Source organism: Thamnophis sirtalis, unplaced genomic scaffold (assembly GCF_051295495.1).
Source record: "Thamnophis sirtalis isolate CommonGarterSnake01/CBP01778 unplaced genomic scaffold, rThaSir2_p1.2 scaffold_1, whole genome shotgun sequence".
Classification (NCBI taxonomy): Eukaryota; Metazoa; Chordata; class Lepidosauria; order Squamata; family Natricidae; genus Thamnophis; species Thamnophis sirtalis.
In genome coordinates this window covers 183188316-183259973 of record NW_028261381.1, presented here as the reverse complement: position 1 = coordinate 183259973, position 71658 = coordinate 183188316, and the positions used below count along the sequence as shown (strand labels likewise).

Here is a 71658-nt window from a genome sequence, read left to right as displayed (position 1 = left end):
TCTCCACACACAAGTTGCAATTGGCCTATGCCAAATGTAATATGAATGCTAATATGAATGGGTTATGGTGGCCTATGACAAGCAAGTTGTACACTAGAAAGTGTGAGCAGTAACACCAATGCTTTGATGGGATAAATGGTTTAGAATAGAATAGATTGGAATAACAGAGTTGGAAGGGACCTTGTAGGTCATCTAGTCCAACCTCCTGCCCAACCAGGAGAACCTACCCCATTTCTGACAAATGGCTGTCCAGTCTCTTCCTAACAGCTTCCAGTTCTGGGACACCCACAATTTCCAAAGGCAATTTGTTCCACCATTTAATTGTACTCACTGCTTAATTGTTCCATCCAACTTCCTTCTTCATAATAATTGTCAAAAATATTAAGCGTTCGGAGACTGCAGTTAGTCCAGAATGCGGCCACGCAAGTGATATTGGGTGCACCGTACACCCACGTTACACCTGTCCTCCGCGAGCTGCACTGGCTACCAATTGGTCTCTGGATGCAATTCAAGGTGCTGGTTATTACCTTTAAAGCCCTACATGGCTTAGGGCCAGCGTACCTGTGAGACTGCCTACTGCCACATACCTCCCAATGGCCGGTAAGATCCCACAGATTGGGCCTCCTTCGGATGCCATCAGCTAGACAGTGTCGGCTGGCGGGCCCCTGGAGGAGAGCCTTCTCTGTGGCTGCTCCGACCCTTTGGAATCAGCTACCCCCAGTCTCATGGCCTTCAGGAAAGCTGTTAAAACCTGGCTGTTCCGGCAGGCCTGGGGCTGTTGACCTTATTGTTAAGATCCAGCCCTGATTAGAACGAATGCATGGTTTGTGAATTTTAAACTATCCTTTTTATTTCTTTTTCCTTTTTTCTTTCTTCTTTCGTAAGCCCCCCAGAGTCCTTCGGGATTGGGCAGCATATAAATTTAATAAATAAATAAATAAATAAATAAATAAATAAATAAATAAATAATAATAATAATAATAATAATAATAATAATAATAATAATAATAATAATAATAATAATAATAATAATAATAATAATGGCACAAACCAGCAGTGGTAATTCCAGTGGTAATTGGCACACTGGGTGCTATTCCAAAAGCACTGGAATTACATTTAAAACAGTTAAAAATTGACAAAATCACCATCAGTCAAATGCAAAAAGCCGCACTGCTTGGATCTGCACGCATATTACGAAAATACGTTACGACGTCCTAGGCCCCTGGCCCGACTAGTGGCCCGACTAGTAACCAATGCCAAATCCGGCGAAACAACTGGCCGCTGTGATACAATTGTACAATAATAATAATAATAATAATAATAGTAGTAGGAGGAAATATCCACCAATATTCATTTCACATGACCTTATTCATTAATAGTGTTTCACTAGTAAAATAATAAAGAATAAAACAATGTAGCTCACTTAATTAATTAATCTAATAATCAATTGAAACGAAAAGTCAGTAAGGAATTCAGCACAGCCTCGGGAACCAATGGAAAGGAACAAGCTTAAAAACCATAGATAATGAAACAAGCCCAACTGTACGGTCATTTCTCTCCAATCTTCCCAAGGAAGCAGGACTCTTGAAACGGAAGTTGTTCCAAAAGCAGCTTTTATTGAAAGGCTTGTGATAGCAAGTGGTCTAGGCAGGAACTAAATCTCCACACTTAAAAACCAGCAATTTAAAGCAGTGCAAAAGAAACCCTCCCACAGCACCGCAATGCAGGAAACAGAAATTTCACATAGAGATCTTTCCAATCCTCCTCCCTCCCACCAGAATGCCAGTGTCCCAAAAGAAATATATGGGACCTGACACCCACATATTCTTATACATGCTTTTGATTAAAAATAATAAAGTGGGAAGCTGTCATTTTGGAAACTAATATCCAAGTATATAATATCAATGTTTATTATCAAGCTGATCTTTGGGACAAACTATAATTATTGAAAAAAGTGGGTGATTATTGCAGATTAACAGACATTCTGTGATTTACTCACGTCACTCAGTTTCCAATTATTTATTTCACCTCTCAGGTCCTTATTTTTTAATGTTCAAATGTTTTATTTTCATTTTTTCATTTTCATTTCATACAGTCACATATATACTGTGCATGATTGGGGCCATATAACATTGGGCAATAAACACAGCCATCCTTGTCAAAATTACTCCCCAAAATACAAAACCAATATACCACTTCAACCCTCCATACACCCTTTCTTTCTCCCCCCTCCAACTTTCCTTTCTCCCCTCCAACATTCCCCTCTCCTACTTCCCCTCCCCCTCTATCACTTCTTTCTCCCAATACACTCCCTCCCTTCCATCTCACCCTCCTTCCAATCCTCTCTCCCACCTTCTCTACCCCTCCCTCTTCTTTCCCTCTGCTCCTCCCTTCGGTGTATTTCTACTATCTATCGATATATTCAGCTTCTTATTTTTACACTAAAATTAAAAAAGGCAACAGTATACAAGTGCAATCATGTTACTTTAAAATCTGGCACATACTATATTTCCCCCCTCCCCCCTCCCCCCTATGACCCCACCTCCCTTCCCCCCTCCCAACTTCCCAGAGCCCGTACACGGTATAGCTTTTTATCAAACACAGTCTAAGATGTATTAAAACCAAGAAAATTAAAAAAAAAATAAAGAAAAAAAAGGGAAAAGAAAAAAGTAAAATATATAATTACATCTCGAGGAAGTTGTCTCTGTTTTGCCGCCCAAGAGTTAATGCGATAAATTTTTTTGATCTGCCAGTCAAAGTTGATCCCCGGTCTTCCCACCAGACGATTAAAGGCCTCTGAGAAAATCTGCTTCAAGTTCTCCTGTTCGTTTTCACGCAGCCCCCTGACTCTTAATGCAAGCTCCATCTGTTTGTAGTGTATCATAACAATTTGTTTTTCTGCGTTTTCAACTTTTTGTTGCACCACTTCAATTTTGGATGTCAAGTTAGTGTTGGCTTCATCAAGAACCTCTAGCTTATCTTCCATTCCAGCAACATATTCTGTCAATACAGTTACAAGTCCCACCATATCGTCCTTTGTTTTGGCAATCCTAGTATCAAGCTTATCATATAAGTCTGCATTAAGTTTCTTTATCTCCTCTCTAAATTCTCTAAGAGTCTCAAAAAAAATTCTTTCGTTAGCAAATCTCCAGTAGGGGGCGTAGAGGGTGAAAGCTGCAACTTTGTGCCAAGTGCGTGGGGTGTATTCCTAAAAGGACGTCTCCCCGACTTTGATTTTGATGCCATTATTTCTTTTCTTCAAACAATTATTCAACAATCATTCAAACTCTGCTGGCCCATTGTGTAGCTTGCGAGAGAAGAAAGTATTAAGCCCCCCCTTTATTTGTTCTTAGAAGTTTTTCAAAAGGTTTCAGAAAAGAGCATTGTTACAATGCTCTTTTCAGGTCCTTATTTTTTAATAAATAAGATCAAATTGAAAAATGTCCCAAATCAAAATAAAGTCTCCAATCCCTGCATAAGGCCATTTAAATGGGTTTTTTATGTTGTGATTTTAAATGTTTAAATCAGCTGGAGTTACCTGTGTGGAAATTAGGTGGCAATATAAATATGTTTCATGAATAAATAATATGATCAAAGATTCTTGTGACTCATTATATTCTTTCTACAATTCAAATTGGGCATCAGTAAGATGATGAAGCATTGTGGGGAAAAGATGTAAGCCAAGAGACCAGCCCCAGAGGCCAAGATGGAGAAGATCTCCACGGAAACCATGGACTTCCCTTTGGTGCTCAGGTAGGTGGGGAGGAATGAGATCCAAACACTGCAAAAGACCAACATGCTGAAAGTTATGAATTTGGCCTCATTAAAACTGTTGGGCAATTTCCTAGCCAAAAAACCTACAGTGATGCCCCTCCCCCTTGCAGACGCCGGATGGCAAAAGTTCCTCTGCTTGGTGTGAAATTTGGATGCTACCTGGAATGCTGCCAGTAGTACCATAAGGACTACTTGTTGAGTTTGTCAGCCAGGTACAAATCCATCTGGTGGTGATGTTCTCCATTCAACATTTTTCCAGCTTACCAAAAAATATGTAGTGGTCTACTTTGTCAAATGCCTTCATGAAATCTAAGTATAGTACATCCACAGGATTTCACTGGTCTACTTATTTAGGAGGGTGTCAATTTGTTTTCCAATGCACCAGAGGGCATGATAAGAAACAGTGGATGGAAACTAATAAAGGAGGGAAGCAAAGTGGAACTAAGGTAAAACGTCGTAACAGTGGGCACAATTTACCAGTGGAACAGCTTGCCTCCAGAAATTGTGTGTGCTTCGTTGCTGGAGGGTTTTCAGAAAGGACTGGACAGTCACTTGACTGAAATGATATAGGGCCTCCTGTATGAGCTCCATGGTCCCTTCCAGCTTTATTCCGATTGAAATTGAAAGTTTCCAATTCTGATATAAATCAGTTATTCTTTTGCCTCATTATATTTTCCCTACAATTCAGATTGGGCTTAAGTAGGATAATGTAGCATTTGGGGAAAAAGATGCAAGCCAAGAGACCAGCCCCAGAGGCCAAGATGGAGAAGATCTCCACGGCCACCATGGACTTCCCTTTGGTACTCAGGTAGGTGGGGAGGAAGCTGATCCACACACTGCAAAAGACCAGCATGCTGAAAGTAATGAACTTGGCTTCGTTAAAGCTGTCCGGCAATTTCCTAGCCAGGAAGGCCACTGTGAAACTCATGAGGGCCAGAAACCCTAGATAGGAAAGAACAGTGTAAAACATTGAAGCTGAGCCTTCATTACATTCCAAGATGGCTTCTCCTCCCAAGGAGTAGAAATCCATGTCAGGAAATGGGGGAGAAGTTGCCAGCCAGGTGGCACAAAGAACTGCTTGGATCAGGGGACAGGCTATGACAATGGACTTGGTCAATGGTTTTCCTAAGAGTTTCCTTGTCTTGTTCCCTGGCTTGGTAGCCATGAAGGCCAGAACCACCACGACAGTTTTTGCCAAGACAGAGGAAACTGCAAGAGAAAAGAAAATGCCAAACGCAGTTTGTCGGATGAGACAGGTGATCTTCCCTGGTCTCCCAATGAAGAGGAAGGAGCAGAGGAAGCAGAGCAGGAGGGAGACCAGGAGGATGTAGGTGAGATCTCGGTTGTTGGCCTTGACGATTGGTGTGTCATGATGTTGACGAAAAATTGCCAGAACTGCCAATGTCATCATAGCCAGAGAAAGTGTGAGTGAAGCTAAAGCGTATCCCAGAGGCTGTAGATAGTCAAGGAAGTGGATCTTCTTGGCAATGCACTGCACCTTCTCCTTGTTGGGATATTGGTCTTCTGGGCAGGGATCACAGGAAGCTGCATCTGAAATCAAGAGTTGGGGTGAATTTCATGGTGAATAAACAAGAGCAAACCTTCTATCCATATTGGCAATGCTGAGAATAAATTAGCCAGAAAAACCGATCTGTTCTCTGGCTCAACATCTCTGCTTTATATTTTGCATCTCTTTATTCAAACTTTTTTGGCAGAGAAGGGCAGGCAGACATAGCTAGATCGATCTTCTCTTTCTCCAATGGGTCTACGAATTTTCCAGGAGATTGAGAGTGCTGTCAGAAGAAGCACAGCCCTATAATAATGAACATTAAAACTTGCAATTCACACTCCCCTCCTTCAATGAAAAGATTGGCAGCTGGATTTTCTGGCGGCTTGTGAGAGAAGGAGCAAAAAGTCTAGTGGGAAATCATTGAACTGAAATTAACTTGGATTAAGTTGCTGAGAAGCAGAAAAGGTGGCCGGAATTGGGGGGGGGGGAAGCACATTTTAGACCCATGAAATCAGAGGTTCTGCTGGAAATCATGAATATTTTGAAAAGTGTCAATCCAACAGAATGACAACAGATATGATATTTGCTCCTACTTAATGGCTTCAATGATCCTAGAAGAAGATATAAATTTGACATGAGGTCTACCTGTCTGATAAGAAATGGTCCCTTCTGGACAGGGATCACAGTGGTAGCAGCAAACCTGCTCTCCCTCTGGAACTCTTCTCCTCTCTCCTGCCTGGCACCTCCTCTTGCCACACCTGGCAAAGGGCCTCCACTAAAAGGGAAAAGAGAAATGATTGAGATGGCCTCAGCAATGGATATGCTTCATTTGTTTATTTCCACCTTACAAGTCCATCTTCAGAAATGATTCCCCAGGGTTTTCCAGGAAGATCCTTTGGGGAAATCAAAGCAGTGTCACTCCCTACCCACCAATGGAGGTTGAGTTTGGAATGGGGACTGTGGCATGCAAAGGAAGGCTAGTGAAACTGGATTCCACCTTTTCTAAAAGAAAGAATCGTTATGATTCAACTACCCCTGAACGGTCCACGGAAATTACTGCTGTCTTCCCTAATTGCATTCTAGGTTTTTAGCACAATTTTCCCCCAAACCCAACTCTTTGAATCCTTAAATGTTTTGCATACATTCCCTCAAGTGGATACCATGTTTTCTGATTCAATAGACCCATTTTCCATTTAGAAAGATGTTCTGCATGTCTTTCAGTCCAACCCCATCCTCAAGCAGGAGACCCTCTCCTATTTCAGACAAATGCCTGACTTGTCTCTTTTTAAAAAGAGTGATAAAGGGCCCACAAGACCAGCTATTCCACTGGCTTAATTCTGATTCTTTTTTATATATATTTATCATTTTGTCATTCTTACACTGTCCGGAATTGCCTTATAGGTGACATTGGTGACCTATAATATAAACAATATGTGTATCTACCACAAATGAGACCTCACATATGTGGCCCAGATGATTGCCTTGGAGTTGATGGTGCATTCCTCGCCTGGGGGAGCCCTAGGATCTTTTTGCCCAACTTTCAATGGGACAAAAGATCCATTGCGCAGGAAAACCCAGTTGAGAAGATCATAACCACCAGATCCCAGCCCATTTTCTGAGAAGGAGATTTCATCCCCAGCACTGTTGTTGAACTGGACTTTTCTCAAGTAGGGAAGAATCTGAAAGAAATGAGACCTTCAGACATTGGAATTCTTGGCTGGATGCCACAAATGGACAAGCAGAGCCATTAAACAAGTAGCAAATGAAACAAGAGCGGGGAGGACACACAGAATGCTAAACCATAGAAATATGAACCAAGGTTAAAAGGATTTGGGTTGATAATGACTGACTTTTTACAGGTTGGGTTCAGGCTACATACTGAGGGAAACTGAGGTGGTTCTGCAAATGTGCACACTTGGACATCAATGAACTTGTTGAAGCATCCAGATTTTCATCTTGCTCAGAGCTGATGCTTCCTGCATGGATTCGACCCCTTCTCAAACTCAAGTAACCACTGAAGGACATTCAGGACCTGATAGGAAGATCTTTCCTCTAGAGATCTTATGTGCTTTTCTTTCCTTTTCTCCTTCCCTCCTCTACCCTTTTTCAACAAAATATTACACTTCATCGATCTTATTTTTTAACAAGTGTTCTTTTAAACTCCGTGGATTGAATTACCTGCCATGATTGGACATTTGAGATCCTATTTCCAATCCTCAACTTAGCTGGTCGCCCTCCTGATCCATACTTTGCATGTAAGGCATGTGCCACAGCATAAGCAGCATTGTAGATGTTGTAACTTTCACCTGTCATTCTTGTTTCAAACAGATAAAGTGGCAGATTCTGTAAATTCTCCTTTCCTGTACATTGTTTTTTTGGTACATTCCCATTCTCATATATCTGGTGGAACCCGCAGTGAAAGACCCATTCCCACAATAGTGGGAGAAAGGGGTCCCCTTCAGGGTTCAACGGGTTTAAAGACAAGAGGAAATGACTGAATTCTGGGACATCAGGTGCGCGGTCCCTAAAATGCAGAGCCCCATGCAAACGCTTTATATTTTTCGGTATCTTCTGTGATCCTATCGCGTTAACTTTCCAATGAGAAGTTAACATCCAAACTTTCAACAATGGTTTCTTTCTCAATTGTTCATACAAATACAATGCCATCAGTACATTTGCAATGCTATGGGAGTCTCCAAATAGAATAATCACTTCAGCGCTAGACAAAGTTTTGATAAGATGAAGTGTTTTCGATGTAGTGAAAGCATTAATATTAAATTTTTGCTTGTCAGTGAAGGCCAGGCAGATCTCCTTCTCCTTCAGCATTGGCAGCAGAGATGAGAGGAAACGGTCTCCATTGTCATCTTCAGGGGCCAGAAGGCCAACCCAGTTCCATTGGAAATATAGAAGGAGCTGGACTAAATCCTCATATTGAGGCAATTCCTTGGGATTAATCCGGAAGAAGGAAGGATAAACTCTTCTGTCTCCCTGAGTGAAGCCAACACCAAGCTGGAGAAAGTGAGAATCTTCTTTCAAATACAAAATAAATTTTTATTGTGACTTTAGGGGTCACCAGAGTGTGGTTGATTGTCCTAGAACCAGCTGACTCACTTTAGGAGACAAGCTGAAGCTTCTTCCTATAATTTCATATTTTGCCTGGTTGTAAGAGGTGAGATGCCAAGGGAAGAAACTATCAACCTGATACAGAGAATAAACTGCACTTTACGGATTGCTAAACTTTCAGGAAAATTAAATTAAGGAGGAATTCCTCTTGGCAAATACAGCATTTCAGAATTATCTGATTATCTCTTTGGAGCTATATGAATCAAAACATAAAATATAAAAATTAATTCAACTGTATCCTGAATTGTCTAAAAAGTCGAGTCCTGATATAACCCTGCAAAACACCCCTGGTTCCATCTTTGGCTTCCGTTGTGCTTCTGTTATTTGCCTACTGCATGAGTCTATCCAAAGGAGTCCCCTTACCTGTGGGACCTTGAAGAGGCTGAAGGTGGAGGCCATCTGCCCGGAGGATCTGGAGTTGAGACCCCCAATGACAGAGAGCAGAGGGTCCTGCCTGCCACATTTATAACCTGGAACCATTCGGTCTCCTGTGGAGAGCAGGGAGAGGCTGACTGTGGAAATCTTCACCTCACTCTGATAATTGTCGTAGATGTGGAAGCCAAGGGTGATGTTGGGCAGGACAACCATATCCTTGTTGATCTCTCGGACTGCAAACACCAAAGCCATGAAGTGCTGGTAATTCTTGGTTAGGGGCCTAGAGGTAGAAAAAAATTAGGGAACATTCCAGAAAAGTTGGGGAGTATGTGAGATATATTTTGCCTTGCCCCATTTCTTTGTTTGTTGTATTTTGCATGGAACAGCAAACACCAAATACAAATGAAGTTATTATTTTAAGTTCTCCCTTCCTTAAATTTGAACGCCTTTGTCAGAAAGGAGAAGAGCCTGTCCCTCCATATCACGGGCCATTCAATTCCCCTCTATTCTTCTGCCCTTCTACACTTTGCCCAAGTGAATGTAATCCTCCCCAATTGCTCCTCTAGCACCAGAATTAATTCCTGCCTCTCTTGGAGCATCTACTTCAGCTCTGCTAACTGTTGCTGACCACAAGACTCCAATTGTGGTCACAGCCTCAGTTTTTTTTTTTAAAGAATAGAATAGAATTCTTTATTGGCCAAGTGTGATTGGACACACAAGGAATTTGTGTTTGGTGCAGATGCTCACAGTGAACATAGAAAGACAAGATACATTTGTCAGGAATCGTAAGGTAGAACACTTAATGATAGTCACAGGGTACAAGTAAGCAATCAGGAGACAATCAATATCAATATAAATCATAATGATACAAGGAAAAAATTACAGTCCTGCAGTCATAAGTGGGAGGAGATGGGTGATAGGAATGATGAGAAGACTAATAGGAATAGTAATGCAGCCTTAGTGAATGGTTTGACAGTGGGGAGGGAATTATTCATTTAGCAGAGGGATGGTGTTCGGGAAAAAAACTGTCCTTGTGTCTAGTTGTCTTGGTGTGCAGCGATCTATAGTTGTTTTCTTGCAGATGTTTCCTTTCCAAACTAGTTCACATTATCAGGGTGTTACCTAGTTTGGGCAATGAAACATTTGGAAGGAAACAAGCTCTGGAAACACCAAGGATGCCTCAGTTTCTAAGCTGTTGTTCCTCTTTACATTTTATGTTGTTTATCATCTTCCTGATGAAGGGTTGTGGAGAGACAGAGAAGCTTCCCTCTTCATCGAGAAAAGCAAAAAGTAGGAGATTGTAAGTACCACTAGAACAAATATTTCTAGAAGGAGCCCCTGAACCAAAAACAGACCAAAGAATTCTTTACATTGTTCCCACCAGGAGAAACTTACGAAAACGTGAAAGGAAGCTGATATGGGTCCTTCTGAAAGTCTGGGATTTTGGATGAAACCAAAGTTTCCAAGTGTAAATTTCCGCCTATAATGAAGTCACCAGACTTATAATAATACCATTTTTCCTGATTCTGGTAAGGATTTGTCAACACACATTTGCTTCGCATCCTCTTAGCAGAAGTTGGAGCCAGGAGCCAGAAGAGCAGCAGCTGCAGCAGGAAGTGAGACAGCCCAGCCATCCTTGGCACCTTCCCTCCTAGATGAGAAATCAAGGTTTGTGCAGCTGTGGAACTGCAGGGAGCACTTGAAATCACACCCGAATTTCTTCACCAGAGGTAGAGAGAGACCAAGCCACCTGGATGGTCCCAGGGCAAATTTATAGCATCCATGCTTCCCCTTACCTGTCCTTGTGCTGTGACCAAAGAGGAAACGAAGACCAGCTGAGTCTCACCAAAGCCAGGAGTTACCTATTCAGGAGGAGCATATTTTTCAAAGCTTATTTTACCTCGGAATATTTTTCTGGGTTGAAATCCATGGGGGATACCTTTAGAATTACTGTTATTCTGATAATTGCAAGGAAGGCCAATATCTCACCCACTTAGCAGTAGCTTCTCTTCATACACCAGAGGTCTGTTGTTGATCCGAGGAGCAGATGGAGTTGAGGGTCAAAGTTCAGGTGGAATTTGGCCCCCGTGAAACTGAGCACCTGAACCCAAGATGGAGTCTAACCCGTAGTTTGTTTGGATAGCATAAATGACATAGAGTGGCACATGACAATCACTTGTTCCCTACTAAGTGTGAACAATCGTACCAACATTTTATTAATTCACTGCTTTATTTAAACTCCAAGGCAGGGGATGAAATAGGAAACTAACTTCTGCCATTGATCGTAAAAAACAGGATGAAGGATCTCACAAGATGCTAGGCTAATTGAAACTCTGCAGGAGAGCTGACAAACAGCTACTTGGAGCTAGAAAAGCTTGTTTGGTGTGTTTATCTTGTGAAGTGTGTCTTCAGAGTTATCCGTTGGTGTGAAAGGATACCATCTCCCACGGTAAAGCTCTGGGCTGGTTGGGATAATAGGAATGGGTGCATGGTGCTATGTTCTTCTCTCCTTTCTCTGAAGCTGATTCCAGCCAGTGCTGGTTATGGGGAAGAGAAGGAGCTCCAACCATTGGTATGTCAGGATGATTAAGGGGGATGGCCAGGACTACAGATGTCCCCTACAGAGAGAAAAACTGAAGTGTATCGCAGAGTGTCTTGATAGACAAGCAAGGGGACCTTCTTGTAATGCTCTGGTCCTGGTCCTTGCTGGGGTATTGTTCTTCTTCATAGAAGTCACAGTGAGCTGCAACTGAAATCAAGACCCTTTTTGAAGTGTTTCAGGGCTATCTACACTTAGCAAGATCCTTCTATGAGATCTCTCAGTGTCATGTGAATGTTCTGTTTCTGCAACAGCCAATTCACAAAAAGTGATAGAGTGACCCTCATATGTGGAGCTTATGGTATCCCAATGAATGTGAATAATTCAAAGAAGTGAAGTGGGCAAGATTTCATCTAATTCAATGGGGAGTTACGATCTCAGTTACGTGTTCTGACCCAAGCCATGCAGACAAGGGAGTTTTTAGTTAATGCCAGTTTATTACCCACTTACACAAGGTCCAAGAATTCACCAATGTGGCTGGCAAAGCTCCACCTAATTTTCCCTGTCTGTAGTCCCATTCCATCACTCCAACTGGGTTCAGGCCGACCCACCATGCATAAGGGACATTGCTCCCAAATTCCCAACCCACAAAAGAGAATCCAAGTTTCCAAAAACCGAAGCACCATCCAAAATTCCAGATACAGGAAGGCAGGTCTGAAGTCCACAAGTGAAGTCTGAGGTCCAGAGTCCAAGTCAACAGTCCAAGGTTCAAGAAACAGAGCTCTGGGGTTGGCTCCTTATGCAAATCCCACTCACAGCCAGACATCGACAATGTCATGTGGAGGGAAGACATTGGAGTGCAAGGGGGTATCGGGGAGGGTGAAGGAACGAAAGATTGCTGGCTTGAAGCTTGAGACAGATCCATCCCCCACTCCCCCCACAAGGTCATCAGCTGCAGAAATCCAAGGTGAAGAGACTGTTACCAAAACAGCAGAAATAGCCAGAGCCACCACACTTATATACGGCTCCACAGTGCTTTACAACCCTCTTTAAGCTGTTTGCAGAGTCAGCCCCCAACAATCTGGGTTCCCATTTTACTCTAACCACTGTGCCACCTCGACTCAGAATATAACTGATTGGCTAGACAAATGGGGAAGGGTTGAGCTTTCCTATGCTGTTTGCATGCGAAATTCTTTCCCACTTCTTTACCCACATGGAATTTTCAGCAAAATTATACTCTAGGCTGTTTTAAACGGCTGGTTCTTCCACAGTGGACACGCCCTGGATTGCCCCACCAACAGCCAGAGGCTCACCCTATTACCTCTTAGCATTGAGTATGCCCTTTCCCAGGGAAGCTTCTTCTGACTTAGGAAACAAACAGACAATAAATAGCAATAGCAGTTAGACTTATATACTGCTTGATAGGGTTTTCAGCCCTCTCTAAGCAGTTTACAGAGTCAGCATATTGCTCCCAACAACAATCCGGGTCCTCATTTTACCCACCTTGGAAGGATGGAAGGTTGAGTGAACCCTGAGCCAGTGAGATTTGAACAGCTGAACTGCAGAACTGCAGTCAGTTGAAGTAACCTGCAGTGCTACATTTAACCGCTGCGCCACCTCGGCTGTAAACCCAAGTAACTATTACACTCTTTTATTCCCTCTTCCCCCCTTGTTTTTCAGGTGCAGATCTCCATTTTCTAGGGGGGCAGCATGTCAGGTCCCTATTTGAACACTGCCATTCTAGAAGGTTGGGGGGGAAGCACCGAGGGCCATATAGTTTGGATGCTCGGGAGCTAAAAGGGAGGTGGCATCTCACACCATCGGTAGCAACTCCCTCTGCATCAGTCTGAGCCAGGTACCCAAGGTCGCAGTACCACCGAGGGTGAACTCCTCTCACCATCCAGCTTCAGAGATTCTCCTAACACCTTTGCAGCATGTTATTGGGCACTGATGGATGTGGAGTATAAAGTCTGGAGGGTTACAAGGGAAACTTTAGCCTAACACTTCATGCCTCAATTTCAGACTCTGCCTGAATTCTCTGCAATCACTATCTCTCAGTAAAAGCTCCTTTTGAAATGTGGACTGTTTTCAGAGTTTTATGTTCTTGAGAAGGTAGCTGAGGCAGATCCTTACAAAAGTCCTGGAGGCTAAAACATATGAAGAACGGTTGCAAGATTTGGGTTGGGCTAGTCTATAGAAATGAAGTTTAGAGGAAAGAAGTCTAACCCAGAGGGAAAAAAGGACTGGGGGGGGGGGTACATGACAGCAGAATTCCAGTATTTGAGAGTTTTCTACATAATAAAATAGAAATAGAGCAGGAATGGACCTTGGAGGTCTTCTAGTCCAGCCCACTTCTCAAGCAGGAGAACCTATACTATGTCAAACAAGTGGCTGCCCAGTCACCTTTTGGAAACCTCCAGTGATGGGGTCCCATGAATAAGAAAACATTACTTTCTTCCTTCTCTCTTTTCTTCTGGCCCTTTCCTATATCGCCCAAATCAATGGACTTTTATTGTAACCATTTATAGCACATGATAAGGCCAAGGCATTATTTAATCTTCCTACTCTGCTATCATGTTCAAGAAATATCACCAGATAAAAATCATGCCTCAGAAATAAATTTCTTTCTTATGCCTCCTTTAGTTAGAGATTTTTGTTCCTTATCATATTTTCCCTACAGTTCAGATGTGGCCTCAAGAGGATAATGAAGCATTTTGGGAAAAAGATGCAAGCCAAGAGACCAGCCCCAGAGACCAAGATGGAGAAGATCTCCACGGCCACCATGGACTTCCCTTTGGTGCTCAGGTAGGTGGGGAGGAAGGAGATCCAAACACTGCAAAAGACCAGCATGCTGAAAGTAATGAACTTGGCTTCGTTAAAGCTGTCAGGCAAGTTCCTAGCCAGAAAGGCCACAGTGAAACTAACTAGGGCCAGAAACCCCAGATAGGCGAAGACTGTGTAGAACATCTGATTTACTTTGGGATGCTATTTGGAATGCTGACATTCACTTGAATTGCCATTAAAATACTTTACCAGCTACTCCGACCTTCGGGGTGGTTTCCAGGGTTCTGAGTGGTGTAAAGGGTGGTGTAAAGACTCAGGGAAGATGGAGGAAGAGAAGAAGCCCACGGGGGAAGCAGCAGACGACAGATCCCATATCTATGTCGAGACCATCTACATGCCTTCCTAAGCCATGGTGAAAGCTGTGGAGTATGCGGAGAGGGAATGCCAACTTGAGCCAGGCACAAAGAACTGGCTCCTAGGGCCCCTTCATAGCTGGACCTAACCCTGCAAGATGAAGCCATGGGATTCACCTCCCCTAAGGAGTTTCTGTTGGAGCCATAGATGGTGTGGGGTCAGCCAAGACCCACGAGTAGAGGGGCCAAAGCAGATTCTAACTGGGTGCTCTGAAGATTGTGGATCCCAGCCACCATCACACAGTCACTCACTGTCCGGCCTTCCAGAGCAATTCATATAGCTTAAGATGAGTGGAATCAACCCTTGCCTTAGCTCCAAACCATCTCGGTGGATGATGGCCTAGTCAATGTTTGTGTTCCCGGGTCGAGACTTCACAACACATTGGAATTGTTGTGAATCCACAGTTCATACAAACTTTGGAGTCAAGATGAAGTTGGGTGTTTGATCCCCCAAGACCTCCATACACAAAATGGAGTTTGGCATGTGCCATATCTATGGGAAAGAAGAGGGAGGTTCACTTATTCCCCAGAGCACATGAAGGTAGAACAAGAAACAATGGATGGAAATTGATTAAGGAAAGAACCAACCTAGAACTAATGAGAAACTTCCTAACATTCGGAACAATTAATCATTTGAATGACTTCCCTGCAGAAGTTGTGGGTGCTCCAGCACTGGAGGTTTTTAAGAAGAGGCTGGACAGCCATTTGTCTGGAATGGTACCCAAGTAATCTGGCTCATTGCAGTGATTTATTACAAAGTATATCCTGGAGGAGGCGTCCTTGAAAAGAATAAAGGGAGATATATCTTGGAAACTAAATTCACTCATCTTTATGCCTTTTAGAACAGAGAGTGTGGAAGTGTTTTGCACAAATTCAATTTCTGCAATATTTATGCTTGTTTCATGATTGGGAAGCTCCCCTAGGCCCTCATGCCACAATCATCTCTTTGGTGTGGGCTCTCCATGGGTTTTCCTTGGTAGCTATGCCTGTTCAGAATATGGCATCATGAGGAGTGATGGACAAGCCCTGCTATGTACATGTGACACTCCACACCAGTTACTAGATGATTCTGGAGGTTAAAACACTAGATAGCTAAGAGGTGTTTAATAATTATATCTCTTTTTTTGTTTATAACATTGTTCTACTCACATACTAAACATGTCTCAAGGATATATATATATATATATATATATATATATATATATATATATATATATATATATATATATATATATATATATATATATATATATATATATATATATATATATATATATATATAATTTTTATTTTTTTATTTTTTTATTTGTGCTGATAAATAAATAAAGGGAGACTAGTATAGATCTATTTCAAGCTATTTAGCTCTATTTCAAGCTATTTAGCTCTATTTCAAGCTATTTAGCTCTCATCAGCTAGCCATACCCTTACTGGGATTCGAACCTGTGCTGTATTGTATCTTGGCTAGCTGATGAGAGCTAAATAGCTTGAAATAGATCTATACTAGTCTCCCTTTATTTATTTATCAGCACAAATAAAAAAACACAAATATAACAAAGGCAACAGTAAAAATGTTGGGTTTCTGTCGTGATGGACTCTTGTGACGAGCCGATTGACAGATGATGGAAGCAGTTAGCTTCCTCCCATAATTGGGGCTTACCAGGGGTTGTGACTACACACACACACACACACACACACACACACACACACACACACACACACACACACACACACACACACATATATATATATATATATATATATATATATATATATATATATATATATATATATATATGTTATATTTGTGGTGATAAATAAATAAAGGGAGACTAATATAGATCTATTTCAAGCTATTTAGCTCTCATCAGCTATACTAGTCTCCCTTTATTTATTTATCAGCACAAATATAACACAAATGCAATAAAGGCAACAGTAAAAATATTGGGTTTCTGTCTGGATGGTCTCTTGTGACGAGCCGATAGACAGAGAATGGAAGCGGTGGACTTCCTCCCATGTTTGGGCATACCAGGGGTTGTAACTCTAAATACATGCATACACACACACACACACACACACACACACACATACCTGCATTACAGATTCTTGTTTCTTATCATATTCTCTCTACAATTAAGATGGGGTCTCAGTAGTATAATGTAGCATTTGGGGGAAAAGATACAAACCAGGAGACCAGCCCCAGAGGCCAAGATGGAGAAGATCTCCATGGCCACCATGGACTTCCCTTTGGTGCTCAGGTAGGTGGGGAGGAAGCTGATCCAAACACTGCAAAAGACCAGCATGCTGAAAGTAATGAACTTGGCTCCGTTAAAGCTATCAGGCAGTTTTCTAGCCAAAAAAGGCAACGTGAAACTAACAAGGGCCAGGAAATCCAGATAGGCAAGGACAGTGTAAAACATCGAGGTTGAGCCTTCATTACATTCCAAGATGGCCTCTCTTACCAAGGAGTGGAAGTCTACGTTGGGAAATGGGGGAGAAGTTGCCAGCCAGGTGGCACAAAGAACTGTTTGGATTAGATTAGGGGACAAGCTAAGACAATGGAGTTGGTCAGTGGTTTTCCTAAGAGCTTTCTTGCCTTGTTCCCTGGTTTCGTGGCCATGAAGGCCAGGACCACCATGACAGTTTTTGCCAAGACAGAGGAAACTGCCAGGGAAAAGAGAATGGCAGAGGCTGATTGTTGGAAGAGACAGGTGAGCTTCCCGGGTCGACCAATGAAGAGGAAGGAGCAAAGGAAGCAAAGAAGGAGGGAGATCAGGAGGAGATAGGTGAGATCTCGGTTGTTGGCCTTGACGATCGGCGTGTCATGATATTTATGGAAAATCAACAGGACTACCAATGTAATCATAGAGAAAGAAAGTGAGAGCAAACTTAAAGCATATCCCAGGGCATCATGATGGGGAAGGAAGTGGATCTTCTTGGCAATGCAGTGGTCCTTGTCCTTGTTGGGATATTGGTCCTCTGGGCAAGGATCACAGTGAGCAGCATCTGAAATCAAGAGTACTTTGTCTTAGGACTTCAGTGGCATCCAGAGTGAACTTTATTCCCCCCAGTTTCATTTTCTTTTAGAGGGATAATTAGAGCCTGGATTTTCCCCCCACTTTATTCTGGAAGCCCAGGCAGATTGATAGATCTATCAGTCAGGGATCCTCCTATTTGCTGTTTAGCTACGTTATCTGCTGGTGTGTTGTACGATCATAAGGTGACACACATGTGCATAAAAATGATCACTCACACACCTATGTGGAATGGGAGGTTTCCGGGATAGGAGAATGAATTTCCCTATTTCAGATCAGTTTTTCCCATTCAGAGTATTTCTGCAGGAAAGGGCTATCAGACATAAGTAGATTGATCTATTTCTCTGACATGTCCAAAGGGTTTCCAGGAAGATCAATAGTCCCAATTGAAGAGCCACATTGATGTAACACAAATGTTGAACAGACATACCACTAAATTAATTCTATAAAAAGATCAGTACTTGATTTTCCCTTTCATGGGAGAAGAGGAGTAGAAAGTAGAGTGAACTGCTGCCATGAATCCACCCTCAATTCATATAAACAACAGTTGCTGGAACTGGGTATGTGATGTACTCTGATGAAAAGAAGGACCAGGGGTGACATTATAACAGTGTTCCAATATCTCAGGGGATGCCACAAAGAAGAGGGAGTCAAACTGTTCTCCAAAGCATCTGACAAGAAGCAATGGGTGGAAACTAATCAAGGAGAGAAGCAACCTAGAACTAAGGAGATATTTCCTTACAATGAGAACAATTAATCAGTGGAACAACTTGCCTCCAGAAGTTGCAAATGCTCCAACACTGGAAGTTTTTAAGAAGAGGTTGGACAACCATTTGTCTGAAGTGGTGTAGGGTTTCCTGCCTAGGCAGGGGGTTGGACTAGAATACCTCCAAGGTCCCTTCCAACTCTGCTATTCTATTCTATATTCAAGGGAGGTACTAATACCACTCTATAAAGTAAGGCCACGCCTAGAATCCTGCATCCAGTTTTGGTCACCAACTATAAAACAGATGTGGAGACTCTAGAAAGAGTGCAGAGAACAGCAACCAGGATGATGAGGGGACTGGAGGTTAAAACCTATGAAGAACGGTTGCAGGAACTGGGCTTGGCTAGTTTAATGAAAAGAAGAACTAGGGGAGACATGATAGCAATGTTCCAATTTTATTCCTTTTTATTAGATATTGTACTATTTTCGAGTTTTGAAAGGTTGGTTCCCTATTAGCATTTCTGTCTTATATATTTGTTTTCCATAGCATTCCAACACTGTGGAATTTTCTGCTTCTATTCCTCTTTTTAATGGTAGATTTTAAATTCCCAACTTCCTACCCAATTCTGCTGTGTGGCCTCATCCATGTGGTGGGAATTTGTGGTCAGGAGTAGAAGATAATATCACTACGTACACCTTATTTTAACAATCCCTTTTGATATGTCATATCGGAGAGCTTCTAGTTAAACATTATCTTTTATGATAATTATGTCCCCTTAGAGGACAAAGAAATGCACTGACATTTATACATTTCAGAAAGGAGAAAATGGTGTAAGAAAGGAAGGGGAAATGATGCTTGCAAACATATTCAAAAGTAATATTATAATGGATCTTGGGTTATTCCCTGCCCTTCTCTTATTTACAGAGAACAGTGGACTTAATTAGAACAAACATTGGCATCTAGGGATTCAGAGGCTGCTGGAGGAACGTTCTGAGAAAAACTACAATGGGCCTCTGGGAGATGCAAGAACACATTTTTTTAATTTCTTAATTTGTATATTATCTACTCCTATTAAACTAAAAACTAATTTTCCCAACCATCTTTTTGTTTCAGAGGTCAAATTCCCCATAGCTGTGGCCCTTTTTAAATAATGCAAGTCAACAACTTCATTAGTTTTGCAAGATTGCTTTTCTTGGCTCTCATCAGCTAGCCATACCCTTGCTGGGATTCGAGCTGGGCTGCTAACTTATTAGGCAGTTGTATTAACCTCTAAGCCACAAGTTCTCCTCCCTTTATCAGCTGAACCAGGGGAGAGATTAAATGTTCTTTTTCTTCTTCTGTCAAAGCACCTGGTCTACCCAAATAATCTCTCCCCTGGTTCAGCTGAGAAAGTGAGGAGAAATTAGAGGTTAATACAACTGCCTTATATGTTAGTAGCCCAAGTTCAAATCCCAGCAAGGGTATGGATAGCTGATGAGAGCTAAACAGCTTGAAATAGATCTATACTAGTCTTCCTTCATTTCTTTATCAGCAAAAATGTAACACAAATTTGTGAGAGAGACTGCCTGGAAGTCATAAAACCTATGGTGCACCAATTATGGAAATAGTAAGCCCATAAATATCTCTGATATTTTGCAGTTTCCAATATTGAGAGTTTTAAAGAAGAGATTGGACAACCACTTGTCTGAAATTGTACCGTGTGTCAGGGTTCCAAGTAATGCACCCGTAGAAAGTGGAAGTCCGAGGCAGGCAAATTCCTCACAGAACAGTTTTATTGGATACATCATATTGTCACGACTGGTGAAAGCTGACTCTAAAAGTTCCCAGGGCTTACACCTGTTTAAAAGTACAGGTTTCCTCTTTTCCCCAAGTCACCAGTCACGTTGTCCAATCCAGGTGCTGGCTGGTCACTTGGTTACTTGGTTACTTGGCTCCTCTTCTGGCCAGCCACCTGTGAGAACGTCCTTGGTTCCCACAGGAAAGCTACAAAACCCCATCTAACAATTTTCCCCCTCCCTCCATTGTGTGGCAACTCTGAAGCCTCCAAGATGGCTTCTGCCATGCTCACTAGAGGCGAGGCGATGCAGTGGTTAGAGTTCAGTTATGCAGGCTACTTCAGCTGACTGCTAGCTGCAGTTTGGCAGTTCAAATCTCACTGGCTCAATGTTGACTCAGCCTTCCATCCTTCCGAGGTGGGTCAAATGAGGGCTCAGACTGTTGGGGGCAAGAGGTGGACTCTGTAAACCACTTAGAGAGGGTTGTGAAAGAACTATGAAGTGGGATATAAGTCTAAGTGCTATTGCTATTCATTTCAGGGTTGACACAGGTTCCTGCCTGAGGAAGGGCCTGGACCTTGAAGGTTCCTTCCCATTCTGTTTTTCTATTTTTCTGTTACTCCAACACGGTGATCATAGCTACTATCAACTGGGGAGCCCTCAGTGAGGTACCGACTTCCGTCCACTTGCTTGGACTTGTGATAAATGCAGTTTTGGACAACTGGAAGGGCATGAAATATATTTAAATTCCCCATGGCTCAACACCTTCCTGAGGCATGTGCTGGAAAGTATTTAAAGGCATAGTTTCCACACAATAAATACCGTCTCTACCACAGGAGAGTTTGAACATAGCCAAGCTTGATGTGGTGGATTATCGGCTGAAAGAGAAGGGGCAGCTCTATGGGAATAAATAGACATTGCAATGTGGAGTCAGTTTGAAGGAGGAAGATCTTCATTCAGACCCTTAGTTCTATATCTGCTTTTTCCCAAAGGAAGGCAGACAGTTTGGCCAGTTTCTTCAAATATGGATGATCGGCAATAAAGTATCTACTTGAGTGTCAAAGGTGCTTTTTCAAGGGGCAACTGGACTTTTCTTTGAAGACATTTCACTTCTCATCCAAGAAGCTTCTTCAGCTATGGCTCCAGAATATATGGCCGTCTTCTTCTAATATTTGTTTAAATTTGGGGCAGACTCCTAGAATTGGGAATATTCAATATCAATGAGTGGAGATGGAGGTGGGGTGGTGATACCGCTTTCACAAGACCTGAAAGGCTAAATCAGTGAACCTTTTCGGCACCACAAAGGGAACATGTGCACATACACACTCATCAGGGTCACAACCCAGAAGAGGAGTGGCCCAGAGGGCATGCGCACACCAGGAAATGAACTTCCAATTTCTGGCACACACTGGCCAGCTGTTCTTATGACTTCTGGCACGCATGCATGCATACTAATCAGCTGCACTGCTGCACACACGAAGGTCAGCTGATCACCACGCATGTATGCACACCAGAAACCCAAAAGAGGAATGGGCAACGCTGCATGTTCTAGGCAACATGGCTCCACATGCCACTTTGGGCAACCCCACTACCGTTTTCTCAGAGCATTAAATGTGGCAGCCCTGAAGCTCCAAAGAAAAAGCTTCATGGTGCTTTACAGCCCTCTCTAAGCGATTTACAGAGTCAGCCTCTTGCCCCCAACAATCTGGGTCCTCATTCCACTGATCTCGAAAGGATGGAAGACTGAGTCAACCTTGAGCCAGGTTAGATTTGATCTGCCAAACTGCTGGTGATCAGCAGAATTAGCCTGCAGTACTGCACTCTAACCACTGCACCACTATGACTCTATGGGTGGTTGTGTGCTGGCCACGCCCACCCCTGTTTTAGCGAAGGGGTGGGAGTCATGATATGTCACGTGATGATGCCACAAGATTGACACCCCTGGTGTAGAGTTCAAATTAGCCGAACATCTGTACAGATCTAACTGTCTAGTTTTAAGCTCTATTGGAAAAAATAGTTTCTTTTTTTTAAAACATATTTTTTATTTCCATTTTCATAACATACAACCACATGTATACTATACATAGCCAGTATCATATAGTATTAAATAATGATTACATCAGTTCCTCTTGTCATCAATGCCCAAAAAAATTAAAACCCATTATTAGCTCTTCTGCTCTCCATACACGTCTTTCTTCTACCTCTCTCCTACTTCCTATCTTCCCTCCATCATCTTTCCTACTCTACTTCCCCTTCCTTTTCCCTTCTCCTCTCTATACATTCCACTCCTCCTTATCCTCATCCTCCTCATCTTCCACCCTTACCCTCTCTCCTATCCCTCTCTTCCCATCTTTCTTCCCCCTTCTATTTCCCACTCTTCCTCTCATTGGTGTATTTCCGCTTCCATATCAATATACTTAACATATCCTAGGATATGTTAGGAAAAAAATAGTTTCTAACTTCAGCTCCTGCAATTGAAATAAATCAGTCAATAAGTAAACCAGTCATTCCATTTATTCTTATCCATTCTTCCTCACTTGCTTCTATTGATCCCTCTGTCCATTCTTCCTTCTTCATAATATTTGAAGGATAAAAATATTAACAATACCAATGATAAGAAAATATCCATTGATATCTATTTCACATGATCTTATTTATTAATAAATTATGTTTCTGTAGTTGGTTAGAATGAAACAATGTGGCTCATTTAATACTGTAATACACAATTAAATGAAAAATTAGCAGGGAACTCAGCAAAGCCTGAAGGATCTATGCAAACAATCATGTTTAAAAACACTGACAATGAAGCCAACCTGACAATTTTGAATAACGCTTTTGGCTAAAATAAATAAAGTGAGAAACAGTCATGCTGGAAACTAATATCCACTTCTTTAATATTACTTTTTCCTAAGCTGATCACTGGACCTCTCTGCTGACAATTGGTATTTAAGTGAAATGAAAGGGTGGGTGATCGTTTTCGATTAACAGATATATTGTTATCAGAAATAACATTAAATATAACAATATTGCAAAGACAAAATAAAGTTCTCCGCCCCCCACAAATGAGAGATATAAATCAGAGAATGGCAAAGGTAGTTTGTCGGAAGAGACCGGTGAGGTTTCTGGGATGACCAATGAAGAGGAAGGAGCAGAGGAAGCAGAGCAGGAGGGAGACCAGGAGGAAGTAGGTGAGATCTCGGTTGTTGGCCTTGACGATTGGAGTGTCATGATGTTTACGGAAAATTGCCAGAACTGCCAATGTGATCATAAAGAGAAAAAGAGCCAGAGAAGTTAAAGTGTATCCCGGGGTCTCTTCATCCGAGAGGAAGTGGCGCCTCTTGGAAATGCAGCGGTCCCTGTCCTGGTTGGGATACTGATCTTCTGGGCAGGAGTCACAGTGAGCTGCATCTGAAATCAAGAAATTGAATCTTTGAGCATTATTTCACCCTCTTTATTTCTCCCTCCTTCTACTATGGCATAACTGCCCCCTTTCTGCTATGGCAGATCCACAAGGGAACTGATGGAATGACCCACTGGGCATTTCATGGTTGATGAAACAAGGCAATATTTTCTATATTATTGATGATGCTTCTGTTAGGTTAGACAGAGACATGGATGTGTTCATATGTATAGGGCACTTCCATGGTTATTATAGCATTCAGTGTGAGAGAGATTGCCATTTCTTTCCCAATTTTTACTGCGATCAGAAAAAGACTGAAGGATCCGTCAGCGAGAAGTCCCACCCTTCCATGTATTCATGCATTATTTTTGTGTTTGTGCGGAGAAGATCTAAATGCAACAGAGAAAATGAAAATGTCTACTGTGTTTTGTGATAAGGGAAGGTCTCATTTGCTAATCCAAAGTGATATACAGAGAAATTGATTGCAGTGGGGAGAGAGGAAAGAATGATCTAGAACAGGGGTTTGAAACTCACATCATGACGGCGGCATCACATGATGTGTCAGGACTTTTTCCCCCTTTGCTAACCTTGGTGTGGGTGTGGCCAGCATGTGACGCATCCAGCCCATAGGCCGGTACTTTGACAGCACTGATCTAGAAGTACCGTTGCACTCTTCACCCAAGTTCTCTGATTTGTAAAAATCTGTTGATTCTGATTTTTGTTGTTTTTATAGGAGAGGGTTAATAGCAACAGCAATAGCACTTAGACTTATATACCGTTTTACCTTGTTTTACAGATCATTCTAAGTGATTTAGAGAGTCAGAGCTGGATGGTGCACGCATGTCTGTTTTTGGCCATTTTTGGACCATTTTCTGGGCCATTTCCAATCCATTTTGGTCCCCAAAACGGCCTTGTAAACAGTCCAAAAACGGGCTGAAAATGACCTGAAAAATGTTATGAAAACCACCCAACAATGATAGCAGTAGACTTATATACCGCTTCATAGGCCTTTCAGGCCTCTCTAAGCGGTTTACAGAGAGTCAGCATATTGCCCCCAACAATCTGGGTCCTCATTTTACCCACCTCGGAAGGATGGAAGGCTGAGTCAACCCTGAGCCGGTGAGATTTGAACCGCTGACCTGCTGATCTAGCAGTAGCCTGCAGTGCTGCATTTAACCACTGCGCCACCTTGGCTCTTCAATGATGTGGAAATAAACTGGAGAATGGCTGTTTTTGTCCATTTTTGGGCCATTTGGAGGCTGTTTTCCAGTGCTCTGGCACTCACGAAGACCAACTGGCCAGAATGTGCATGCCTGTTTTTTTCTGGGTTTTTGGCTGTTTTCAGGCCATTTTCTGGGTCATTTTCAGTTCACTTCCTTCCTTTCTTCCAACCAACCATCTTCCTTCTTCAGAATATTTGAAAAGGATAAAATATTTCACAGAGTAGGAGTCAGAAAATATCCATTAAGATCAATTTCACATGATTGTGTTTATTAACAAAGCATATTCTCTACGAAGTATATAGGCAGCAAAATATGGTAGCTCATTTAAACTGCAGAATAGACATTCAAGATCAAAGCATTTTTCCATGGGGCCTCACTGGGGTGAACTGAGATTAATGAAAAATGAAAGTGTGTGTGATTAGTGGTTGCGCATGTGCGAGGTGGGGATGGCCGCTGGCTTCTCTTGCTCCGTCCAGTGGAGGAGAAAAAACGCCGGGATAAACCGGTGGTTTGGCTCGGAGCCTTTAGAAAAAGGGGTCCTCGCAGCTGAGCCAGATCCAGGGGACCCAAATAGACGATTTTCTGGAGGGTTGGTGCTCCCGGGCGTCCCCTGGCCCACGCGGATGCCGGAGTGCTCTTCACGACGCTTAGCAAGGCTGGAGGGAAATGGCAGCGCTGCTCTGAGGGCTCCGCTTCAGCGTTCTAGGCTTCCGGCGTTTCAACCACCCACAGACAGCCTCGAATCGACTTTTTGTGGCGTTTAGTGGTCTTGGCTTGGTTTAGGCCCTACTTCCTCGCTGACTGGGAGGAGCCCTGGTGTCTGCCTGTCCTTTGGAGACCTGTTGACATCGAAGGAAGTGGGTGACTCGAACGACGCTGGACGAGACAAGGCAGCTGGTTATTCCTCGACTGATGTAGTCTCTTTAGGTGCCCTCCCTCCTCCACTCCGGTCGGAGCACGTTACTGGCCACTCCTGGCGTTTTTTGACATCTGTGCCCCTGTTTCTTTCTGGATTTTTTTTGGACTCTATTTGGCTGGCTTTATTGAGGGTTAGTCGGTTGATATGGGGCGTTATAAGATCTGGCAGTTGGCCTTGCGGCCGTTGCCACAACCCCTTAGTCTATCCCCTAGGCCTTCTCTTCGGTGCAGCCTTTCCTCTCCTCCCTGACCCTCGGTTTGCTCACGGCTCACAGCTGCTGGACATTGGACATTGGACTTGCGATCCGGTCCTGGCTGGTACGATCATTGCCACCCGCCATTATCAAGGGGTTCCATCTCAAAAGTTCCCTGTGGAACTTTTTGGACCCCTCTATCCCAGTTCCATCGATACTATCTATCGCGTAAGGAAGAGAGAAGACAAAATCTTGCTTCCCCGTTTATACCTTCGCGAACCCCACCGGACTGGACTTTTTGCAAACTTTATTTGAACTTGCACATTCCTTAACATCTGCGCAATCTTCTTTCTTTTCTCTTATATAGGATATGTATGTGGCATGTATGTGATGTATGTTTGATGTTTGATGCTTGTACCCACTTTTATCATTTTATTGTCATTGTATTTTGTAATTTTTAACTTACTTTGTGGGGACTGGATAAGTGAGTGACTGTGTATGCATGAGGGGACTGGGAGAACAGCCGGATGACTCCTCCACTGAGTGCCATTGCAGAAGTGGTAGAGGGCCCAGGCCTATCTCCAGTCCTAGAATGACTGAGATTAATGGCTTGCTGGAGAGAGCGGACGCTATGGGAGGGACGGGGTCTACGGGTGCGGGAGTGGGCCGGAACATTACGGTCATGATGGGAAGGGGCAGGTACGGCGGGAACTTCAGGGCTGGCCATTCCGGGGAAGGAGGGTCCACTAAATCGCAGCGATCCCTCCTTCCGGCCCTGTTAGTTCCACTCCAGGACCAGATGGCAAGAGTGGTCAGGGACCTGGTCTCAGGCTGTTGTTGCTAAATGCCAGGTCTGTGGTTCACAAGGCTCCCCTCATCCGGGACCTAATATTAGACGAGGGGGCAGACCTGGCATGTATTACTGAAACCTGGCTGCGCCCAGAGGGAGGAGTCCCCCTCACTGAAATGTGCCCAGAAGGTGAGGTGACACATGGCTGGATCCAGACGATAGTTAACACCTCTCTCCGGGAGCGGTCCTTCCCGCACCTCCTAAAGGATGCGGTAGTGAGACCCCTCCTGAAGAAACCTTCTCTGGATCCAGCCATCTTGAGTAAATATCGTCCAGTCTCCAACCTCCCCTTTGTTGGGAAGGTTGTTGAGAAAGTGGTGGCCTTTCAACTCCGACGGTCCTTGGATGAAACCGATTATCTGGATCCCTTTCAGTCTGGCTTCAGGCCTGGTTACAGTACGGAAACTGCTTTGGTCGTGCTGATCAATGATCTCTGGCGAGCCAGGGATAGGGGTCACTCCTCTATCATGGTGCTTCTTGACCTCTCAGCGGCCTTCGATACCATCGACCATGGAATCCTTCTGTGATGGTTGCGGGAGGTGGGAGTGGGAGGCACCGTTCTTCGGTGGTTCTCCTCCTACCTCTCAGACAGGTCGCAGTCGGTGTTGGTCGGAGGGCAGAGATCGACCCCTAGGCCCCTCAATTATGGGGTGCCACAGGGTTCGGTCCTGTCCCCCCTCCTATTCAACATCTACATGAAGCCCCTGGGTGAGATCATACGTCGGCATGGGATTAAATATCATCAATATGCGGACGATACATAGTTGTATCTGTCCGCCCTGTGCCAACTCAGTGAAGCGGTAGAAGTGATGTGCCAGTGCCAGGAGGCTGTCAGGGTCTGGATGGGAACGAACAAGCTGGCTCTCAATCCCGACAAGACCGAGTGGTTATTGATGCTCCCTCCCAAAGATGGTCCAGCTATTCCATCTCTCAGCCTGGGAGGTGAAATTATACACCCCTCAGATAGGGCTTGCAATTTGGGGGTCCTCCTGGATCCACAGCTGACTTTAGATCACCAGTTATCGGCTGTGACCAGGGGGGTCTTTGCCCAGGTTCACCTGGTGCACCAATTGCGGCCCTACCTGGACCGGGAGGCCCTTCGGATAGTCACTCATGCCCTCGTCACCTCAAGACTGGACTACTGTAATGCGCTCTACATGGGGCTGCCCTTGAAGAGTGTTCGAAGACTTCAGCTTGTCCAGAATGCAGCCGCGCAAGCGATTGTGGGTGCACTGCGGTACACCCACGTTACACCTATCCTCCACGAGCAGCCCTGGCTGCCCATTGGTCTCCAGACACGCTTCAAGGTGCTAGTCGTTATTTTTAAAGCCTTACATGGTATCGGACCTGGGTACTTGAGAGACCGCCTCCTGCCAGTCACCTCCCAAAGACCTATTAGACCCCACAGACTAGGCCTCCTCCGAATTCCATCTGCCGGCCAATGCCGGCTGGCGATTCCTCGGGGGAGGGCCTTCTCTGTGGCTGATCCGGCCCTCTGGAACGATCTCCCCATGGAGATCCGGACCCATACTACCTTTCTGGCCTTCCGCAAAGTAGTTTAGACCTGGCTTTTCCGGCAGGCCTGGGGCTGTTGAAGTATCCAGCCCCATTCGAGGTTACGGCTGTTGTAGAATTTTAAATTGTTGTTTTTATTCTTTTTTTGTATCCCCTCCCTTTTTATTGTTAGTTGCCCCGAGTCTCTCGGGAATAGGGCGGCATACAAACTCAATAAAATGATAAAATGATAAAATGATAAAATGATAAAATGATAATGGTCTGTGATTACTCCCATCAGTTGATTTCCAATGATTTAATAAACTAGCTGCTGTCTCATGTCACAATATTTTTTAGAAATCAAATACAAAAATGCTCTAAAGTCAAAATGAAATTTTCAAATCTCTGCATGAATCAGAGACTCTTGTGTCTCATTATATTTTCTCTACAATTAAGATGGGGCCTCAGTATGATAATGTAGCATTTGGGAAAAAAGATGCAAGCCAAGAGACCAGCCCCAGAGACCAAAATGGAGAAGATCTCCACGGCCACCATGGACTTCCCTTTGGTGCTCAGGTAGGTGGGGAGGAAGCTGATCCAAACACTGCAAAAGACCAGCATGCTGAAAGTAATGAACTTGGCTTCGTTAAAGCTGTCAGGCAATTTCCTAGCCAGAAAGGCCACAGAGAAACTGACAAGGGCCAGGAAACCGAGGTAGGCAAGGACTGTATAAAACATCAAAGCCGAGCCTTCGTTACATTCCAAGATGGCCTCTCCAACCAAGGAGTGGAAGTCCACGTTGGGAAATGGGGGAGAGGTTATTAGCCAGGTGGCACAAAGAACAGCTTGGACCAGGGGACAGGTTATAACAATGGAATTGGTCAGTGTTTTTCCTAAGAATTTCTTTGTCTGGTTCCCTGGTTTGGTAGCTATGAAGGCCAGAACCACCATGGCAGTTTTTGCCAAGACAGAGGAAACTGCAAGGGAAAAGAGAATGGCAAAGGCAGATTGTCGGAAAAGACAAGTGAGTTTTCTGGGTCTCCCAATGAAGAGGAAGGAGCAGAGGAAGCAGAGCAGGAGGGAGACCAGGAGGATGTCGGTAAGATCCCGGTTGTTGGCCTTGACAATCGGTGTATCATGACATTTAAGGAAAATTGCTAGCACTCCTAATGTGATTGTTGAGAGAGAAAGCGCGAGAGAAGATAAAGCATATCCCAGGGGATCTTCATAGGCAAGGAAGTGGCTCTTCTTGGGAATGCAGTGGTCCTTCTCCTTGTTGGGGTATTGGTCTTCTGGACAGGGATCACAGTTTTCAGAATCTGAAATGAAGAGTACTTTGCATTTCATGGAATATCAAAAAGAAGAAATCGTCCTTTAATACTGATTATCTTGGGGACAGGTTATTGTGAGACAGTTAAGTTTTCACCTTTTGGGGATCAAGTTCTCCACTTTTTATTTTGCAATCATTTTGCAGGGAAGGGGAGGCAGAAATAGATAGATGGATCTCCCTCTTCACCAACAAGTCTATCTCGTGGGAGACTGATGGCGCTGATAGAAAACAAAATCAAAGCTTCAACTTCAAGCCCACTGCTTCATGAAAAGCTTGGTCTCTGGTTTTCCTGGATGTAGTTAGACGTAAGAGTAGCAATAGAAAGTCTAATTGGGAATTCATGAATTGTGCCCCGAATGTATCCTGCATTAAATTTCTAAGGAGAAAGGATGGGCTTGGGGGGGGGGGAGGCCAGTTTAGATCCACCAACTGAGATTCTTTTGAAATGCCTGCATATTTTGATGAACGTTAATCTATCAAAAATGTCAACACAATTGATATTGGTTTCTACTGAATGGTTTCCTTGACCCTGGTAGATCTTCACTGAAAATGTGCTCTACCTGTCTGATTAGAAATGGTCCCTTCTGGACAAGGCTCACATTGGTAGCAGCAAACCTGCTCCCCCTCTGGAACATTTTTCCTCTCTCCTGCCTGGCACCGTTTCATGCCACACCTGGCAAAGGGCATTTTCTGAAAGAGAAAGGGGAATAGCTTGAGATGGCCTAAGTAACTAACATGCTTCCTTTATTTATTTCCATATTCCTCTTTCCATCTTCACCATAACTTCAAAAGAAATTGCTCACTACCAAAAACCAGGAGCATCTCCTGGCTGATTCAAATGAATGACTCTCCCAACCCTCCAAGGAATGCTGGAGATTGGAACTAGAACTTCAGCAGCCAAAGGAAGCTTTGATTAAGCTACAGCTTTTCTAAAACAAATAACCAGGAGGATTTAACTGAACGAGAATGGTCCATGGAAATCACATAAAAAGAAATACTACAGACGTCTTCAGCAATGCTTCAATTATTCTTTTATATATTTTTCTTTCCATCATTGGAATATTTTCAAAAGCAACGGTTAACTCAAGTATAGCAGAAACCAGGAAAAGCTCTCGAGGATTAAGGCCAGTTTCACTCTAAACCACCAATGGATTCTGGGGTTTGGAACTGGGGATTGGCATGCAAAAGAAGGATTGCGAATGGAGCTATAGCTTTTCTGAAGGAAACAGTGATGGAGATCCAGCTGAAGGGGAATGCTCCACGGAAACCACTCTTGGCTGCTCCATCTGCATCCTAGGTTTCCAAAAGAATTTCTTCCTGATCTCCACCCTTTTTGATCTGTCATAAATCAGACCTCAAATATGTTACATGCAAAACAGCTTTTTCATGAAACAGTTGTCAAATTTCTGACTCCCTAACCCGTTTTCCAGCCAGGGAGAAGTTTTGAATCCCCAGAAGAGAATGAGTCTTTTACTGGATTTATTTTACCTTCCATCTCACCTTTTTTGCCCAGACAATTGCATCAGAGTTAATAGTGAAACCATTTCCTGCAGGAGCCCCAGGATCTATTCTTCCAACTTTTACAGGGACAAAAGATTCATTAGGGAGGAGAACCCAGTTAAGAAGATCATAACGAACAGATCCCAGTCCATCTTCTGTGAAGTAGATTTCATCTCCAGCACTGTTGTTGAAGTGGATCTTCCTCAAATAGGGAAGAAGCTGAGAGAAAAGAGACCTTCAGAAATTGCTAACACTTTCCCACACCTCTAAGAATTTGTTTGCCACACATTGCCTGCCCTGATTTATGACTTCAGTGGACATAGAGGTCCATTCTTTATGCTTTGATACATCCCACCTCCCAATTTCATGAATTTTTGGCCATGTTGAGTCCTGGAATGCATCGCACAGAACTGGATGGAATATATTCAGAAAACGATTGGCTCAACTTATGCGAAGGGATTTAAAGTAGAATTGAGTGGGAAGGGGAGCAATTTTCATGACCTTTATAACTCAATTCCAAGCAAAAAGCGCTAGATAACCAATCATAGAAAGATGTAGGGAGTAAAGAGGTAAAGAAAGAAAGAAAAAGAAGGTGAACCTAAAATACTAGTATACAAGGGCAAGTATAGTAGACTTGCCATTCCTGAAACTTGGTGGGATTAAATGACGGAATGTACTGATGGACAGATACAAACAACTCAAAAGAAACAGACCTAACAAAAGAGGAAGTGGAGTTGCATTGTATGTTAGAAATCACGTCTTTCTGTACAGAGATTCACAAAGCCAAGGAGTAAAATCTTCTAGAATGCTTATGGGTCAACATAAAAGGAAAAAAGAATGTTGTTGAATATTACAGGCCACCGAACACAACATAAATCAAGTTAATGTTTTAGACTTCAAAAGAGTTGATTTTAACAAACTCAGAGAGTGCTTGGGAACTATCCCATTGATGAAAATCGTAAAGGGCAAATCAACTCAAGAAGCATGGAAAACTCTGAAAAATACAGTTACAAATGCCCAGTCTAGTTTAATAACACTGAAAAAGAAAACCAAGGAAACCAAGGAAATCTAGTTTGGTTGCACAAAGAACTATCAGAGTAACTGAAGAAAAAAAAGGACAAGTACAAATAATGGGAAGAGGGTCACATAACTAAGGCAGAAAAAAACAGATCTAGGAAATTACAGACCAATCAACCTGACATCAACACATGCGAAGATCTTTGAAAAGATAATCAGCCAAGAAATTTGCAAACAACTAGAACAGGTAAGGTTTTAACCAGAAGCCAACATGGATTCAGAGAAAACAGATCATGATGAAGTAATTATATTTACTTCTTTGACAAAGTGATTAAATTAGTAGATCAGTGAAACGCTGTGGACATAGTATCCTTAGATTTCAATAGAGCATTTGAAAAAGTAGAGCACAACCTACTTCTTGGCAAGCTAGTAAAATGTGATATAGACAGCACAACCACAAAGTGATGTTTTACTGGCTAACAAATGTAGTCCTCAATGGAACTACTTCTACGTGAAGGGAACAACAGTGTGTGGCAGCAGCCCAAACAGCCAGTGCAATGCTAGTCTGTTTTATTAGAGGGATAGAATGAAATCATGGGAAATTCTAATATCGCTTTACAAACCTTAGTAAGGCAATAGTTGGAATACTGCATCTAGTTTTGGTTGCCACAATGTAAAAAAGATGTTGAGACTCTGGACGGAGTGCAGAGAAGAGCAACAAAAATGATTAGGGGACTGGAGGCTAAGACATAAGAAGAATGGTTGCAGGAATTCGGTATGTCTAGTCTAATAAACAGAAGAAATAGAGGACACAAGATAGACGTGTTCCAATATTTGAGGGGCTCCTATAAAGACGAGGGAGCCAAACTATTTTCCAAAGCACCAAAAGGCAAGAGAAAAAATAATGACTGGAAACTAACCAAGGAGAGAAGAAACATGGGACTAAGGAGAAATTCCCCAACAGTGAAAGCAATCAAACAAGGCAATAGCTTGCTTTCAAAAGTTGTGGGTGCTCCATCACTGGAGGCTTTCAAAAAAAGGCTGGACATCCATTTGTCTGAGATGATACAGGGTTTCCGGATTGAGCATGGGGTTGGGTTAGGAGACCTCCGATGTCCATTTCAACTCAATTATTTTTTTGTTCTATACATGGAGAACTTCATCTCTACGTTAGCTCTAAGGATCTCAGACTGGATTAGAAAACAGAGAGATTACCTGCCATGTCTGGACATCTAAGATCTTCTTTCCAAGCCTCATCATAGCTGGTCGTGCTCCAGATCCATGAGTTGCCTGGAGTGCATGTGCCACAGCATAAATGGCATTGTAGATGTTGTAACTTTCACCTGTCATGCTCATTTCAAAAATGTGAGTTGGCAGACTCTGTACATTCTCCTTTGCAGTACATGGTTTTTGCCCCTCTTGAAGGATCTCTCCTGGTTTGCAGATCAAGCAGCCAAAGGTCAGTTCCCACCAGAAAGGGAGAAACGTGTCCCCTCGTGGGTTGAAAGGGTCTAAAGATATGAGAAAATCGCTGAATTCTGAGACTTCCCTGGTGTGGTCCCTAAAATGTAAAGCTCCATGATAGGGCTTTATAAATGGCAACATATCTTGATCGTTGATCACACTAAGTTTCCAATAGGATGTAAAGATCCAAACTTTCAGTAATGATGTATATCTCTGTGTTTCATTAGCAAACATAAACATCAGATCACTTGTAACACTACTGTAGTCTCCAAAAAATATAATCACTTCACCTTTAGACAAGGTGTTTAAAATATGAGGCAATATTGGATCGAGAATATTGACAAATTCAAATTTTATTACTTCAGTGAAGACCAGGCAGATCTCCTTCTCCTTCAGCTTTGGTATCAGGGTTAAGACAAAACGTTCCCCACCGTCATCTTGGTTGGCCACCAACCCAACCCAGTTCCACTGGAAATGCAGGAGCAGCTGGACTAACCCCTCATACTGAGCAGATTCCTGGGGATTATTCTGGAAGAAGGAAGGATAAACTCTTCTGTCTCCCTGAGTGAACTCAAAGCCGACACCGAGCTGGAGAAAGGGAGAATCTTCTTTCAAAAAGAAAGTGGTGACTTTAGGGTTCCCCATTGTGTAGTTAATGCCCCACCAGACAGACTGACTCACAAGCTTCACCCCCCTCCCTTCTGAGGAAGAGGCAACAGTTTCCTGTTTTGCCTGGTTGTGATATATAAGAAGTTAAAGGAAAAAAACACCCTCCTGATACAGAGAATAAACTTACTGAAAGGTGCAGAAAGACCATCAACTGGAAGCCAGGAAATGATCCCTCTTGACAAACACAACTTTTCAGAATTAGGACAGTGTTTTTTGCAGGTATATAAAGATGTATTTTAACATATAAAATAGAAAAATCACCCAACTTTAGAATGGATTACCTAAATCATTCACCCTGGGTGTGTTCCCTCCCCCCCCATCACTTGTTTTCAGCCTTGCCTTCTGTGTGTGCTTAGATTATTTGTGTGTTCCATGCTGTATCCAATGCAGCCTCCTTACCTGTGGGACCTTGAAGAGGCTGAAGATGGAGGCCATCTGCCTGGAGGATTTGGGGTTGTCACCTCCAATGACGGAGAGCAGAGAGTCCTGCTGGTCACATTTATATCCTGGAACCATTCGACCTCTTGTGGACAGCAGGGAGAGGCTGCATATGAGAATATTCCTCTCCGTCTTCCAATTGTCACACAAGTTGAATCCAAGGGTGATGTTGGGGAGGAGAAGCAGATCCTTGTTCACCTCCATGACAGCAAACATCAAGGCCAGGAACTGCTGGTAGTTTTTGAGTTGGGGTCTATAGTCAGAAAAAGATTGGGGAACATTAGAGGAAAGATCTTGTGTGCTGGTGGAGTTGGCCTCACCTTTATTTGTGTCTGGCCTTGCAGTAGAAAATTCCAAGTTCCATTGGACTCTTTTGGATCCTTTAAGGAGGTTCCTTGATTGCACTTGGATGGATTTCTGAGAAAAGAGAGAAGCCAGGCCATCCTCATCCCAGATCATGTTACCCCCCTCTGTTCTCTCTTCCTTCTTCTGAAATCCTCCCCAGTTGCTCCTCTTCCTTCCTGATCATTTTCTTCCTGTCTCAGCAGCTTCTTCAGGTCTGGGCAAAAGACTCAAGTGGGGGGGGGGTGTCACACAGCCCAGATTTACTAAGGACCATTATTCTCCAGCTCTGCTGATTGCAAAGCTGAGGGGGGCTTTTTCCTCCTCACAAGATCCACATTGGACAATGATCAAACTTTTCTTTGAGTATACAAATACAAGCTGGGTGGACATGGCCTTGGAGATGACCCTCACTCTGTCAAGGACCGTGGAGTACTCATCTCTCATGGTCTAAGTGCCAGAGCCCACTGTAATAACATTGCCAAAAAGGCATGAAGAGTTGTTAACCTAATCTTGCGTAGCTTCTTCCATGGTAATATAGCACTGCTAACCAGAGCATACAAAACATTTGCTAGAACAATTCTTGAATAAAGCTCATCCGTCTGCAACCCACAATGCATATGGGACATTAATACAATTGAGCGAGTCCAGAGATATTTCACGAGAAGAGTCCTCCACTCCTCTGCTCACAACAGAATCCCTTATCCCTCCAGGCTTGAAATTTTGGGCTTAGACAACTTAGAACTATGCTGGCTTCAATTTAATCTAAGTGTAGTACGTAAAATTATATGCTACAATGTCCTACCTGTCAATGACTTCTTCAGTTTCAAACACAACAAGACATGAGCACACAAAAATACAAACTTAAGGTGAACCGCTCCAAACTTGATTGCAGAGTTTGCAACAGAGTGGTCAATGGCTGGAATGCACTACCTGACTCTGTGGTTCCATCCCCCATACCCCAAAACGTTAACCTTAGACTGTCTACTGTTGGACTCACCCCATTCCCAAGAGGTCTGTCAGGGGGTGTGCATAAGCGCACCAGCTGGCGTATCATCCCTGTCCTAATGTCCCCTTTTATTCGTATCCATTTGAAGTCTTCATAATGATGTCTATACTTATATCTGTTGTCTAATGGATGCTTGATTTTAAGTCTAAATTAATATCATAAGTCGGTTTCTTCACTAGGCCAGCAAAGTTTCCAAGATATTTCCCCTCCTTACTTTTATATGGTTGATTATCATCTGGATGAAAATGTCTGGAAAGACAGATCATGCCCCTGCCTAGAATTTGGGTAAAAACTGCTGTTTTTCTCTTTCCTAAGGAACAGTTCCGGAAAGACTATTCTAGACTATTTCTTGAACTTTCCTGTTTATTGAGAAAAGATCTGAAGATTCCTAGAATGAGAATGAAAAGAAAGGAAACAATCACCCACATTTTCCCACTCCGGGTGAAACTTACGTCATTGAATTAATACGTGGAAATGGGTCTCCTTGGAAATCTGGTGAGTTGGACCCCACCCAAATTTCGAGGGGCAAATTCCCTCCAATAATCAGATCACCAGTCCTGTAAATTTCCCATTGATCCTCTTTGCTTAAGAGTTCTTGTAATGCACACGTGCTTTGAGTCTTCTTAGCAGGAGTTGGAGGCAGGGGGCAGAAGAGCAGGAGGAGGAGGAGGAGGAGAGGCAGCCCAGCCATTCTTCTCACCTTCCCTCCTAGATGAGAAATCAAGGTTTGTGCAGAAGCTGAATTGCAGGAAACATTTGAAATCTCAGCAGAGCTTTAGCACAATAGGAAGCTTCTGTGAATATTTATCTGATATTTCTTTGTATTAACACATCTGTGTTTTACCATTTTGTTTCCTCCTATTTGTCCTATTCTGAAATTAGACCATGTGCTGTATTTTATTTAAATGATAAGGCTGCAAGACTAATCCGTCAATAAAATACTGTATCAACTATGCTTTCTCTTACCTTTGTCTGGGCTTTGACACAGAGACAGATGAGTCTCACCAACCTCAGAGTTAGCTCTTTGGGAGACAAGGTAGAGCCCTCCACCACTGGGAGAACTCAGAGAATATTTCTTAAAGCAGGTTTAACCTTGGAAGGATTCTGTGGCTTATAATCCACTGGGGATACATGAAGAATTACTGTTCTTCTGATAATTGGAGGGGAAAGCGATTGTCCTATCCGTTGGGAAGTCGTTTGCAGGTCCTCTTAGTGAAAAACATGTTTGTGACTCTTGTAGCTAATCCACAGAGAAGACCGACTTGAGAGCCAAGGTGTAGTTGACCTTTTGAACTACCTGAAAGTGAACACTTTTACACATTAGGGAGTTTGGCCCGTGTCATAGTATGTTTAGACAGAATAGTTGCTAGTGGGGCTTGGATTTGGATTTGGATTTGGATTTATTTATTTATAGGCCGCCCTTTTCCCTGAGGGGACTCAGGGCGGCTTACAACCAAAAAGGAAGGGGAGTGTAGGACAATACGAAAAAAGAAATGTGCACAAAGTAAATTAGACAATAAAACTCAACATTCACTCAACATTCGGGAGGGGCGAAATAAGATTATCCCCAGGCCTGACGGGCTAGCCAGTTCTTGAGGGCTGTGCGGAAGGCCTGGACGGTGGTGAGGGTACGAATCTCCACGGGGAGATTGTTCCATAGTGTCGGAGCCGCAACAGAGAAGGCTCTCCTCCGAGTAGTCGCCAGTCGGCACTGACTGGCGGATGGAATACGGAGGAGGCCAACTCTATGCGATCTGATGGGACGCAGGGAGGTAATTGGCAGAAGGCGGTCTCTCAAATAGCCAGATCCACTACCATGGAGCGCTTTATAGGTGATGAGTAGGACCTTGAAGTGCACCCGGAGACCAACAGGTAGCCAGTGCAGCTCACGGAGGATCGGTGTTATGTGGGCGAACCGTGGTGCGCCCACGATCACTCGCGCGGCCGCATTCTGGACTAGCTGAAGTCTTCGGATGCTCTTCAAGGGCAGCCCCATGTAGAGCACATTACAGTATTCCAGCCTAGAGATCACAAGGGCTCGAGTGACTGTTGTGAGGGCCTCCCGATTCAGGTAGGGCCGCAACTGGCGCACCAGGCGAACCTGGGCAAATGCCCCCCTGGTCACAGCTGAGAGATGGTGGTCAAAATTTAGCTGTGAATCCAGGAGGACTCCCAAGTTGCGGGCCCTTTCTGAGGGGTTTAAATTTTGTCCCCCCAGCCTGAGTGATGGTATGGTGGTCAAATTTTTGGGAGGGAAACACAACAGCCACTCGGTCTTGTCTGGGTTGAGTATCAGCTTGTTTGCTCTCATCTAGTCTTTAACGGCTTCCAGTCCCCGGTTCATCACGTCCACCGCTTCATTGAGTTGGCACGGGGCGGACAGATACAACTGTGTATCGTCCGCATATTGGTGATATTTTATCCCGTGCCTTCGGATGATCTCGCCCAGCGGTTTCATGTAAATGTTAAATAGTAGGGGGGATAGGACCGACCCCTGCGGCACCCCATAAGTTAGGGGCCTCAGGGACGATCTCTGCCCCCCCACTAACACCGACTGCGACCTGTCCGAGAGATAGGAGGAGAACCACTGCAAGACAGTGCCGCCCACCCCTATCTCCCGCAGTCGTCGCAGAAGGATACCATGGTCGATGGTATCGAAAGCCGCTGAGAGGTCCAGGAGAACTAGGATGGAAGCATGGCCTCCATCCCTAGCTCTCCAGAGATCATCAGTCAATGCGACCAAAGCGGTTTCTGTGCTGTAACCGGGTCTGAAGCCAGACTGGAAGGGGTCAAGATAGTTAGCTTCCTCCAAGGTACGCTGAAGCTGGAGAGCCACCACCTTCTCAACAACCTTCCCTACAAAGGGAAGGTTGGAGACTGGACGATAGTTATTAAGAACAGCTGGATCCAGAGATGGCTTCTTCAGGAGGGGTCTTACCACCGCTGTCTTAAGCGCGGTGGGGCATGGTGGCAGTCAGCTTGGTCCTGGTAAGAGTGAGCAATCATGGGAATGTTTAGATGGTTCAGTTAAATTTGATCAAAGTCACACTGGGCAGCCAACAATGAAACAGGAAAAGCTGTAAATAATGAAAAGAGCCTTTGTTTAAAATCTTTATACAATAATTATTTGAAAGGAAACTAGAAAAGGAGAATTAAAACCAGAAAAGAGAGTAATAGCTGGAGGAATGTTGGCATAATCAGGCTTGAGGGACCTTCAGAAGCTCAGGAGTGATGAGGCCAACCAAGAATATAACTGCTCTTGCTAATGCATTTTGCACCAGCTGAAGTTTCAAGGGAAGACCCATATGAAATGCATTGCAACAGTCCAACCAAGAGGTGACCAGGGCATCCTCTGTCCTGGAATGGGTGCAACTGGCACATAAACAAAGATGTCAAAAGGCCCTTCTATCCAACGTTCTCGCAGGGTCTCTTTAGGGCAATGTAGCCCCACCCAGCACCATAGATGTTATTTTCCTTCTATAATTTTTGCTAACTTCAACTATAATAAAGACATATTTAATTTATTGTCCTAGTCATTTTTAATATCTTGAAAAGCATAGGGTCTGGGCTGAAGCCTTCAACATTCAAATCTGATTCTAGCTACAGGTATACTGTATTTCGATACATTTTTTAACCAGGTTATAGCCTCGTAGTTCAGACTCCATTTTGCTCCATGGCCACCATGGACTTCCCTTTGGTGCTCAGGTAGGTGGGGAGGAAGCTGATCCAAACACTGCAAAAGACCAGCATGCTAAAAGTTATGAACTTGGCTTCATTAAAGCTGTCAGGCAATTTCCCAGCCAGGAAGGCCACAGAGAAACTGACAAGGGCCAAAACTCCCAGATAGGTGAGGGCAGCATAAAACATGAAAGCTGAGCCTTCATTACATTCCAATATGGCCTCTCCTACTAAGGAGTGGAAGTCCAAGTTGGGAGATGGAGGAGAGGTTATCAGCCAGGTGGCACCAAGAACTGCTTGGACCATGGGACAGGCTAAGACAATGGAGTTGGTCAGTGGTTTTCCTTAAAGTTTATTTGTCCTATTCCCTGGATTGGTGGCGATGAAGGCCAGAACCACCATGACAGTTTTTTCCAAGATAGAAGACACTGCAAGGGAAAAGAGAATGGCAAAGGTAGTTTGTCAGAAGAGACAGGTGAGGTTTCTGGGTTGACCAATGAAGAGGAAGGAGCAGAGGAAGCAGAGCAGGAGGGAGACCAAGCAGATGTAGGTGAGATCTCGGTTGTTGGCCTTGACGATTGGGGTGTCATGATGTTTACGGAAAATTACCAGAACTGCCAATATGATCATAAAGGGAAAAAGAGCCAGATAAGTTAAAGTGTATCCCAGGGTCTCTTGATCGGAGAGGAAGTGGAGCCTCTTGGCAATGCAGTAGTCCTTCTCCTTGTTGGGATAATGATCTTCTGGGCAGGGGTCACGGGAAGCTGCATCTGAAATCAAGAAATCAAATATTTGAGCATTATTTCACCTTTATTCCTCCCTCCCTCTACTATGGCATGACTGCCCCCTTTCTGCTAAGGCAGATACACAAAGGAACTGATGGAATCAAGAAATCAAATATTTGCAATGGGTGGGGCTGCATCTGTGACGAGACAATGTGTGATCTCAAAGCTCTGAGATCCCAGTCAACACTTTTATTGCTGTGGGGTCCCAACAGACCTAAAACATCCCAAAGAGATGGTGAACAGGAAGATTACATCTTGCTGATCTCGGGGATATCGCAAAATCTCCGAGAGAAGCAAGGAAATGTCTTCTGCTGGTAATAAAAATTCCAGTCTGTCAAGACTGACAAAGTCAGGGTGGCCTGATAATGGAACGGAATGATGTGGAAAGAGAAAGTGTTTCTAGCTGGTGAGAAATTTTTATTGTTTAAAAAAATGGACTGCCTATAAAATCTAAAAACTAATTTAAATAAAAGAATAGAAGAACTTAGCAGTGAATCTGATTTTTGTAATGGTTCTGGACAGTGGTTATCTTACTTTCTAAATGCTATTTACATGGATTGAATCTACAGATGGATTGTTTTGACTTTGGCATTCTAAGCTTTTATTGCTTGGCTGTTTGGCTTAAGATCTGATAAGATTTTACAGTTGTCCCTTTGAAGTTTGTTTTCGCTTACAGATAGTTTGTGAGGGTGTGTTTTAGTCTTGCCGAATGTCTAAGAAAAAATATAACTGCGTATGAACATGGCGTCCACAGGGCCTTTGTACTCTCTTCGAGGAGTACTTTTAGTGCTGCAGAGAGTGTTGGATACAAAGGAAAGAAAGTGTATCCCAGGGTCTCTTGATAGGAGAGGAAGTGGAGCCTCTTGGCAATGCAGTAGTCCTTCCCCTTGGTGGGATACTGCTCTTCTGGTCAGGGGTCACAGCGAGGTGCATCTGAAATCAAGAAATCAAATATTTGAGCATTATTTCACCTTCTTTATTCCTCCCTCCCTCTACTATGGCATGACTGCCCCCATTCTGCTATGGCAGATACACAAAGGAACTGATGGAATGACCCACTGGGCATTTCATGGTTGATGAAACAAGGCAATTCTTTCTATATTATTCATAGCTTCAATGCTTCGGTTAGGTTAGACAGAGACACGTGTGTTCATTTGTGTAGGGCACGTCCCAGATTTTTATGGCTTTCAGTGTGAGAGAGATTGCCATTTCTTTCCCAATTTTTACTGCAATCAGAAAAAGACTGACAGATCCATCAGCCAGAAGTCCTACCCTTCCATGTGTTCATGCATTATTTTTGTGTTTGTGCCGAGAAGATCTAAAATGCAACAGAGAAAATGAAAATGTCTACTGTGCTTTGTGATAAGGGAAGGTCTCATTTTTTGATCCATAGTGATATACAGAGAAATTGATTGCAGTGGGGAGAGAGGAAAGAATGATCTAGAACAGGGGTTTGAAACTCACATCATGACGGCGGCATCACATGATGTGTCAGGACTTTTCCCCCCTTTGCTAACCTTGGTGTGGGCGTGGCCAGCATGTGACGCATCCAGCCCATAGGCCGGTACTTTGACAGCACTGATCTAGAAGGACCGTAGCTCTGTTTACCCAAGTTCTCTGATTTGTAGTTCAAATCTGTTGATTCTGATTTTTGTTGTTTTTATAGGAGAGGGTTAATAGCAACAGCAGTAGCACTTAGACTTATATACCGCTTTACCTTGTTTTACAGACCATTCTAAGTGATTTAGAGAGTTAGAGCTGGCTGGTGCACGCATGTCTGTTTTGGGCCATTTTTGGACCATTTTCTGGGCCATTTCCAGTCCATTTTGGTCCCAAAAACGGCCTGGTAAACAGTTTAAAAACAGGCTGAAAATGACCTGAAAGATGTTATGAAAACCACCCAAAAATGATGTGGAAATAAACTGGAGAATGGCTGTTTTTTGTCCATTTTTTGGGCCATTTGGAGGCTGTTTTCCAGTGCTCTGGCACTCACGAAGACCAACTGGCCAGAATGCGCATGCCTGGTTTTTGGCTGGGTTTTTGGCTGTTTTCAGGCCATTTTCTGGGTCATTTTCAGGTCACTTCCTTCCTTTCTTCCAACCAACCATCTTCCTTCTTCAGAATATTTGAAAAGGATAAAAAATATTTCAAAGAGCAGGAGCAGGAAAATATACATTAAGATCTATTTCACATGATTGTGTTTATTAACAAAGCACATTCTCTATGAAGTATATAGACAGCAAAATATGGTAGCTCATTTAAACTGCAGAATTAAAAGAACTCTTATAAACATTTGAATCAAAAAGTTGGTAGGGAATTTGGCAAACACTCAGGGAACAATGCAAACAAACTGTCAGCCTCTGCTTTGCTGTTGCTTCGGCTGCCATGAAACGGGGAGGGAGGGCATGGTATTTGGGAGGGGTTACTCATTGTGCTGGAGGAAGGTTCTGGAGTTTAGCTGCTGATCGGACTACGCATGCGTGGGAGTTTCCCGCCAGGACTAACGGCATCGACACTCCATCTTCGTGATACCTTTTGAAGGTATCTCGCACCTGACACTTGGGAGAATTATGATTGGACTGTAACTGTGATGCCAAGGGGAGGGGAATAGGCTATTCTATATATCAATCGCTTTCGCGCCTAAATATTCAGATTTCGCTTCGCTATGCCTTTAATCATTTATAATTAGTAAAAGTACACTTGATTTCCTCACATGGAGACTCGTGGTCTTTCTTTCCTAATTATCTAATGGAGGGGTGCTGACACAAACATGCTTCAACACAACACAACCTAGTGAAACCAACCAAACATATTTTTAAAGCTTGTTTTGATCATAAGAGACATTCAACATCAAAGCATTTTTCCAAGTGGAGAAATGGGGCCTCACTGGGGTGAACTGAGATTAATGAAAAATGAAAGTGAGGGTGATTAGTGGTTGGTGTGTGATTACTCCCATCAGTTGATTTCTAATGATTTAATAAAGTAGCTGCTGTCTCATGTCACAATATTTTTTAGAAATCAAATTCAAAAATGCTCTAAAGTGAAAATAATTTTTTCAAATCTCTCTGCATAAATCAGAGACTCTTGTGTCTCATTATATTTTCTCTACAATTAAGGTGGGGCCTTAGTAGGATAATGAAACATTTGGGAAAAAAGATGCAAGCCAAGAGACCAGCCCCAGAGACCAAAATGGAGAAGATCTCCACGGCCACCATGGACTTCCCTTTGGTGCTCAGGTAGGTGGGGAGGAAGCTGATCCAAACACTGCAAAAGACCAACATGCTGAAAGTAATGAACTTGGCTTCGTTAAAGCTGTCAGGCAATTTCCTAGCCAGAAAGGCCACAGAGAAACTGACAAGGGCCAGGAAACCGAGGTAGGCGAGGACTGTATAAAACATCAAAGGCGATCCTTCGTTACATTCCAAGATGGCCTCTCCAACCAAGGAGTGGAAGTCCATGTTGGGAAATGGGGGAGAGGTTACTAGCCAGGTGGCACAAAGAACAGCTTGGACCAGGGGACAGGCTATAACAATGGAATTGGTCAGTGTTTTTCCTAAGAGTTTCTTTGTCTGGTTCCCTGGTTTGGTAGCCATGAAGGCCAGAACCACCATGACAGTTTTTGCCAAGACAGAGGAAACTGCAAGGGAAAAGAAAATGGCAAAGGCAGATTGTCGGAAAAGACAAGTGAGTTTTCTGGGTCTCCCAATGAAGAGGAAGGAGCAGAGGAAGCAGAGCAGGAGGGAGACCAGGAGGATGTCGGTAAGATCCCGGTTGTTGGCCTTGACAATCGGTGTATCGTGACATTTAAGGAAAATTGCTAGCACTCCTAATGTGATTGTTGAGAGAGAAAGAGCGAGAGAAGATAAAGCATATCCCAGGGGATCTTCATAGGCAAGGAAGTGGCTCTTCTTGGGAATGCAGTGGTCCTTCTCCTTGTTGGGGTATTGGTCTTCTGGACAGGGATCACAGTTTTCAGAATCTGAAATGAAGAGTACTTTGCATTTCATAGAATATCAAAAGGAAGAAATCATCCTTTAACATTGATTATCTTGGGGACAAGTTATTGTGAGACAGTTAAGTTTTCACCTTTTGGGGATCAAGTTCTCCACTTTTTATTTTGCAATCATTTTGCAGGGAAGGGGAGGCAGAAATAGTTGGATGGATCTCACTCTTCTCCAACAAGTCTATCTCGTGGGAGACTGATGGCGCTGACAGAAAAACACGCCCTAAATAACGAAAATCAAAGCTTCAACCTCAAGCCCACTGCTTCATGAAAAGCTTGGTCTCTGGTTTTCCTGGATGTAGTTAAATAAGAGTAGGACTAGAAAGTCTAGTTGGGAACTCATGAATTGTGCCACGAATGTATCCTGCATTAAATTGCTAAGGAGAAAGAAGGATGGCTTGTGGGGGAGGCCAGTTTAAATCCACCAACTGAGATTCTTCTGAAACGCCTGCATATTTTGATGAATGTTAATCTATCAAAAATGTCAACACAATTGATATTTGTTTCTACTGAATGGTTTCCTTGACCCTGGTAGATCTTCACTGAAAGTGTGCTCTACCTGTCTGATTAGAAATGGTCCCTTCCGGACAAGGGTCACATTGGTAGCAGCAAACCTGCTCCCCCTCTGGAACATTTTTCCTCTCTCCTGCCTGGCACCGTTTCATGCCACACCTGGCAAAGGGCACTTTCTGAAAGAGAAAGGGGAAATGCTTGAGATGACCAAAGCAATTAATTTGCTTCCTTTATTTATTTCCATGTTCCTCTTTCTATCTTCACTACAAAAAACCAGGAGCATCTCCTGGCTGATTCAAATGAATGACCCTCCCAACCCTCCAAGGGATGCTGGGGATTGGAACTAGAACTTCATCAGCCAAAGGAAGCTTTGATTAAACTACAGCTTTTCTAAAACAAATAACCAGGAGGATTTAACTGAATGAGAATGATCCATGGAAATCGCTTAAAAAGACATACTGTAGATGTCTTCAGCAATGCTTCAATTATTCTTTTGTATATTTTTCTTTCCATCATTGGAATATCTTCAAAAGCAAGACCCTTTTTGATCTGTCATAAATCAGACCTCAAATTTGTTACATGCAAAACAGCTTTTTCATGAAATGGTTGTCAATTTTTTGATTCTGTAACCTGTTTTCCAGCCAGGGAAATGTTTTGAATCCCCAGAAGAGAATGAGTCTTTTACTGGATTTATTTTACCTTCCATCTCACCTTTTTTGCCCAGACAATTGCATCAGATTTAATGGTGAAATAATGTCCTGCAGGAGCCCCAGGATCTATTCTTCCAACTTTCACAGGGACAAAGGATTCATTAGGGAGGAGAACCCAGTTGAGAAGATCATAACGAGCAGATCCCAGTCCATCTTCTGTGAAGTGGATTTCATCTCCAGCACTGTTGTTGAAATGGACATTCCTCAAATAGAGAAGAAGCTGAGGGAAAAGAGACCTTCAGAAATTCTAACACTTTCCCACACCTCTAAGAATTTGTTTTCCACACATTGCCTGCCCTGATTTATGACTTCAGTGGACATAGGGGTTCATTCTTTATGGTTTGATACAATCCCACCTCCCAATTTCTTGAATTTTTGGCCATGTTGAGTCCTGGAATGCATCGCACAGAACTGGATGGAATATATTCAGAAAACGATGGGCTAAACTTTTGCAAAGGGATTTAAAGTAAAATTGAATGGGAAGGGGGGCAATTTTCATGACCTATATACCTCAATTCCAAGTAAAAAGCACTAGATAACCAATTATAGAAAGATGTAGGTAGTAAAGAGGTAAAAAAAGAAAGAAAAACAAGGTGAACCTAAAATACTAGTATACAAGGCCAAGTATAATAGACTTGCCATTCCTGAAACTTGGTGGGATGAAGTGACGGAATGTACTGATGGACAGATACAAAAAACTCAAAAGAAACAGACCTAACAAAATAGGAGGTGGAGTTGCATTATATGTTAGAAATCACTTATTTCTGTACAGAGATTCACAAAGCCAAGGAGTAAAATCTTCTAGAATGCTTATGGGTCAACATAAAAGGGAAAAAAAGAATGTTGTTGTCATAGGAATATATTACAGGCCACCGAACAGAACATAATCAAGTCAATGTTTTAGACTTCAAAAGAGCTGATTTTAAGAAATTCAGAGGGTGCTTGGGAACTATCCCATTGATGAAAATCGTAAAGGGCAAATCAACTCAAGAAGCATGGAAAACTCTGAAAAATACAGTTACAAATTCCCAGTCTAGTTTAATAACACTAAAAAAGAAAACCAAGGAAACCAAGGAAATCTAGCATGGTTGCACAAAGAACCATCAGACTAACTGAAGGAAAAAAAAAGGACAAGTACAAATAATGGGAAGAGGGTCACATAACTAAGGCAGAAAAAACAGATCCAGGAAATTACAGGCCAATCAACCTGACATCAACACATGCAAAGATCTTTGAAAAGATAACAACAAATTTGCAAACAACTGGAACAGACAAGGTTATAACCAGAAGCCAACATGGGTTCAGAAAAAAACAGATCATGATGAAGTAATTATATTTTATTCTTTGACAAAGTGATTAAATTAGTAGTTCGGTGAAATGCTGTGGACATAGGATACTTAGATTTCAATAAAGCATTTGAAAAAGTAGAACACAACCTGCTTCTTGGCAAGCTAGTAAAATGTGAGACAGACAGCACAAGCACCAAATGAAGTTTTACTGGCTAACAAATGTAGTCCTCAATGGAACTTCGTCTACGTGGAGGGAACAACAGTGTGTGGCAGCAGCCCAAACAGCCAGTGCAATGCTAGTCTCTATTAATAGAAGGATAGAATGAAATCATCTGAAATTTTAATATCGCTTTATAAACCTTAGTAAGGCAATAGTTGGAATACTGCATCCAGTTTTGGTTGCCACAATGTAAAAAAAATGTTGAGACTCTGGAAAGAGTGCAGAGAAGAGCAACAGAAATGATGAGGGGACTGGAGGCTAAGACCTAAGAAGAATGGTTGCAGGAATTCGGTATGTCTAGTCTAAGGAACAGAAGAACTAGAGGTGACAAGATAGCTGTGTTCCAATATTTGGGGGCTCCTACAAAGACGAAGGAGCCAAACTATTTTCCAAAACACCGAAAGGCAAGAAAAAAATAATGACTGGAAACTAACCAAGGAGAGAAGAAACATGGAACTAAGGAGACATTTCCTAACAGTGAAAGCAATCAAACAAGGCAATAGCTTGCTTTCAAAAGTTGTGGGTGCTCCATCACTGGAGGCTTTCAAAAAGAGGCCTGACAACCATTTGACTGAAATGATACAGGGTCTCCTTGTAGCAGCAGATTGAGGTTTGGTTTAGCAATCTACTTACGAAAGACCAGGACTCGAGACCATGAAGGTGAGAGAAACAGGTTTATTGATGCATCATGCTGTTTAAATTTTACTAGAAGGGAAAGTTTGATTACTTGTCTGTAAAGTTATATTTGAATATATGGCATGAACCACGTTGCTTAAATTTTATCGGAAGGGATCATGAGGTTTAGGAAGAGGAACGGGAGAACCTACAGAAGGTTGGGGTAAATAGCAAAGAAGTAAGAGACGAGAATAAAATATAGATAGAATGATTTATACTATTTAAACATAGATAAAGATGGGGGGCTGAGATCAACACAAAGAGTGGTTTCCCTTTTTTTTTCTTTTCTTTTTTCTTTTTTCCCTTTTTTTTTCTTTCTCTGTTTTTTCTCTGTTTTTTTTTCTTTTGATATATTACTTTTATTTTTTAATCCATATGTACACAAGATATTTTAGACAGAAGGTAGCGCCAGGTGTGGGCCCTGGGAAATCGGGAGGATTAGGGATGGGGATTTGTGGGGGGTGGGGTGGGGGGGTGTTAACATAGCCTTAATAAGAACAAGAATGTATTTATATACGGTGGTTCTTTTTTTTTTTTCCCTTTTTTTTTTTTTTCCTTGGTTCATTTTACCTTTATCAGATCAAACAACACTCGAATAAAGGCATACACCAAGGAGGGAGGTAGAGGGAAGGAAGAGGGAGGAGTAAGGAAGGAGTAAGGGGAATGTAAGGAGTAAGGGGAATGTAAGGAGGGTGTCTGGGGAGTAAGGGGAGAAGGAAGGTTTGAGGGGAAAGGGAAGTAGGAGGGGAGTGTTAGAGGGAGAAAGGAAAGTTGGAGGAGGTAGATGGGGTGTATGGAGGATGGAAGGGTTAGGTGGGGTTGTGAATGATGAGTTGTGTTTCCTTTTTATCTGTTCGTTTTATTCCCTTTTTCTTTTTTTTTTCTTTTCTTATAGTGAATACCCTGTATATAAATGATTGCAAATGGAATGTGAAAATTGAATAAAATATATTTAAAAAAAAAAAAAAAAAAAGAGTCCAGTGTGTTCGCACACCAAAATCTGAACTGCCAGGGCTCTGCCCAGGATGCTACTTTTATGCCATGTTCCACACTGTGCATTCTCAAGGCATTTCCATACACGAGACAAACATGACATTTCGAAAAGGAGAAGTTCATTTTGGAATGTTACAAACAGAGAAGTACATAGGAAAAATTCAAAAAGAGAAGTTCTTATAATGTCTTAAGCTCTCGGCCATTTCACCTCTGTTCTATCTTGCACCCATGCCTGGATTCCTGTGCCCCTCCTTCACAGCATCTTGCCACACTGTTCCAGCACTATTTTTAATACTTAGGAGGAAGTTAGAAGTCAAAGTGGACTACAGTGAAATGTCACGCTAATATAAATTTATAAGCTCCATTCGAATAAGACCACCTAACCTGGCCAACCACAGGTGGGTTCACCTGTGCACCCCCTCCTGCCTCATCCTGATTGAGCATGGGGTTGGGTTAGAAGACCTCCGGCATCCATTTCAACTCAATTATTTTTCTGTTCTACACATGGAGAACTTCATCTCTATGTTAGCTCTAAGGATCTCAGACTGGATTAAAAAACACAGAGATTACCTGCCATGTCTGGACATCTAAGATCCTCTTTCCAAGCCTCATCATGGCTGGTCGTGCTCCTGATCCATGAGTTGCCTGGAGTGCATGTGCCACAGCATGAATGGCATTGTAGATGTTGTAACTTTCACCTGTCATGCTCGTTTCAAAAATGTGAGTTGGCAGACTCTGTACATTCTCCTCTCCAGTACATCGTTCTTGCCCCTCTTGAAGGATCTCTCCTGGTTTGCTGATCAAGCAGCCGAAGATCATTTCCCACCAGTCATGGAGAAATGTCTCCCCTCGTGGGTTGAAAGGGTCTAAAGATATGAGAAAATGGCTGAATTCTGAGACTTCCCTGGTGTGGTCCCTAAAATGCAAAGCTCCATGATAGGGCTTTATAAATGGCAACGTATATTGATAGTTGAACACATTAAGTTTCCAATAGGATGTAAAGATCCAAACTTTCAGTAATGATGTATATCTCTGTGTTTCATTAGCAAACATAATCAACAGTTCATTTGTAATACCAGTGTAGTCTCCAAAAAATATAATCACTTCACCTTTAGACAAGGTGTTTAAAATATGATGCAATATTGGATCGTAAACCTGCTCAAATTCAAATTTAATTACTTCAGTGAAGGCCAGGCAGATCTCCTTCTCCTTCAGCTTTGGTACCAGGGTTGAGACAAAATGTTCCCCACCGTCATCTTGGTTGGCCACCAACCCAACCCAGTTCCACTGGAAATGCAGGAGCAGCTGGACTAAACCCTCATACTGAGCAGATTCCTGGGGATTATTCTGGAAGAAGGAAGGATAAACTCTTCTGTCTCCCTGAGTGAACTCAAAGCCGACACCGAGCTGGAGAAAGGGAGAATCTTCTTTCAAAAAGAAAGTGGTGACTTTAGGGTTCCGCATTGTGTAGTTAATGCCCCACCAGACAGACTGACTCACAAGCTTCACCTCCCTCCCTTTTGAGGAAGAGACAACAGTTTCCTGTTTTGCCTGGTTGTGATATATCAGAATTTAAAGGAAAAAACACCCACCTGATACAGAGAATAAACTGCACTGAAAGGTGCAGAAAGACAATAAACTTTTATGAAAGCCAGGAAATGATCCCTCTTGACAAACACAGCTTTTCAGAATTAGGACAGTGTTTTTTGCAGTTATATAAAGGTGTATTTTAACATACAAAATAGAAAAATCATCCAACTTTAGAATGGATTACCTAAATCATTCACCCCGGGTGTCTTCCCTCCCCCCACAATCCCTTTGTTTTCATCCTTGCCTTCTGTGTGTGCTTAGATTATTTGTGTGCTCCATGCTGTATCCAATGCAGCCTCCTTACCTGGGGGACCTTGAAGAGGCTGAAGATGGAGGCCATCTGCCTTGAGGATTTGGGGTTGTCACCTCCAATGACGGAGAGCAGAGGGTCCTGCCGGTCACATTTATATCCTGGAACCATTTGACCTCGTGTGGACAGTAGGGAGAGGCTGCATATGAGAATATTCCTCTCCGTCTTCCAATTGTCACACAAATTGAATCCAAGGGTGATGTTGGGGAGGAGAAGCAGATCCTTGTTCACCTCCATGACAGCAAACATCAAGGCCAGGAACTGCTGGTAGTTTTTGAGTTGGGGTCTATAGTCAGAAAAAGATTGGGGAACATTAGAGGAAAGATCTCGTGTGCTGGTGGAGTTGGCCTCACCTTTATTTGTGTCTGGCCTTGCAGTAGAAAATCCCAAGTTCCATTGGGCTCTTTTGGATTCTTTAAGGAGGTTCCTTGATTGCCCTTGGATGTATTTCTGAGAAAAGAGAGAAGCCAGGCCATTCCCATTCCAGAACATGTTCTCCCTGCCTTCTTCTGAAATCCTCCCCAGTTGCTCCTCTTCCTCCCTAATCATTTTCTTCTTCCTCTCTCAGAGCAGCTTCTTCAGGTCTGAGCAAAAGACTCCAGTGGGGTGTGTGTGTGTGAGACACAGCCCAGATTTACTAAGGACCATTATTCACCAGCTCTGCTGATTGCAAAACTGAGGAGGGCTTTTTCCTCCTCACAAGATCCACATTGGACAATGATCAAACTTTTCTTTGAGTAGACAAATACAAGCTGGGTGGACATGGCCTTGTAGATGACCCTCACTCTGTCCAGGACCTTGGAGAACTCATCTCTAATGGTCTAGGTGCCAGAGCCCACTGTAATAACATTGCCAAAAAGGCATGAAGAGTTGTTAACCTAATCTTGCGTAGCTTCTTTTCTGGTAATATAGCACTGCTAACCAGAGCATACGAAACATTTGCTAGAACAATTCTTGAATAAAGCTCATCCGTCTGGAACCCACACTGCATGTGGGACATTAATACAATTGAGGGAGTCCAGAGATACTTCACGAGAAGAATCCTCCTCTCCTCTGCTCACAACAGAATCCCTTATCCCTCCAGGCTTGAAATTTTGGGCTTAGACAACTTAGAACTATGCCTCCTTCAATTTAATCTAAGCGTAGTACGTAAAATTATCTGCTACAATGTCCTACCTGCCAATGACTACTTCAGTTTCAAACACAACAAGACATGAGCACACAAAAATACAAACTTAAGGTGAACCGCTCCAAACCTGATTGCAGAGTTTGCAACAGAGTGGTCAATGGCTGGAATGCACTACCTGACTCTGTGGTTTTTCCCCCCACCCCAAAATGTTAACCTTAGACTTTCTACTGTTGGACTCACCCCTTTCCCAAGAGGTCTGTCAGGGGGTGTGCATAAGTGCACCAGCGTGCCTATTGTCCCTGCCCTAATGTTCCCTTTTATTCGTATCCATTTCAAGTATTTATAATCATGTCTATACTTATATCTGTTGTCTAGTGCATGCTTGATGAAATAAATAAAGACAATAAATAAAAAAATAAATAAATATTTTTTTCTATGATTTTAAATCCAAATTAATATCATAAGTCGATTTCTTCACCAGGCCAGCAAAGTTTCCAGGATGTTTCCCCTCCTTACTTTTATATGGTTGATTATCATCCGGATGAAAATGTCTGGAAAGACAGATCATGCCCCTGCCTAGAATTTGTGTAAAAACTGCTGTTTTTCTCTTTCCTTAGGGACAGCTCCAGAAAGACTATTCTAGACTATTTCTTGAACTTTCCTGTTTATTGAGAAAAGATCTGAAGATTCCTAGAATGAGAATGCAAAAAAAGAAAACAATCACCCACATTTTTCCCCTCCAGGTGAAACTTACATGATTGAATTAATAAGTGGAAATGGGTCTCCTTGGAAATCTGGTGAGTTTGACCCCACCAAAATTTCCTGGGGCAAATTCCCTCCAATAATCAGATCACCAGGCCTGTAAATTTCCCATTGATCCTCTTTGCTTAAGAGTTCTTGTAATGCACAGGTGCTTTGAGTCTTCTTAGCAGGAGTTGGAGGCAGGGGGCACAAGTGCAGGAGGAGGAGGAGGAGAGGCAGCCCAGCCATTCTTCTCACCTTCCCTCCTAGATAAGAAATCAAGGTTTGTGCAGAAGCTGAATTGCAGGGAACATTTTGAAATCTCAGCAGAGCTTTAACACAATAGGAAGCTTCTGTGAAAATTTATCTGATATTTCTTTGTATTAACACATCTGTGTTTTACCATTTTGTTTCCTCCTATTTGTCCTATTCTGAAATTAGACCATGTGCTGTATTTTATTTTAATGATAAGGCTGCAAGACTAATCAGTCAATAAAATACCTGTATCAACTATGCTTTCTCTTACCTGTGTCTGGGCTTTGACACAAAGACAGATGAGTCTCACCAACCTCAGAGTTAGCTCTTTGGCAGACAAGGTAGAGCCCTCCACCACTGGGAGAACTCAGAGAATATTTCTTAAAGCAGGTTTCACCTTGGAAGGATTCTGTGGCTTATAATCCACTGGGGATACATGAAGAACTACTGTTCTTCTGATAATTGGAGGGGAAAGTGATTGTCCTATCCGTTGGGAAGTCGTTTGCAGGTCCTCTTAGTGAAAAACATGTTTGTGACTCTTGTATCTCATCCACAGAGAAGACCGACTTGAGAGCCAAGGTGTAGTTGACCTTTTGAACTACCTGAAAGTGAACACTTTTACGCATTAGGGAGTTTGGCCCGTGTCATAGTATGTTGAGACAGAATAGTTGCTAGTGGGGCATGGTGGCAATCACCTTGGCCCTAGTAAGAGTGAGCAATGATGGGAATGTTTAGATGGTTTAGTTAAATTTGATCAAAGTCACACTGGGCAGCCAACAATGAAACAGTAAAAGCTGTAAATAATGAAAAGAGCCTTTGTTTAAAATCTTTATACAATCATTATTTAAAAGGAAATTAGAAGAGGAGAACTAAAACCAGAAAAGAGAGTAATAGCTGGAGGGACGTTTGCATAATCAGGCTTGAGGGACCGTCAGAAGGTCAGGAGTGATGAGGCCAACCAAGAATATAACTGCTCTTGCTAATGCATTTTGCACCAGCTGAAGTTTCAAGGGAAGACCCATGTGAAATGCATTGCAACAGTCCAACCAAGAGGTGTCCAGGACATCCTCTGTCCTGGAATGGGTGCAACTGGCACATAAACAAAGATGTCAAAAGGCCCTTCTATCCAACGTTCTCGCAGGGTCTCTTTAGGGCAATGTAGCCCCACCCAGCACCATAGATGTTATTTTCCTTCTATAATTTTTGCTAACTTCAACTATAATAAAGACATATTTAATTTATTGTCCTAGTCATTTTTAATATCTTGAAAAGCATAGGGTCTGGGCTGAAGCCTTCAACATTCAAATCTGATTCTAGCTACAGGTATACTGTATTTCGATACATTTTTTAACCAGGTTATAGCCTCGTAGTTCAGACTCCATTTTGCTCCATGGCCACCATGGACTTCCCTTTGGTGCTCAGGTAGGTGGGGAGGAAGCTGATCCAAACACTGCAAAAGACCAGCATGCTAAAAGTTATGAACTTGGCTTCATTAAAGCTGTCAGGCAATTTCCCAGCCAGGAAGGCCACAGAGAAACTGACAAGGGCCAAAACTCCCAGATAGGTGAGGGCAGCATAAAACATGAAAGCTGAGCCTTCATTACATTCCAATATGGCCTCTCCTACTAAGGAGTGGAAGTCCAAGTTGGGAGATGGAGGAGAGGTTATCAGCCAGGTGGCACCAAGAACTGCTTGGACCATGGGACAGGCTAAGACAATGGAGTTGGTCAGTGGTTTTCCTTAAAGTTTATTTGTCCTATTCCCTGGATTGGTGGCGATGAAGGCCAGAACCACCATGACAGTTTTTTCCAAGATAGAAGACACTGCAAGGGAAAAGAGAATGGCAAAGGTAGTTTGTCAGAAGAGACAGGTGAGGTTTCTGGGTTGACCAATGAAGAGGAAGTAGCAGAGGAAGCAGAGCAGGAGGGAGACCAAGCAGATGTAGGTGAGATCTCGGTTGTTGGCCTTGACGATTGGGGTGTCATGATGTTTACGGAAAATTACCAGAACTGCCAATATGATCATAAAGGGAAAAAGAGCCAGATAAGTTAAAGTGTATCCCAGGGTCTCTTGATCGGAGAGGAAGTGGAGCCTCTTGGCAATACAGTGGTCCTTCTCCTTGGTGGGATACTGATCTTCTGGGCAGGGGTCACAGCGAGTTGCATCTGAAATCAAGAAATCAAATATTTGCAATGGGTGGGGCTGAATCTGTGACGAGACGACGTGCGATCTCAAAGCTTTGAGATCCCAGTCAACACTTTTATTGCTGGGAGGTCCCAACAGACCTAAAACATCCCAAATAGATGGTGAACAGGAAGATTACATCTTGCTGATCTCGGGGATATCGCAAAATCTCCGAGAGAAGCAAGGAAATGTCTTCTGCTGGTAATAAAAATTCCAGTCTGTCAAGACTGACAAAGTCAGGGCGGCCTCATAACGGAACGGAATGATGTGGAAAGAGAAAGTGTATCTAGCTGGTGAGAAACTTTTATTGTTTAAAAAAATGGACTGCCTATAAAATCTAAAAACTAATTTAAATAAAAGAATAGAAGAACTTAGCAGTGAATCTGATTTTTGTAATGGTTCTGGACAGTGGTTATCTTACGTTCTAAATGCTATTTACCTTGATTGAATCTACAGATGGATTGTTTTGACTTCGACATTCTAAGCTTTTATTGCTTGGCTGTTTGGCTTAAGATCTGATAAGATTTTACAGTTGTCCCTTTGAAGTTTGTTTTCACTTACAGATAGTTTGTGAGGGTGTGTTTTAGTCTTGCTGAATGTCTAAGAAAAAATGTAACTGCGTATGAACATGGCGTCCACAGGGCCTTTGTACTCTCTTTGAGGAGTACTTTTAGTGCTGCAGAGAGTGTTGGATACAAAGGAAAGAAAGTGTATCCCAGGGTCTCTTGATAGGAGAGGAAGTGGAGCCTCTTGGCAATGCAGTGGTCCTTCTCCTTGGTGGGATACTGATCTTCTGGGCAGGGGTCACAGTGAGCTGCATCTGAAATCAAGAAATCAAATATTTGAGCATTATTTCACCTTCTTTATTCCTCCCTCCCTCTACTATGGCATGACTGCCCCCTTTCTGCTATGGCAGATCCACAAAGGAACTGATGGAATGACCCACTGGGCATTTCATGTTTGATGAAACAAGGCAATTATTTCTATATTATTGATGATGCTTCAGTTAGGTTAGACAGAGACATGGATGTGTTCATATGTATAGGGCACTTCCATAATTATTATAGCATTCAGTGTGAGAGAGATTGCCATTTCTTTCCCAATTTTTACTGCAATCAGAAAAAGACTGATAGATCCGTCAGCCAGAAGTCCTACCCTTCCATGTATTCACACATTATTTTTGTGTTTGTGCCGAGAAGATCTAAAATGCAACAGAGAAAATGAAAATGTCTACTGTGTTTTGTAATAAGGGAAGGTGTCATTTGCTAATCCAAAGTGATATACAGAGAAATTGATTGCAGTGGGGAGAGAGGAAAGAATGATCTAGAACAGGGGTTTGAAACTCACTCATCACGGCGGCATGACATGATGTGTCAGGACTTTCCCCCCCTTTGCTAACCTGGGTGTGGGCGTGGCCAGCATGTGACGCATCCAGCCCATAGGCTTGTACTTTGACAGCACTGATCTAGAAGGACCGTAGCACTTTTCACCCAAGTTCTCTGATTTGTAGTTCAAATCTGTTGATTCTGATTTTTGTTGTTTTTATAGGAGAGGGTTAATAGCAACAGCAATAGCACTTAGACTTATATACTGCTTTACTGTGTTTTACAGACGTTTCTAAGTGATTTACAGAGTCAGAGCTGGCTGGTACCCGAATGTCTGTTTTTGGCCATTTTTGGATGATCAGTCCATTTTGGTCCCAAAAACGGCCTGGTAAACAGTCCAAAAACAGGCTGAAAATGACCTGAAAAATGTTATGAAAACCACCCAAAAACGATGTGGAAATAAACTGGAGAATGGCTGTTTTTTGTCCATTTTTGGGCCATTTGGAGGCTGTTTTCCAGTGCTCTGGCACTCACGAAGACCAACTGGCCAGAATGCGCATGCCTGGTTTTTTTGCTGGGTTTTTGGCTGTTTTCAAGCCATTTTCTGGGTCATTTTCAGGTCACTTTCTTCCTTTCTTCCATCCATCTTCCTTCTTCACAATATTTGAAAAGGATAAAAAATATTTCAAAGAGCAGGAGCAGGAAAATATACATTAAGATCTATTTCACATGATTGTGTTTATTAACAAAGCATATTCTCTACGAAGTATATAGACAGCAAAATATGGTAGCTCATTTAAACTGCAGAATAGACATTCAAGATCAAAGCATTTTTCCAAGTTATTCATGGGGCCTCACTGGGGTGAACTGAGATTAATGAAAAATGAAAGTGTGGGTGATTAGTGGTTGCGCATGTGCGAGGTGGGGATGGCCGCTGGCTTCTCTTGCTCCCTCCGGAAAAAAAGCCAGGATAAACCGGCGGTTTGGCTCGGAGGTTCCACCACAAATCCACGAAGCCCTTATCCGCGGAGACATAAGCGCGAAGACTAATTCACGCCGTTCTAAGCACTAAGGAAAAACGCGACCCTACCGCGATGACATAATCGCGGAGGGCAAAATCGCGCATTCCCAAGCACTCAGTACCCTAAACCTAACCCTAAACCTAAACCTAACCCTAAACCTAACCCTAAACCTAACCCTAAACCTAACCCTAAACCTAACCCTAAACCTAACCCTAACAACCCTAACCCTAACCCTAACCCTAACCCTAACCCTAACCCTAACCCTAACCCTAACCCTAACCCTAAACCTAACCCTAAACCTAACCCTAAAACAAACCCATAAACCTAATCCTAACTCTTCCCTTAATTGAAGTCGGACGTTTTAAAGCGCCCTTCTGTTGCCGCGCTGTTGTTACGGCGGTGATGATGCGCGGTGATGATGTCGCGGCTTTAGCGCCACGATTTTATCACCACGATTTTGACTAGCGCGGTTTTGTCGTGCCACGGGCTCGGAGCCTTAGAAAAAGGGGTCCTCGCAGCTGAGCCAAATCCAGGGGACCCCAAATAGACGATTTTCTGGAGGGTTGGCGCTCCCGGGCGTCCCCTGGCCCACGCGGAAGCCAGAGTGCTCTTCACGACGCTTAGCAAGGCTGGAGGGAAATGGCAGCGCTGCACTGAGGGCTCCGCTTCAGCGTTCTAGGCTTCCGGCGTTTCAACCACCCACAGACAGCCTCGAATCGACTTTTTGTGGCATTTAGTGGTCTTGGCTTGGTTTAGGCCCTACTTCCACGGTGACTGGGAGGAGCCCTGGTGTCTACCTGTCCTTTGGAGACCTGTTGCCATCGAAGGAAGTGGGTGACTCGAACGACGCTGGACGAGACAAGGCAGCTGGTTATTCCTCGACTGCCGTAGTCTCTTTAGGTGCCCCCCCCTCTACTCCGGTTGGAGCACGTTACTGGCCGCACCTGGCGTTTTTTGACATCTGTGCCCCTGTTTCTTTCTGGATTTCTTTTGGACTCTATTTGGCTGGCTTTATTGAGGGTTAGTCGGTTGATATGGGGCGTTATAAGATCTGGCAGTTGGCCTTGCCACAACCCCTTAGTCTATCCCCTAGGCCTTCTCTTCGGTGCAGCCTTTCCTCTCCTCCCTGACCCTCGGTTTGCTCACGGCTCACAGCTGCTGGACATTGGACATTGGACTTGCGATCCGGTCCTGGCTGGTACGATCATTGCCACCCGCCATTATCAAGGGGTTCCATCTCAGCCCCTTTGGAACTTTTTGGACCCCTCTATCCCAGTTCCATCAATACTATCTATCGCGTAAGGAAGAGAGAAGATGGAATCTTGCTTCCCCGTTTATACCTTCGCGAACCCCACCGGACTGGACTTTTTGCGAACTTTATTTGAACTTGCACATTCCTTAACAGCTGCACAATCTTCTTCCTTTTCTCTTGTATGGGATATGTATGTGGTATGTATGTGATGTATGTTTGATGTTTGATGCTTGTACCCACTTTTATCATTTTATTGTCATTGTATTTTGTAATTTTTAACTGACTTTGTGGGGACTGGATGAGTAAGTGACTGTGTATGCATGAGGGGACTGGGAGAACAGCCGGGTGCCTCCTCCACTGAGTGCCATTGCAGAAGTGGTAGGGGACCCAGGCCTATCTCCAGTCTTAGAATGACTGAGATTAATGGCCTGCCGGAGAGAGTGGACGCTACGGGGGGGGGGAAACGGGGTCTATGGGGGCAGGAGTGGGCCGGAACATTACGGTCATGATGGGAAGGGGCAGGTATGGTGGGAACTTCAGGGCTGGCCATTACCGGGGAAGGAGGGTCCGCTACGTCTCAGCGATCCCTCCTTCCGGCCCTGTTAGTTCCAGTCCAGGACCAGATGGCGAGAGTGGTCAGGGCCCTGGTCTCAGGCTGTTGTTGCTAAATGCCAGGTCTGTGGTTCACAAGGCTCCCCTCATCCGGGACCTAATATTAGACGAGGGGGTAGACCTGGCATGTATTACTGAAACCTGGCTGGGCCTGGAGGGAGGAAACCCCTCACTGAAATGTGCCCAGAAGGTGAGGTGACACGTGACTGGATCCAGACGATAGTTAACACCTCTCTCCGGGAGGGGTCCTTCCCGCACCTCCTAAAGGATGCGGTGGTGAGACCCCTACTGAAGAAACCTTCTCTGGATCCAGCCATCTTGAGTAACTATCGTCATGTCTCCAACCTCCCCTTTGTTGGGAAGGTTGTTGAGAAAGTGGTGGCCTTTCAACTCCGATGGTCCTTAGATGAAACTGATTATCTGGATCCCTTTCAGTCCGGTTTCAGGCCTGGTTACAGCACGGAAACTGCTTTGGTCGCGCTGATCGATGATCTCTGGTAAGCCAGGGATAGGGGTCACTCTTCTATCATGGTGCTTCTTGACCTCTCAGCGGCCTTCGATACCATTGACCATGGTATCCTTCTGTGACGGTTGCGGGAAGTTGGTAGTGGGAGGCACCATTCTTCGGTGGTTCTCCTCCTACCTCTCGGACAGGTCGCATTCGGTGTCGGTCGGAGGGCAGAGATCGACCCATAGGCCCCTCAATTACGGGGTGCCAGAGGGTTTCGTCATGTCCCCCCTCCTATTCAACATCTACATGAAGCCGCTGGGTGAGATCATACGCTGGCACAGGATTAAATATCATCAATATGCGGACGATACACAGTTGTATCTGTCCGCCCCGTGCCAACTCAGTGAAGCGGTAGAACTGATGTGCCAGTGCCAGGAGGCTGTCAGGGTCTGGATGGGAACGAACAAGCTGGCTCTCAATCCCGACAAGACCGAGTGGCTATTGATGCTCCCTCCCAAAGATGGTCCAGCTATTCCATCTCTCAGCCTGGGGAGTGAAATTATACACCCCTCAGAGAGGGCTTGCAATTTGGGGGTCCTCCTAGATCCGCAGCTGACTTTAGAACATCATCTGTCGGCTGTGACTAGGGGGACCTTTGCCCAGTTTCGCCTGGTGCACCAATTGCGGCCCTACCTGGACCGGGAGGCCCTTCGGATAGTAACTCATGCCCTCGTCACCTCAAGACTGGACTACTGTAATGCGCTCTACATGGGGCTGTCCTTGAAGAGTGTTCGAAGACTTCAGCTTGTCCAGAATGCAGCCGCGCAAGCGATTGTGGGTGCACCGCGGTACACCCACGTTACACCTATCCTCCGCGAGCTGCCCATTGGTCTCTGGACACGCTTCAAGGTGCTAGTCGTTACTTTTAAAGCCCTGCATGGTATCGGACCTGGGTACTTGAGAGACCGCCTCCTGCCAGTCACCTCCCAAAGACCTATTAGATCCCACAGACTAGGCCACCTCCGAATTCCATCTGCTGACCAATGTCGGCTGGCGACTCCTCGGGGGAGGGCCTTCTCTGTGGCTGCTCCGGCCCTCTGGAACGATCTCCCCGTGGAGATCCGGACCCTTACTACTCTTCCGGCCTTCCGCAAAGCAGTTAAGACCTGGCTGTTCCAGCAGGCCTGGGACTGTTGAAGTATCCAGCCCGATTCGAGGTTACGGCTGTTGTAGAATTTTAAATTGTTGTTTTTATTCTTTTTTTGTATCCCCTCCCTTTTTATTGTTAGCCGCCCTGAGTCTCTCGGGAATAGGGCGGCATACAAACTCAATAAAATGATAAAATGATAAAATGATAACGGTCTGTGATTACTCCCATCAGTTGATTTCCAATGATTTAATAAACTAGCTGCTGTCTCATGTCACAATATTTTTTAGAAATCAAGTACAAAAATGCTCTAAAGTCAAAATGAAATTTTCAAATCTCTGCACGAATCAGAGATTCTTGTGTCTCATTATATTTTCTCTACAATTAAGATGGGGCCTCAGTAGGATAATGTAGCATTTGGGAAAAAAGATGCAAGCCAAGAGACCAGCCCCAGAGACCAAAATGGAGAAGATCTCCACAGCCACCATGGACTTCCCTTTGGTGCTCAGGTAGGTGGGGAGGAATGAGATCCAAACACTGCAAAAGACCAGCATGCTGAAAGTAATGAACTTGGCTTCGTTAAAACTGTCAGGCAATTTCCTAGCCAGAAAGGCCACAGAGAAACTGACAAGGGCCAGGAAACCGAGGTAGGCGAGGACTGTATAAAACATCAAAGCCGAGCCTTCGTTACATTCCAAGATGGCCTCTCCAACCAAGGAGTGGAAGTCCATGTTGGGAAATGGGGGAGAGGTTACTAGCCAGGTGGCACAAAGAACAGCTTGGACCAGGGGACAGGCTATAACAATGGAATTGGTCAGTGTTTTTCCTAAGAATTTCTTTGTCTGGTTCCCTGGTTTGGTAGCCATGAAGGCCAGAACCACCATGACAGTTTTTGCCAAGACAGAGGAAACTGCAAGGGAAAAGAGAATGGCAAAGGCAGATTGTCGGAAAAGACAAGTGAGTTTTCTGGGTCTCCCAATGAAGAGGAAGGAGCAGAGGAAGCAGAGCAGGAGGGAGACCAGGAGGACGTCGGTAAGATCCCGGTTGTTGGCCTTGACAATCGGTGTATCGTGACATTTAAGGAAAATTGCTAGCACTCCTAATGTGATTGTTGAGAGAGAAAGAGCGAGAGAAGATAAAGCATATCCCAGGGGATCTTCATAGGCAAGGAAGTGGCTCTTCTTGGGAATGCAGTGGTCCTTCTCCTTGTTGGGGTATTGGTCTTCTGGACAGGGATCACAGTTTTCAGAATCTGAAATGAAGAGTATTTTGCATTTCATAGAATATCAAAAGGAAGAAATCATCCTTTAACATTGATTATCTTGGGGACAGGTTATTGTGAGACAGTTAAGTTTTCACCTTTTGGGGATCAAGTTCTCCACTTTTTATTTTGCAATCATTTTGCAGGGAAGGGGAGGCAGAAATAGTTGGATGGATCTCCCTCTTCTCCAACAAGTCTATCTCGTGGGAGACTGATGGCGCTGACAGAAAAACACGCCCTAAATAACGAAAATCAAAGCTTCAACCTCAAGCCCACTGCTTCATGAAAAGCTTGGTCTCTGGTTTTCCTGGATGTAGTTAGATGTAAGAGTAGGACTAGAAAGTCTAGTTGGGAACTCATGAATTGTGCCACGAATGTATCCTGCATTAAATTGCTAAGGAGAAAGAAGGATGGCTTGTGGGGGAGGGCAGTTTAGATCCACCAACTGAGATTCTTCTGAAACGCCTGCATATTTTGATGAATGTTAATCTATCAAAAATGTCAACACAATTGATATTTGTTTCTACTGAATGGTTTCCTTGACCCTGGTAGATCTTCACTGAAAGTGTGCTCTACCTGTCTGATTAGAAATGGTCCCTTCCGGACAAGGGTCACATTGGTAGCAGCAAACCTGCTCCCCCTCTGGAACATTTTTCCTCTCTCCTGTCTGGCACCGTTTCATGCCACACCTGGAAAAGGGCACTTTCTGAAAGAGAAAGGGGAAATGCTTGAGATGACCAAAGCAATTAATTTGCTTCCTTTATTTATTTCCATGTTCCTCTTTCTATCTTCACTACCAAAAACCAGGAGCATCTCCTGGTTGATTCAAATGAATGACTCTCCTAACCCTCCAAGGGATGCTGGAGATTGGAATTAGAACTTCAGCAGCCAAAGGAAGCTTTGATTTAACTACAGCTTTTCTAAAACAAATAACCAGGAGGATTTAACTGAATGAGAATGATCCATGGAAATCGCTTAAAAAGACATACTGTAGATGTCTTCAGCAATGCTTCAATTATTCTTTTGTATATTTTTCTTTCCATCGTTGGAATATCTTCAAAAGCAAGACCCTTTTTGATCTGTCATAAATCAGACCTCAAATTTGTTACATGCAAAACAGCTTTTTCAAGAAACGGTTGTCAAATTTCTGATTCCGTAACATGTTTTCCAGCCAGGGAAATGTTTTGAATCCCCAGAAGAGAATGAGTCTTTTACTGGATTTATTTTACCTTCCATCTCACCTTTTTTGCCCAGACAATTGCATCAGATTTAATGGTGAAATAATGTCCTGCAGGAGCCCCAGGATCTATTCTTCCAACTTTCACAGGGACAAAGGATTCATTAGGGAGGAGAACCCAGTTGAGAAGATCATAACGAGCAGATCCCGGTCCATCTTCTGTGAAGTGGATTTCATCTCCAGCACTGTTGTTGAAATGGACATTCCTCAAACAGAGAAGAAGCTGAGGGAAAAGAGACCTTCAGAAATTCTAACACTTTCCCACACCTCTAAGAATTTGTTTTCCACACATTGCCTGCCCTGATTTATGACTTCAGTGGACATAGGGGTCCATTCTTTATGGTTTGATACAATCCCACCTCCCAATTTCATGAATTTTTGGCCATGTTGAGTCCTGGAATGCATTGCACAGAACTGGATGGAATATATTCAGAAAACGATGGGCTAAACTTTTGCAAAGGGATTTAAAGTAAAATTGAGTGGGAAGGGGGGCAATTTTCATGACCTATATACCTCAATTCCAAGTAAAAAGCACTAGATAACCAATTATAGAAAGATGTAGGTAGTAAAGAGGTAAAAAAAGAAAGAAAAACAAGGTGAACCTAAAATACTAGTATACAAGGGCAAGTATAATAGACTTGCCATTCCTGAAACTTGGTGCGATGAAGTGACGGAATGTACTGATGGACAGATACAAACAACTCAAAAGAAACAGACCTAACAAAATAGGAGGTGGAGTTGCATTATATGTTAGAAATCACTTATTTCTGTACAGAGATTCACAAAGCCAAGGAGTAAAATCTTCCATAATGCTTATGGGTCAACATAAAAGGGAAAAAAAGAATGTTGTTGTCATAGGAATATATTACAGGCCACCGAACACAACATAATCAAGTCAAGTTTGAGACTTCAAAAGAGCTGATTTTAACAAACTCAGAGAGTGCTTGGGAAATATGCCATTGATGAAAATCGTAAAGGGCAAATCAACTCAAGAAGCATAAAAAACTCTGAAAAATACAGTTACAAATTCCCAGTCTAGTTTAATAACACTAAAAAAGGAAACCAAGGAAACCAAGGAAATCTAGCATGGTTGCACAAAGAACAATCGGACTAACTGAAGAAAAAAAAGGACAAGTACAAATAATGGGAAGAGGGTCACATAACTAAGGCAGAAAAAACAGATCCAGGAAATTACAAGCCAATCAACCTGACATCAACACATGCCAAGATCTTTGAAAAGATAATCAGGCAACAAATTTGCAAACAACTAGAACAGACAAGGTTATGACCAGAGGCCAACATGGGTTCAGAAAAAAACAGATCATGATGAAGTAATTATATTTTATTCTTTGACAAAGTGATTAAATTAGTAGTTTGGTGAAATGCTTTGGACATAGGATACTTAGATTTCAAAAAAGCATTTGAAAAAGTAGAACACAACCTGCTTCTTGGCAAGCTAGTAAAACGTGAGATAGACAGCACAAGCACCAAATGAAGTTTTACTGGCTAACAAATGTAGTCCTCAATGGAACTTCGTCTACGTGGAGGGAACAACAGTGTGTGGCAGCAGCCCAAACAGCTAGTGCAATGCTAGTCTCTATTAATAGAGGGATAGAATGAAATCATCTGAAATTTTAATATCGCTTTATAAACCTTAGTAAGGCAATAGTTGGAATACTGCATCCAGTTTTGGTTGCCACAATGTAAAAAAAATGTTGAGACTCTGGAAAGAGTGCAGAGAAGAGCAACAGAAATGATGAGGGGACTGGAGGCTAAGACATAAGAATAGTTGCAGGAATTCGGTATGTCTAGTCTAAGGAACAGAAGAACTAGAGGTGACAAGATAGCCGTTTTCCAATATTTGAGGGGCTCCTACAAAGACGAGGGAGCCAAACTATTTTCCAAAACACCGAAAGGCAAGAAAAAAATAATAACTGGAAACTAACCAAGGAGAGAAGAAACATGGAACTAAGGAGACATTTCCTAACAGTGAAAGCAATCAAACAAGGCAACAGCTTACTTTCAAAAGTTGTGGGTGCTCCATCACTGGAGGCTTTCAAAAAGAGGCCTGACAACCATTTGACTGAAATGATACAGGGTCTCCTTGTAGCAGCAGATTGAGGTTTGGTTTAGCAATCTACTTACGAAAGACCAGGACTCGAGACCATGAAGGTGAGAGAAACAGGTTTATTGATGCATCAAGAGTCCAGTGTGTTCGCACACCAAAATCTGAACTGCCAGGGCTCTGCCCAGGATGCTACTTTTATGCCGTGTTCCACACTGTGCATTCTCAAGGCATTTCCATACACGAGACAAACATGACATTTCGAAAAGGAGAAGTTCATTTTGGAATGTTACAAACAGAGAAGTACATAGGAAAAATTCAAAAAGAGAAGTTCTTATAATGTCTTAAGCTCTCGGCCATTTCACCTCTGTTCTATCTTGCACCCATGCCTGGATTCCTGTGCCCCTCCTTCACAGCATCTTGCCACACTGTTCCAGCACTATTTTTAATACTTAGGAGGAAGTTAGAAGTCAAAGTGGACTACAGTGAAATGTCACGCTAATATAAATTTATAAGCTCCATTCGAATAAGACCACCTAACCTGGCCAACCACAGGTGGGTTCACCTGTGCACCCCCTCCTGCCTCATCCTGATTGAGCATGGGGTTGGGTTAGAAGACCTCCGGCATCCATTTCAACTCAATTATTTTTCTGTTCTACACATGGAGAACTTCATCTCTATGTTAGCTCTAAGGATCTCAGACTGGATTAAAAAACACAGAGATTACCTGCCATGTCTGGACATCTAAGATCCTCTTTCCAAGCCTCATCATGGCTGGTCGTGCTCCTGATCCATGAGTTGCCTGGAGTGCATGTGCCACAGCATGAATGGCATTGTAGATGTTGTAACTTTCACCTGTCATGCTCGTTTCAAAAATGTGAGTTGGCAGACTCTGTACATTCTCCTCTCCAGTACATCGTTCTTGCCCCTCTTGAAGGATCTCTCCTGGTTTGCTGATCAAGCAGCCGAAGATCATTTCCCACCAGTCATGGAGAAATGTCTCCCCTCGTGGGTTGAAAGGGTCTAAAGATATGAGAAAATGGCTGAATTCTGAGACTTCCCTGGTGTGGTCCCTAAAATGCAAAGCTCCATGATAGGGCTTTATAAATGGCAACGTATATTGATAGTTGAACACATTAAGTTTCCAATAGGATGTAAAGATCCAAACTTTCAGTAATGATGTATATCTCTGTGTTTCATTAGCAAACATAATCAACAGTTCATTTGTAATACCAGTGTAGTCTCCAAAAAATATAATCACTTCACCTTTAGACAAGGTGTTTAAAATATGATGCAATATTGGATCGTAAACCTGCTCAAATTCAAATTTAATTACTTCAGTGAAGGCCAGGCAGATCTCCTTCTCCTTCAGCTTTGGTACCAGGGTTGAGACAAAATGTTCCCCACCGTCATCTTGGTTGGCCACCAACCCAACCCAGTTCCACTGGAAATGCAGGAGCAGCTGGACTAAACCCTCATACTGAGCAGATTCCTGGGGATTATTCTGGAAGAAGGAAGGATAAACTCTTCTGTCTCCCTGAGTGAACTCAAAGCCGACACCGAGCTGGAGAAAGGGAGAATCTTCTTTCAAAAAGAAAGTGGTGACTTTAGGGTTCCGCATTGTGTAGTTAATGCCCCACCAGACAGACTGACTCACAAGCTTCACCTCCCTCCCTTTTGAGGAAGAGACAACAGTTTCCTGTTTTGCCTGGTTGTGATATATCAGAATTTAAAGGAAAAAACACCCACCTGATACAGAGAATAAACTGCACTGAAAGGTGCAGAAAGACAATAAACTTTTATGAAAGCCAGGAAATGATCCCTCTTGACAAACACAGCTTTTCAGAATTAGGACAGTGTTTTTTGCAGTTATATAAAGGTGTATTTTAACATACAAAATAGAAAAATCATCCAACTTTAGAATGGATTACCTAAATCATTCACCCCGGGTGTCTTCCCTCCCCCCACAATCCCTTTGTTTTCATCCTTGCCTTCTGTGTGTGCTTAGATTATTTGTGTGCTCCATGCTGTATCCAATGCAGCCTCCTTACCTGGGGGACCTTGAAGAGGCTGAAGATGGAGGCCATCTGCCTGGAGGATTTGGGATTGTCACCTCCAATGACGGAGAGCAGAGGGTCCTGCCGGTCACATTTATATCCTGGAACCATTTGACCTCGTGTGGACAGTAGGGAGAGGCTGCATATGAGAATATTCCTCTCCGTCTTCCAATTGTCACACAAATTGAATCCAAGGGTGATTTGGGGAGGAGAAGCAGATCCTTGTTCACCTCCATGACAGCAAACATCAAGGCCAGGAACTGCTGGTAGTTTTTGAGTTGGGGTCTATAGTCAGAAAAAGATTGGGGAACATTAGAGGAAAGATCTCGTGTGCTGGTGGAGTTGGCCTCACCTTTATTTGTGTCTGGCCTTGCAGTAGAAAATCCCAAGTTCCATTGGGCTCTTTTGGATTCTTTAAGGAGGTTCCTTGATTGCCCTTGGATGTATTTCTGAGAAAAGAGAGAAGCCAGGCCATTCCCATTCCAGAACATGTTCTCCCTGCCTTCTTCTGAAATCCTCCCCAGTTGCTCCTCTTCCTCCCTAATCATTTTCTTCTTCCTCTCTCAGAGCAGCTTCTTCAGGTCTGAGCAAAAGACTCCAGTGGGGTGTGTGTGTGTGAGACACAGCCCAGATTTACTAAGGACCATTATTCACCAGCTCTGCTGATTGCAAAACTGAGGAGGGCTTTTTCCTCCTCACAAGATCCACATTGGACAATGATCAAACTTTTCTTTGAGTAGACAAATACAAGCTGGGTGGACATGGCCTTGTAGATGACCCTCACTCTGTCCAGGACCTTGGAGAACTCATCTCTAATGGTCTAGGTGCCAGAGCCCACTGTAATAACATTGCCAAAAAGGCATGAAGAGTTGTTAACCTAATCTTGCGTAGCTTCTTTTCTGGTAATATAGCACTGCTAACCAGAGCATACGAAACATTTGCTAGAACAATTCTTGAATAAAGCTCATCCGTCTGGAACCCACACTGCATGTGGGACATTAATACAATTGAGGGAGTCCAGAGATACTTCACGAGAAGAATCCTCCTCTCCTCTGCTCACAACAGAATCCCTTATCCCTCCAGGCTTGAAATTTTGGGCTTAGACAACTTAGAACTATGCCTCCTTCAATTTAATCTAAGCGTAGTACGTAAAATTATCTGCTACAATGTCCTACCTGCCAATGACTACTTCAGTTTCAAACACAACAAGACATGAGCACACAAAAATACAAACTTAAGGTGAACCGCTCCAAACCTGATTGCAGAGTTTGCAACAGAGTGGTCAATGGCTGGAATGCACTACCTGACTCTGTGGTTTTTCCCCCCACCCCAAAATGTTAACCTTAGACTTTCTACTGTTGGACTCACCCCTTTCCCAAGAGGTCTGTCAGGGGGTGTGCATAAGCACACCAGCTGGCCTATCGTCCCTGTTCTAATGTTCCCTTTTATTGGTATCCATTTTACATCTTCATAATCATGTCTATACTTATATCTGTTGTCTAATGCATGCTTGATAAAATAAATAAAGACAATAAATAAAAAAAATAAATAAATATTTTTTTCTATGATTTTAAATCCAAATTAATATCATAAGTCGATTTCTTCACCAGGCCAGCAAAGTTTCCAGGATGTTTCCCCTCCTTACTTTTATATGGTTGATTATCATCCGGATGAAAATGTCTGGAAAGACAGATCATGCCCCTGCCTAGAATTTGTGTAAAAACTGCTGTTTTTCTCTTTCCTTAGGGACAGCTCCAGAAAGACTATTCTAGACTATTTCTTGAACTTTCCTGTTTATTGAGAAAAGATCTGAAGATTCCTAGAATGAGAATGCAAAAAAAGAAAACAATCACCCACATTTTTCCCCTCCAGGTGAAACTTACGTGATTGAATTAATAAGTGGAAATGGGTCTCCTTGGAAATCTGGTGAGTTTGGCCCCACCAAAATTTCCCGGGGCAAATTCCCTCCAATAATCAGATCACCAGGCCTGTAAATTTCCCATTGATCCTCTTTGTTTAAGAGTTCTTGTAATGCACAGGTTTTTTGAGTCTTCTTAGCAGGAGTTGGAGGCAAGGGGCACAAGTGCAGGAGGAGGAGGAGGAGAGGCAGCCCAGCCATTCTTCTCACCTTCCCTCCTAGATGAGAAATCAAGGTTTGTGCAGAAGCTGAATTGCAGGGAACATTTGAAATCTCAGCAGAGCTTTAGCACAATAGGAAGCTTCTGTGAAAATTTATCTGATATTTCTTTGTATTAACACATTTGTGTTTTATCATTTTATTTTCTCCTATTTGTCCTATTCTGAAATTAGACTATGTGCTGTATTTTATTTTAATGATAAGGCCGCAAGAGTAATCCATCAATAAAATACTGTATCAACTATGCTTTCTCTTACCTGTGTCTGGGCTTTGACACAAAGACAGATGAGTCTCACCAACCTCAGAGTTAGCTCTTTGGCAGACAAGGTAGAGCCCTCCACCACTGGGAGAACTCAGAGAATATTTCTTAAAGCAGGTTTAAGGTTGCAAGGATTCTGTGGGTTATAATCCACTGGGGATACATGGAGAATTACTGTTCTTCTGATAATTGGAGGGGAAAGCGATTGTCCTATCCGGTGGGAAGTCAATGTCGTTTGCAGGTCCTCTTAGTGAAAAACATGTTTGTGACTCTTGTAGCTCATCCACAGAGAAGACAGACTTGAGAGCCAAGGTGTAGTTGACCTTTTGAACTACCTGAAAGTGAACACTTTTACACATTAGGGAGTTTGGCCCGTGTCATAGTATGTTTAGACAGAATAGTTGCTAGTGGGGCATGGTGGCAGTCAGCTTGGCCCTAGTAAGAGTGAGCAATGATGGGAATGTTTAGATGGTTTAGTTAAATTTGATCAAAGTCACACTGGGCAGCCAACAATGAAACAGTAAAAGCTGTAAATAATGAAAAGAGCCTTTGTTTAAAATCTTTATACAATCATTATTTAAAAGGAAACTAGAAGAGGAGAATTAAAACCAGAAAAGAGAGTAATAGCTGGAGGGACGTTTGCATAATCAGGCTTGAGGGACCGTCAGAAGCTCAGGAGTGATGAGGCCAAACAAGAATATAACTGCTCTTGCTAATGCATTTTGCACCAGCTGAAGTTTCAAGGGAAGACCCATGAGAAATGCATTGCAGTAGTCCAACCAAGAGGTGACCAGGGCATCCTCTGTCCTGGAATGGGTGCAACTGGCACATAAACAAAGATGTCAAAAGGCCCTTCTAGACAAAGTTCTTGCAGGGTCTCTTTGGGGCAATGCAACCCCACCCAGCACCATAGATGGTGTAGTCCTAGAACTGGAGACCCCCAAACCCAAAGCCATTGAGTCTTGCTGAGGTTCCTCAGAAGCCTCTTTTTCACATGCAGACACTCATAGCCTCCAGACAGAAGGACAGGACATGCACAGCATGGCTTAATTTACCAGAAGCACTGATGTTCAATTGGGTATCATCAGCATATTGTGGATACCTCACCACATGGAGATGGATGAGCTTACCCAGGGGTCTCATGCAGATGTGGAATAGGAGAGGGGACAGCACTGACCCCTGTGGCACATAAAGGTCCAGGGTGGGGTCTCTCCTCCCCAGACACAATTGAGCCAAGTAAGACAAGGATGGACACAATGAGTTACCTGTTCTTGGCACTTCACTCTTCTGGACCCAGAGCTCTGCTGTTGTTCCTGGGATCTGCTGGAGCACCTCTACCAATTTAGGAGTCACAGCCCAAAATGATCCTATCACTAGGACCACTTTGGCCTTGACTGTCCACATATCTCCAGTTTCTCTTTTAGACTCTGGACCTTTTCCAGTGTCCCATCCTCCTTCTTCCTGATCTTGCTGTCGTTTAACACTGCTGCATCTATCCCCATCTCTTTCTTCTCCTTTATGACCAAATATGTCTGGTTCATTGGCCAGTATCTGCCTGTCTGCCTTTATCTGGAATTCCCAGAGGATCTTAGCCCCGTTGTTCTCCATAACTTGACCTCATTGCAATGGCTTTTTGATGTAAATCATGTTATGATGGCTTTTCATGCTCCAAATTTCTCATGAAATAAACCTCCGAATTTTAAAGTAAGATTTATTGCTTGTGGTTTGTCTGTGGTCCTCTTTATTGGGATATTCTTATGACAACTTGTTAGTGTGATTCAGTGTATGCTGTTCATACCTGCATGTCAGGGCTGCTTCCTTCAGTAACCAAGAAAGAAACCACTCAACTCAATTTTACTCTTTGAATTAAGAGTACTT

General features: G+C 43.2%; 3 protein-coding genes across 3 annotated transcripts; all 3 read right to left on the bottom strand.

Moving 5' to 3' along the window:
- Positions 1-28525: 28525 nt before the first annotated feature.
- LOC148049983 (vomeronasal type-2 receptor 26-like) lies at positions 28526-34067 on the bottom strand. The gene is made up of 2 exons (XM_087706011.1): positions 33302-34067; positions 28526-29430 (listed from the first exon to the last, which is right to left on the bottom strand). The coding sequence occupies exons 1-2, from the start codon at positions 34065-34067 to the stop codon at positions 28526-28528; spliced, it is 1671 nt and encodes a 556-aa protein (XP_087562137.1).
- A 9350-nt stretch (positions 34068-43417) lies between these two features.
- Positions 43418-56306, bottom strand: LOC148049982 (uncharacterized). The gene is made up of 9 exons (XM_087706001.1): positions 56303-56306; positions 55608-55775; positions 54776-55056; positions 53220-53373; positions 53043-53128; positions 51525-51631; positions 50641-50932; positions 44906-45035; positions 43418-44322 (listed from the first exon to the last, which is right to left on the bottom strand). Exons 1-9 carry the CDS (start codon positions 56304-56306, stop codon positions 43418-43420), a joined length of 2127 nt encoding a protein of 708 aa, XP_087562127.1.
- Positions 56307-61111: 4805 nt separating this feature from the next.
- Positions 61112-71388, bottom strand: LOC148049981 (vomeronasal type-2 receptor 26-like). The gene is made up of 5 exons (XM_087705992.1): positions 71046-71388; positions 69779-69864; positions 67379-67669; positions 62602-62731; positions 61112-62016 (listed from the first exon to the last, which is right to left on the bottom strand). The coding sequence occupies exons 1-5, from the start codon at positions 71386-71388 to the stop codon at positions 61112-61114; spliced, it is 1755 nt and encodes a 584-aa protein (XP_087562118.1).
- Positions 71389-71658: the final 270 nt, after the last annotated feature.

Bases quoted from the DNA above. Each gene is read 5' to 3' on its own strand.
- LOC148049983 (XM_087706011.1), bottom strand. From the start codon at position 34,067: ATGGGGAACCCTAAAGTCACCACTTTCTTTTTGAAAGAAGATTCTCCC. The intron at 29,431-33,301 runs GTGAAAGTTACA...TCTTCATTTCAG, and splicing joins TTTTGAAATGAGCATGACAG to ATTCTGAAAACTGTGATCCC.
- LOC148049982 (XM_087706001.1), bottom strand. The intron at 55,057-55,607 runs GTACAAAGGCCC...GGGATGTTTTAG, and splicing joins AAAAGTACTCCTCAAAGAGA to GTCTGTTGGGACCTCCCAGC. The intron at 44,323-44,905 runs GTAGAGCACACT...TCTTCATTTCAG, and splicing joins GACCATTTCTAATCAGACAG to ATTCTGAAAACTGTGATCCC.
- LOC148049981 (XM_087705992.1), bottom strand. From the start codon at position 71,388: ATGGAGAACAACGGGGCTAAGATCCTCTGGGAATTCCAGATAAAGGCA. The intron at 69,865-71,045 runs GTAACTCATTGT...GAGTTCTCCCAG, and splicing joins GAGTGAAGTGCCAAGAACAG to TGGTGGAGGGCTCTACCTTG. The intron at 67,670-69,778 runs GTAAGAGAAAGC...TTCTGACTATAG, and splicing joins GTGTCAAAGCCCAGACACAG to ACCCCAACTCAAAAACTACC.